Below are 71070 nucleotides of genomic sequence, written 5' to 3'. Positions count from 1 at the left end.
AGACACCCAGCTTCAATACCTGTATATATATATACATATATTGCACCTATTGTCTTGCAGAAGAAAAGCTTAGACAAACTTTGCCTTAAAACTTATCCCACAGTCCTCTGTGCTCCTTTCAAAAGCTTAACTTGGATGTTTTTTAGTAGGCAATCAGCTCTGCAAATTCTGGCCCTGAGCTACACATGTAGAACAAAAGATATCTCTTTCTTTCAGTGTGGCAGGTGGGAGGGATGGGAAGACCATCTGCTCTGCTTTTCCCTAGGGGCAGCGTGTGGCTGCAGTATTTGCAGCAGAAGATGAATGCTCAGAAGCCCACGGTCAGGCTCCTTCCCTGAACCATGGCTGTCAGCACTGTACCTCCAGGTCATCCTGGAGCCTGCCGAGATAAACATGAGAGCAGTTCCCAAAAACTGAGCAATGGCTTTGGCGCTGTGGCAGAACGCAGATAATTTTCTTCCCTCTCATATTGTATCAAGCACCTCTGTTGAAGTAGTCTTTTAACTCAATAGTGGCCCTATTGCAAAGAAATAATTTGGTTTTAAGAAAAATTAAAAAGGAAAGAAAAAAATAGAGATTTGTGAGAGTGTAGTCGCTTCAGAACACACATCATGCTCTGGGGTACTTAGCTGCCTCCATCCCTTCACTGCCCTGGCAGGCATGCTTTCTATTATAGGAGATAGAAAGGGCAGTCTCCCTGTTTTAGAGAGGGACAAAAAGTTTGGAGAAAAGAACTTAACTAGGCTCTTGGGTCGCAGGCACACCCCATCACTGCTCCCTCCACGCCTAGTTCCATCACCAGAAGCCATCTATGGAGTGTCTGAGATAGAGGAGGAGACTTTTCATCAAACCCATTGAGTGAGATTTTCTTCGAGACTGAGGTGCCAGGTAGAGGTTAAGTTAAGGATGCGATCCAGGTGACCAGCATCTAGGGGTAGGGTTCAGTCTCCTAAACACAGAAATAAACATGGACACTACAGTGAGAGCTTGTAGACACCTCCATTTATAAGCCTGAAGGCACGTCTTGGGTGGATCCTGCCCTTGGTCACACCACTGTGTTCAGTGGGGGCTGTTCACTCTTTGGGCTGCTTCAGGTCTACATCCCTCTTCTCATGTGCGTAAAAAGCTCAGTGTGTCCCCACTAATACCCTTTTTCAAACTGACCAGGGTTTTATCCAAGCCAAAGGCTATCCTTCATCCACCAACATTGAAGTGATCAATGATGGCGCAGAGTCAGCCATGTTTAAACAGCTCTTCCAGAGGTGGACAGAAAAGAATGAAACACAAGGACTGGGCAAAATCTACACTATCGGCAAAATTGGTAAGCGTGTTTGTCCTGGATTTGGCTTTCCTCTCTGTGCTAAGCAACAGCTGAGGGAACATCATTCACATTAACTGCTTCCTGCCTTCAGTATCTTGAAAATCCAGTGCACATTCTTCTCGTGCCTTCTATTTCCCACCTTCTTCAGTACACGCAAAGGATTCGGGAACTGAACAACATTCAGAACTGCTGAAGGTTCTTATACGAACCAAACTGCCATTTATTCCAAATGTAAATGTTGGCAGAAGATCACTGGCATCTGAAAAACTCTATGCAAAATTTCACACTTGCAGAACTTCCTAATTTTCTTTATAAAGAGCTAATACTGAACCTGATAAGGAAGTGTTGAAAAATATTCTGCCTTCATTTATACTGGCATCCATCCAAGATCCTCCTGACGTCAGTGGAATTATTCCGTATTTACACCAGGTGTCAATGGTGCCTCAATTTACCACACTGCTGAAGTGAATATTATAATGCATTAATCCCTAAAAGTAAATAATACCAAAGAGAGAGAACTTATTGGTGAATATGGGGTGGTGGCAGAGATGCTGAATGTCTCCATCCATAGTAGCTTGAAAGCTGCAAATCTCCTTCCCTTGCAAGTTGTCTCTGTTCTCTCCGCTTCTGTCTCTCTCCGTGCTGTCCATAAATGTCCTCTGTCTTTATCATAAGGTGGAGAAATGTAGACATTTTATTTCTGAAAGTGGCATTTCAAAAGGTGGGAAATACGTATAGATTTGGAAAACAATTATGAATTTTCAGTCAAGAGACAACCAATATTTTTACAAGCCAGTCATCACTGGAACGTGCTATATGGCCAGCTGCCAGCCTGTAACAGATCAGCACTGGAGTGTGTGAGCTCTTGCATATTCCAAAATCAATATTGGCTTACTGCTGGCAAGACTGGCTTCTTGCAACTGTGGACCAGGATTTTCTTGCATGTATAATGATTGCGTGTGTGCGTGAGGCTGATGCAGAGGGTTTGTACGTTATTATGCATTCACTGGGTTCTTGTTTATATTCTGCTGGTGCATGCAGCCAAGGTGGAGCAGGTGAAGTTTGACACCACTCAGCTCCACGCCAGACCGGAGCTAGCTGCTGAGCAGAGAATGGTTGATGATGCCTCCGGGGAGATAGAGGTGAGAGAGCTCCTTTTGCTGACAGAGGATGCAATAATCACTGTGTTTCCAAACATATCTGCCTTTTCACACACAGCAGCTGTGAAGGTGTGCCCACCTACGCTCCCCAAGGAAGCACGGCTGCAGCCAGAGCAGAGTGCTTGCAGACTAACTAATGCAGCAGTTACAGTAGCTATGGGGCATTTCTCCTCCAACCCGTGACCAGTGGAACAAAGCAGCCACCGAGACGACTTCTCTCCTGCCTTGTGTGCGGGTCATGAGGCTGATACAGTCAACCCCCCCTCTCACAGTGCCTCTCAGTTAGGCCCATCTTAACCAAACTTGTGCAGAGCAGAGGCACCTCTTCCATTCTTGTGTCCTCCCATGGAAGGTGGAGCTGGTTGAGAGAGGGGCTGTGGGGCTGAGAGGGTCCTGGAGGTTGCTCCTCCTTAGTCGGGCCACCGACTGCTGAAAGTGCATTAATGGCACGTGTATTGTGGCAGTCACTGAAGAGACCTGACTTTTCCAGCAAACACTTAATGAAGCTGGGGGAACATAGGCTGGCATCTCACAGGGAGAGGAAGGGTTATCTTTCCAACAGAAGACCTGAACATCAGGGGTCGGCTGGCAAAGCGGCTGCGCTTTGTTTTCACATTGACTCCACTGCTGCTCACCAAGACATTTCTTTGACTAGGTGTGGAGGATTGAAGACTTGCAAATGCAGCCAGTGAATCCCAAGACATATGGGCAGTTCTACGGGGGTGATTGCTACCTGGTCCTGTACACGTACCTGAGATCAGGCAGGCCTCACTACGTCCTCTACATGTGGCAGGTAGGTCAAACCAAAGCAGAAGAGACTGTGCTGTGGCTGCTGGAAGCCTGAAGCTGAAGGAAGCAATTACATGCAAAAATCCCAACCCAAACATCCAGAAGAACTCACATGTCCTCTGATCATCGGTTGTCCATTGCAAATATCCCGAGCTGTGTTTTGTAGGCAGCATGGACACCCTGAGCCCAAGCTGGCATCAGACATAGAGACAGCAATGTCAGACAGAAATAGTGAAGGATTGTGGGGCTTACAGTGCTGAGGTCAAACTTCATAGTCTTTCAGATTGTCCCTTAAAGCCTCAGCTCCTGGAGTCATGTGTGTACACGAGTATCTCTGCTTTCCTTTTTAAAATATATTTACCTTCCCTGGCATGCAGAGCAAAGCTTTAAAAATGGGATGCTGAAGTCTCCAAAACCAGAATGCAAGTGAAATTTAAACATCTGGTAGTTTTAACTCTGATCTCACAATATTATATGCAGGGCTTGAGATTAGCAAGAAATAACATTGTGCAGAGCTTTATACCCTTCATCTCATCACACTGCATGGGCCATCTCTTTCTTCCCCAGGGTCGCCATGCTTCTGTGGATGAAATCACTGCCTGTGCCCTCAATGCCATTGAGCTGGACAAAAAGCACGGGGACGAGGCCGTGCAGGTGCGCGTGACAATGGGGAAGGAGCCCACGCACTTCCTGGCCATCTTCAAGGGCAAGCTGGTCATTTACGAGGTAACGTGGCTTTGCACGCGTGGGCAATGGAAGGGGCAAGCACCAACGATGGCTTGGCAGTTGCAATGGAAATAGTCCAGGAAAATGGGCTGATATTCAAGAAAGGATCCTGCCAGGACTGCATGGGCTGGCAGGTGGAAGTGGTGGAACATTTCTGCTACTTCCCAAGTGGCCTGAACACCATATGTGTAAACACAGTCCTGGACTGAGCCAGACTCAGCTGTCCACCCTGAGCTCCAGCATTAGTGTGTGATGTTCTTTCCAACTCTACCCCAAAATATTTTGCAGAGTTACAATAAGACTACCATCCTGTAAATTACAGATACCACTATCCAGAGAGGGTCCTCCAAAATATCCTACAGACAGTTACTTGATTTGAATTGTCCCTATCCAAAATATATCATGTTAACTACTAACTGACTTCACATGCTGCTTTGGCTGCCAACATCTGTGGTGGAGACATTGCAAATGGATGGGGAAGAGGGAACAGCTCTCGGTATTGGTCCCACCATACAGCTTCTATGGCAGATGTTCAGCTAAGCTGAGTGCAGCCAGAAATCTGAGTCCAGCTGCCTTGCCCAGTTTACATGGCAAATGCTTTGCAGACACTAAGATCTGTTCACATTGAACTCGAACACCTTGATGGGCGTTGATCAAGACTTGGAGTAACCCGGGAGGAATGTGGAAGTTATGACATGTGGGTTTTATTCTGGCCTGGAACCAGAAGGTATCTGGATTTCCTCACCTGCTCTGTGCAGGATCATGGTCCATCATTGCAGCAGTGTGGAAGGTTGTGACCCCAAGAGCCTTGTTCCTCAAACCAGTTGCACCCTGGATTTGTGTGCCCTCCTCCCCTCCCAACGCCATCCTTCCCTCTGTTTCCTTGCAGGGAGGCACGAGCCGAGCTCAGAAAAGCACACCCGAGCCAGCGATCCGCCTCTTCCAGGTGAGGGGCACTGACGAGATGAACACAAAGGCCACAGAGGTGCCAGCCCGGGCCTCCTCGCTCAATTCCAACGATGTCTTCCTGCTGACAACCAGCCAAGTCTGCTACCTGTGGTGTGGGAAGGTGAGACTGCACTGAGTCCAAGGGCCGGCAGCTGAAGGGAGTCAAAATTGTTGGTGGGGGGCTTGAGTCTCCTACTGCCACTGAGCTGTGGAGGTGTATCCTTGGGCAGGTAGCCCATTAATTTCAATGGAGGAAGGTGCACCCAGGAGAAGGCTCTGTCTGTGGAGAATCAGCAGTAACACAGTCCTCTCTCTACAGAAGTAACCCATCTTGGGGCTCACTTCACCTCATTTTAGATGTTCATATAACTTTCAGCTGAATAAAGCACCCCAGGTTACCCAGCTGTAAGAAATTAGCCAGGATTAGGGCATATTCATTTATCCTGTTTTAGTCATGTGTTTCAGGGTGAGATGGTAGAGCAAACTGAAGCAGAAGTGTTGCCCAGAGAAGCTGCAGATGCCCCATCATTTCAAGTGTTCAAGGTCAGGTTGGATGGGGCTTTGAGCAATGTGATCTAGGGAAAGATGTCCCTGTCCATGGCAGGGAAGTTGGACTACAGGGTCTTTAAAGGTCCCTTCCAGCCCAAACCATTCTATGATTATGAGTTTTGCTCTAGATGCCATCGGCTGCTGAATGTACCTTCAAAGACTAGAAATGGATTCTGAGTGATCACCTCAGATGAGATCCTCAGAAGCATTCAAGCAGGTCTGAAACTCTCCAGAGGAGGGTAGGACCAAGCCAGCGTTTCCCCACAGATAAGTTTTGCCAGTCTGTTCCTACCTCCACCTCATTTTTATGTCCTGCACACAGGGATGCAGCGGAGATGAGAGGGAGATGGCAAAAATGGTAGCTGACATTGTTTCCAAAAGGGACAAGCACACCATTTTGGAAGGACAAGAGCCAGCAGAGTTTTGGGAAGCCTTAGGAGGCAAAGCACCTTACGCCAGTGAAAAGAGGTAATAGTGATCTGCTTGTTCCTCTGGGCTTGGCCAGGCAACATTAAGCAAAAGATCAAAACTTTGCAGGAAGGTGAGTGAGCACTTTGAAACTATGTCCTCACTAAAGGGAGCACAAGGTCAGAATATCACCAAAAACTTGGTCGGAAAACACACCAAGATGTCTCTTTCTTACTTTTTGGGTCAGGCAGCTCCTGTGAAGCAGATCCAAACCTTGCAGACAAGGGTATGTTACGTTCTCCTTTCCCCACAGTAAATCTGTCCCGTATCTTGTCATATGGGCTACATGAACTACATGCTCCATTTCCAGCCATTATTAGCTTTGTGAGCATCCCCAGAAGATTCATGAAACTAAATCTGCTTTTGAACAACCTTTCTCCAGCCCCTAGGACAGGTGGTGGGTTCCTTTGCAACCTTTGCAGTGATCTGATGTGGCTTTCACCTGACACCAGGCTCATCTGTGCAATGAGAGAAGGGTTCTGCTTTTGCCCTCTTTGGGTGGAGAAAAAGTTACCTTTAAAACTTGTTAAAATGGTCCAAGAATCCTGAAACCTGACATTGCTGACTTTCAGGCCCTCAGATGAGTGTTTCCATGTTCCCACCTCTTCCATCAAGGTCATGACAAGTAGCATCAGGGCCCTGAAGTAAAACCATGAGGGAAAGGTTTCTATCTCTCTTGTTTTTTCTTTCCCTGCCATGCATGAGGAAGGTTTCAAGAGCGGATCACACACTACCAGCCTCGCCTCTTCGAGTGCTCCAACCAGACGGGTCGATTCATCATGACAGAGGTGGTGGGCTTCTGCCAGGAAGACTTGGATGAAGATGATGTCATGCTGCTAGACACATGGGAAGAGGTCAGCACAGACTCTCACTCCTCTTCTTCCCAGACATATTTTCAAACAGGTTATGGCTTAATTGGTTTGAATCCATCGTTCAATGTGAAACCAAGGGCGCCGTGCCTTCTGTCCCATCTCCAAACCCTTCACGATGCTTGGTCAGACAACCAGGCGCGTGTCCAGGCCTTCTCACCCAGGTACAAAACACGTGAGTGAGGTAGTATTGCTAGCCCTGTTTCAGAAAGGAGGAAAATGAGACACCTGGTCCATGCCTTGCTCCAAGGTGAGAAGAGCTGGACCTGCTCCAGTCTTTGCCAGCTCATACAAGTTGGTGGCACCCAGAAACCCTCCCCCTCATTTCCCAGCACCAATGGTGACAAATTACTTTAGACTATCAGAAACTGCCACTGAGGGCTTTGCTTTCTGAGGCCACTGGAGTCTTGCCCCATGCAAGGACTGGGTTTAGCTCCCTTGAAATGTACAAGAGATGTTTCCTGAAATATTTCTGGTTTATGCCTGTCTCAAAAACAAAATCTTTCTTGCCTGGGAGTGAATCTGGGATGAAAATCCCAGAGGACTATTGGGAAACAACATTTCCAGTTTTATCTCTGTTCCAGTTGGCAGGGGAGAACAAACAGCTGTGTCTACACAGGTCCTAACTACTCACCGATCTTCAACACCTTCTCTCCTTGCAGATTTTCCTTTGGGTTGGCAAAGCCTCCAACACATACGAAAAGAATGAGGCAATTGCTTCAGCTAAGGAGTATCTCAAGACCCATCCAGCAGGGAGAGACTTGGCAACCCCAATAATACTGGTGAAGCAGGGCTATGAACCCCTCAACTTCACAGGATGGTTCAACGCTTGGGACCCTTACAAATGGAGTGTAAGTTGCTGGAAAAGCCCTGTGGTGTGTACACGTGATCAGCAGTGCTTAAAGGGTGTTATTGTCAGTGAACATATCCTCTATGGTGCATGGAGTGACACCTTGCAATGACATGTCCTGAGCTTCACAGCTTCCTGGTGGTACCTGAGCAGCTTCTACTCCTTCGCCAGCAAAAAGTGCCTGTTTGGTGAAACGGAGGTTTTTGCAAGTATATGGGCTTGAATTCACAATATTCACATTTTTATTTTAAAAAAGGTTAAGTTCCAAATCAGGTTTGTGATTTCAGTCAAAAATGGGTTGAGGCTGCTAGTAGTGAAATCAAGCTCAGAGTGAAAACAGAAGCACCCCACATCATAAAGGAAATTGGAAAAAAAAAAAAAAAAAGTTCATTTTTCAAAATACAGCCACAGAGAAAAATTCATGGCTCAGCTTTAAGGGCAAACACCGGTGAAATGAAAGATGCGAGCAGACAGGTCTCGTGTTCAGGTTTGCAGACTGCCCATCAGAGCCCAGCAGCTCCTGAGCAAGGTCACCCTTGGTCCCCACACACAAGCCTTCTTCTCAAAAGCTGATTTACAAATACCAGCTCTTTGCTATACAGAAACGGAAACCTGCCCCAGGAGATGCCTGGGAAAGAAAGAAGTCCTTTCTCTCCTCTTTCAAACACTTCAAATCATTTCAGGAGTATAATACGGAGAAGAGATTTGCTCGTGTTGCCCATGCACAAGGTCTCACCGTACTCTGCCAGGACCCAGTCTCCAGCCCTGCTTGTGCACAGTGTGGTTGGACCGAGGAAGGGGCCGTGCACTGAACTCCATGCAGACCGTGCACCAGCCAGCCTGGGGACTCTGTGCTGCAGCACAGAATAGATCGGGAATAAAGGACAAGCCTGGAAGGGCTTTGGTGGTTAATAGAGCCAGAGCATCCCTTCCGAGCAAACAGCCAGGTGGAAGCAACCCTGCCAGGCTGTGCGCCTGAATTCTTGCCACCCGATGGCACTGGTGTGCACGGCTTAAGGGGAAAAAAAAAAAAAGGCAGAACATGATGGGCAGTGAGGAAAAAGCTCGGTTCCCAAGTGCTGTATTCCCAGAGCCTTCCCCAGTGGGCTGTCTCTGATTGTCCCTTCTCTGGCCTGTTTTTTTTTCCTGTGAACATCGGGTTTCGGCCAGTTCACAAGCGATCCCTTCTTCTGGTTGCCCAAAGGGTTGTGAGTGAAGTCCCATGCCGGAGCCTGCAGGTGGGACAATGGCGTGCAGGTCCCCAGGGGACTTCACACTGCAGGAAAACTCGTACAGAGACATTTTATTTCCTGCGGCTGGGTTTGCTTTGTCTTTCCTTGGAACTGGTGTGACGGTAGAGACCCTGTCTTGACAGCTGGATTTGGACAGATAAGACAGCAGCTCCCACAGCGATGACCCTTAAAACAATGTCGATGCTTAGAACAAAGGTCAAAACTTGATGTTTTTCTGAGGCACAGCTGAAAAACAAGGATACAGCTCATAAAATATGGGCCTCTCAAAATAACCCCTGTAGGCAGCTTCGGCAATTACAGACAAGCAATCCAAACTGTTGACATCCCAGAAACATCTGGTGTGTGTGTTCATTGCTCAGTTTTGGGTCTAAATCTGTTTACTCTGCAGTCCATGTGTTTATGTTGTTTGCTCTTGATGGGGAAGTTTGTTGGATGATTCTGTGAAGAACTGACATCTCCTGGCTGCTCAGGAAAACACAGTCATGAGCTTTGCCAATATATCTAGTATATTCCTTTTTTAGGAAGTAAGAGGTAACTGGTAATACACGGTAGCACCAAATTACAAGAAGTCAGAGGCTTTGAAAAATCTGTTGCTTTAGCTGAATGAATCAGGGAAGGGGAAAAAAGGGAATTTTATTTTATCCCAAATTTTCATGCATGGCAGGATTCATGTAAAATTCAAACAATTTAAATCCAGTGGTAAATATGATTTCTCTTCATTTGCCTTTTGCTCTCTGAAGTCTTTAAATTTCCTGTTTTCACCTGTCATTGTACAGCTGTGAAGGCTAAAGCCCGTTTGTTTCTTTGTTTTCACGTGAAAGTTCAGATTCTGGCACAGTCTCCTGATTCCAGGAGCTGGGGTTTGCAGGAGGCCAACCCAATGGGCACCACTTGGTTTTAAAATTTGTATGATCTCCTGATCCCATTAGCAAACAGGAGCATGTGCCAATTAAAGGTGGCCCACACTTCTTACAACTCCCTTTACCTTTAGGATGGCAAGTCCTATGAGGAGATGAAGAACAGCTTAGGAGACGTGTCAGCTATATCCGAGATCAAAGTGGTGAGTTCCTTCTCAGCCCATGGGTGGGAAACACCTGGGTTTGAACACCACTGGATCCCCCAGCCTGTTCCCACGAAGGAGAGGACATAATGATCAGAGCCGGCATGGAGACCTCAGGCTGTCAGGATCAAAGCTGTGCTCCTCTGTGGGAAGCAGAGGGGGACGTGATTAATAACCCATAAATACACCCAGATCTCCTGGGCCATCTCCAGTCCTGTGCAGCAGCATCTGTGAGCAGGAGGTTGGCCAGCTGCTTTCTAAACTGCATGTGCAAGTAAAAGTGTGTGCAGCTATAAGAGTGTGCAGGTAAGCGTTGTCTGAGTAGGTTGCAGTGGTGGGGCTCCTGAAACCCTGGACAAGGGTCCCTCTGGTCAAGAAGGGCGCAGCCCAATGGGAGATCCTACAAGGCACAGAGGAAGCAAGGTCCCAACAGTCCCTGAACAGGGGCAGGAGGAAGGCTGGAGGGAAGTGGCAGAGGCTTTGAACAAGGAGAGGTGGCATATCAGGGAGGGGTATGCAGGTAATTTAGAAGTTTTAGACATGGTAGATATCTAATCTCACCTTCTGTCCTCCCACATGCACCTTCCCCTGATGTTACCTTGAGAAGAATGAGACGGTTGTAAGTATCTTCAGTTATTTCTAAGGGCTCTCATCAGTGCTGTGCTTTTAGCAGTCCTAACATTAAGATGTAACATTAATGGAGGTGCTGGACTAAGTTTTTAGTTTGGACTTTCTCCTTGCCGCTTTGGAGCAACAGACCAAGAGATAGTCTGTGCCAGAAACAGTGCCCCCAACCCCAACAGAAAGCTCCTGAGATAACCCCTAACTTGCTCTGCCAGAGCTTCTTGTCTTGACATGTTTTCCTCCATTTGGCAGGACCTTAACAACATCAGCCTGAACAAGAGAACCCTCAGCATGACCAACTTGGCTGGTTCAAGTATGGCAAGTGCTTCCCCAGAGTATAAATCACACTTCAACCACAGTGACAGCAATAGCTACAGCAATAGCAGCAACTATAACAGCAATAGCAGCCCTTCTCTGGTGCCCAATGGTGAAGAAATTTACTCCCGAGAGGTGCTGATGAACAAGACAGTGGATGAACTCCCAGAAGGCGTGGACCCCACTAAAAAAGAGGTGACAACATTGCTGGTTTGATGCCTTTGTAGCTTAGCCTGGAACTTAGTTACTGACTAAGTGCACGGGTGCTTTAGACTATGAAGTCCTGCTTCAGGCTCAAGGAGGTACTAGCTGGACACTTAGGTCTCATCAAAAAGCAAAAGTTTCATGTGAGAGGGAATTGTAGTAGTTTTACCCGAATTGAAGTAGTTCTATTTTTTTATGGCAGAAAAATAATTTTAAATAGTCATTTTAAAAATCATTTTCTTATGGTAGAGTTATTTCATTCTGCTACCCAACCTCTGTCCTTGGAGGGACAGAGAATCAAAGTACAGTTCGTGTGAGACAAGGGGACACAGCTGAGAATGAAGCCAGGATTTGCATTTTGCTTGGGCTCTTGGTGTTTGTTTTCATTTGAAACTCCTTCCAGAAGGGATCTTTTTTTTTTTTTTTTTTTTTTTGTCAGAAAGCTTACATTTCAGCAAATCCCGTCCAGGGACAGGGAGGAATGTCACATCTCAGATTTCTGATCAGCCCAAGGATTTTGGCAACTTCTGTAGCTGAGTCCAAGCAAGCCAGTTGGAGGGACACAGAGGGTTGATTCCCTCTACTCTCTACAACCCATGTTTGACCAATTTCTTGCCCCAGATCTCCTACCAAAGGCCATCACCCACAGCCAGAGAGCTGATCCACAGCTGGCCCAGTAGGTCTGCCCTGCGGTGATGCCCATGTGCTAAAGGTTGTATTTCAGCCAGGCCATACATGAGTGCTTTCTTCTACCCAAAATGCCAGGTAAAACTCAAGCTCTGTTTTCCCCAGAGTTTCTCGATATCACTGATGAGCCCATTATCTACAAAACTTTTTGTCTTTCCAGTCCAGGGAGGGAACTGAATGAAGAGGCGATGCTTTCACTGTGAATTGCTACCTAAGAAACCATCCAAAACTTTGGCCAGCAGGACGCACCATGATTTGTCCTGGCCTCAGTATGATTAGTGGGAGCCAATTTCCAACCACTGCATGCTAACCTCTCAAAACCAGAGCATCCCTTTGGGCTGCTGGTGCTTTATTCCCCTGGTGCTTTGGGAAGCAGGTTGAGGAACAGTTGCTGGGATGTTCCACCTCCCACCACAAGGACAGTCAGCAGGACCTGAGCTGTTGGCCTGGAGTCAGGGGTCAGCACTGGCACAGTGAGGAAGGGATGCAGCCGATGGAGGTGTCCTGGCCTCTGTGAAAGGCAAAGCTGACCTCTCCTTGCTCTCTCCTCCCACTGCAGTACTATCTCTCTGATGCCGATTTCCACGATATCTTTGGGAAGTCCAAGGACGAGTTCTACCAGATGCCCAAATGGAAGCAGCAGAACGAGAAGAAGCAACGTGGACTCTTCTGAGATCACAGGGGCCACCCGGCATCCAGTGACACCGGGACCAGAGCTCACTTTCTCAGGAGCTGCAGGGAAGAAGTACGGACGTTTGCTCAATGAACCCAACCCAACATCTCAATCAGGCCAGTCTCCAACGTGGTTGTTCCAGCAGCCACTGTTCAAAGGACGGCTTCTTTCTCCCTGCAAACCCTGAACCTAAGGAGGCAGGAACATTCCTTCTGTAGGAATGACTTTGCAGGATGTTTTTGCCTCTTTTTTGACACTTTATTGATGATAGCCATGAAGACAAGTGTGTGTCACACAACCATATTGTAGCCTCTTCTTTCCTCTCCCTTTTGCAAATTGACACATGCACGAGGTCATGGTCTTCCTTCATTTATTGTCTAGCTGCTGTGTAAATTCTGGGTGGGGAGAGGAGGGGGAAGCCCTGGGAGGACAGAGAGGGAGCCTTGAAGTCAGGAAAAAGGTAGTGGAATAGCCAGATGTGTGATGGGGTAGCCCATGGGGTGACATCAGCCAGTTCTGCCCTTTCTCACCTTGCAGAAAAACTACTCACCAAAGAACGGCAAGAATCAGTTGCAGATTCACATGCACAGCCCAGTGCAGGTAAAACAAATGAGAACCTGGCTTGAAAAAAACCCACTTATATTTATTACCTGGTCTATTTCAAGAGGATGATGAGATTTAGGTCTAAAAAGAGCTGTGGATTCTGGTTTTTTCTTGTTCCTACAGCATCTCCAATCTCACCCAGCCTCCCTGAGCACAACCAGCTGACCATAAGAGTCCACCTGCCCACACACAAGAGGCTTGAGGAAGCCAGGAGGGCTTGGGGTATGACCTGAGGCAGAACACGTCCCACTGAAGGTTTTATCAGGGCTCCATCCCTGTGATGTCCGTAGGGCTGAGAGCACTCATTCCACACTGCAAGCTCAGTCTGATTGGGGAGGGCAAGAGGAAATGTGAGCAACCAGTGATTAAGGGATACAACTGTAAACTAAAGAAGAAACACATGTGTTTGTTTAAAAATTCAGAGGATGCGGTTTTGCAGCTTTACTCCGTTTCCCACCTGATCAGTGACTCCAAACAAACAGCCAGCAGCAGCACTGTGTCATTGATCAGTATGTGGGGTAGGATGGCAATAGAGAAAAGCTCTGCAGGGCCACTGATCCTTCAAACACCTGGTCTTTAAGGGGATTTGGGATTTTTTTTGGAAAAGAAAAGAACGATCTGAGAAGGTGTTCTGTTCCCAAAGACCACACAGCAGGACCATTTGTCTCCTCATGCCCATGTACTCTGCTCCTGAAGCCCCCCCATTGCCCATGAACAGGGGTACTTGGCTGCTCAGCAGTTGGCCTGACTGCCCAACCCTGCTGCAAGGATGTGGGGATGGAGCTGGGGAGCTGCCTGTGGCTGTTGTTTGAGGAGCAAAAGGCTCTCCCTCCACAGCCGGGACCATGCAGTAGTGGTGAAGTGTCACCATCTGTCTGGGCTGAGGGCAAGGACCTGCAGGTGATGGGGTCTTCTGGACAGATCTTTGTGTTTAAGAATTGGTAGTTACTTCAACTAAGCCACAACCACATCATTACCTCCATGTTCCTGCCACAGCTTTGTCCCATTTCTGCTTGAGGATCCAGCCCCAAACCTGTTGAAACCCCCCCATGCAGAATAAAGTCAGAGTCAAACAGAGATACAAATCAGCCGAATTACCTGCGTGATTGCTCCTGTTGTGTTCACGCTGCATACAGTCAGTGCACATTATCCCCATTTCAGCCTCCGTTGCCACTGCTGGAAGCAACAGTATTTGCATCTCCCCGCTGCGGCTTGCTCCTCCCAGCTCCCAAATTAACGAATCGCACGTGCTCCTCCATAAAACACAGCCGTGCCACCTATCCTCTCTGACCGCGGGCCTAACGAGCATCGTGCAATCAAATGGAGGCCAGCGGAAATATAGTCAGATTAGGGAGATTAGGCTGGTTTGCTACAAATTACTTTAATTCCTGCTGCCACGATGCTCACCAACACACGAGTGGAGCTCTCCTGCCAGGACTCGGAAACCAGCATGGGATTTTACAGATCCTTCTGATATTTGGAAACTGTTGCTGCTCTTCTCTCGTGGGGAGAGTTGGTTTTACTCTCTGCCTCTGATTTCTAAAGGAAAGATTTCCCCCCCGCCTCCATCCTCCCTTTCACACCACTTGCCACTTTCGCTGTGGTGTCTGGTGGGCCATGTCCTGGTTTTGCTGCTCTTTTCACCAGAGCTCGTCCCTTTTCCACCTGGCTCCAGTAGTTTTCCCCCAGCTGTGCCTACCTGTTGAGGGATGTTCTCTCTCCCCATGGATCTTCCTTACCTTTATTTAAGTGCACAACAGGCAGAGGAAATTCTGGCCTCTCTGTGTAGTCCACTTAAGCCCACCCTGACCCTGGGTAGTGGGGTCCTGCTCCCACATCTCTCCCCACTCCCTGTCCCCCACTTCTCTAGTGCTGCCCACAGCCGGCAGGTGAGGGCTGGTTTAGCTCAGTAATCCAACTGAAATTGAATCCTGAAACACCAAAGACACAAATAATTTGTTCTCAGCCAACTCAGCAGGCTGAGCCGACTCGCCCCACAAGGGCTGGTGCTGACAGGAGCGAGGGGGCAGGAAGGCCTCTGGTCGTGCCTGCTCTCAGGTCACATGGTGCAGGCTCCCAGTGTGGTACAGGGCAGTCCTGGGTATCCTTCGTTCATGCTTTTTCTCCTATGGCTCCTTAAAACTAAATGGTCAGAGCATCCTGGGAGCAAGGACCAAACTCAGGCTGTCTCTGAGCTGGAGTCAAGAATCCTCCAGCCCTGGCCTTCCAATGCATCTCCTGATACAACGTGTGCCATCCCAGAGGTGAGCTGAGAGAGAGCCCGTGTCACCGCCAGACACCCTGTTCTGCCTCGGTGGCCTCTGCCACTCCTGAGCTCTTTCAACCACCGGCTGTTAATTCAATACAAGCCTTTGAGCTGTGGATATAATTCGCATTTCATCTGTCAATGGTTTACAACATCACAGCAAAGAGGAAAACTCAGTGTGCCCAGCAATGATTACTGCAGCGTAACAAACTCCAGGTAAGCCTAGATGAAACCCACTTTTGCAGATCACTAAATCCAGGCTATTTTGGACTCAAAATTAGATGGGAGAGTGAGTGGACTGGAATTTGTTTAAAAGGACATTAACCTCTTTGGTAGCAGCCTGCCCTCGCCACCACTAGGCATGAAAAGCCCCAGAAAGACTGACAGTTTTAAGAATTTAAGCAGGTCTATCTCCAACATCATGCGTGTTGCATTCAAGTAAGACAAAGAGGCAAACAGGGACAAGTAATTGGACTTTTCTAGATTTTTTTACTTTTAATAGTCTAACATATTGTCAGTAACATAATTGGCACTTGAAAATATATATTATTTTATTTCAACAATATTCCCTTAATTCTGTAGTTGTACTTGAAGAAAAATCACTTGTTGCTATAAATATTGTGTTGCTGTTCAAAACACTCTTGTCTGTTTGTGCTAGGCTACCTCTACAGTGCGACTGGGACTAGGCTAACATTTACAACAGTTTCTACTGCCACTTCCTCTGTGTTAAAAAATGACACTTTTCTATAAAAACACAAAGTTTTACTGCATTAAAAAAAAAAAAACCCTACTGTCATTTGAGCATATTTCCACTGCATCGGCAAAAGACGTTCTCTGAGGTCCCTTTGAGTGGGTTTCACTTTGGGTTAGAGGGAAATCTGCTGTTCAGCAGCTTCTTTTTCCTTCACAGGATGAGAGCCAGGCTTTGAATGCAAAGCGGCCTGGCTGAGAGCCAGGCACGCAGGCAGAGTAGTGTTCATGTATTTTTTATTATAATACAAAAGGAAAGCCGGGTTATATAACACGGGCCTCTGTAGCACAGCTTTCTTTTTGAATCTGTAACGGAAAAGAGGAGAATCGTGTCCCTGTTTAAGACTTCATATGGTGAAAGATGGCTGACAGCTGAAGTTGCAAGAAGTCACCTGGCGTCTGGCCACTGATTTCAGTGGTGGGGTGGATTTTTGCTTGCACAGACGTTGGGTGTTTTGTCCAGATGGCTGACCGAACCCAACCCAAGAACTGTACTTTGCTAAAAAGGAGTCCCTATCCTCCCACTAAAAGCAAAATTTAAAAAATCACACTAAATAAAGTGAACTAAAAACACAGCTGGATTGATCGAACAGGTACAAAAGGATTAATCTCAACAGCAGCGTTAGGACATTTCCAGCACGCAGAATGGAGAAGGTCGATGGCTGTTTCACATCGGGGTCCAAGTGCTGCACCAGAGAAGGCACTGGGGATTTGATGAGAACCTGACATTGGCAGACTGCAGACACTGAATTCCTTCTAGGTCTATAACGAGGTTCACTGTGCCCTGAAAGAGCTGAGCTGCTAATCACAGTCCTGGATATTGATGTACACAAAGAGGGTGGAGGAGGAGTACGGGTCTCCATTCTTGGTTAGAAGATGGATGTGGCGGTAACCTGGAAGCACAGACACAGATGGAAAGTGGCCTTTAGTCCGGTTGGACAAATATTTGCCAACATTTGCCAAGACCCTGCAAAAACATCTCCCTGTCTCCGAGCTCCCAGTACCCCTCAGAACAGGCAGGTCTGAGAGGCATGGCTTTGAGCACTGTAATGCATTGTGCCCAAGGCCACTGGTGACAAGGGGATCCCTTCCCCAGAGACAGTGTTAACAGCTGCCCAATAAACCATTTATCATCTTGCCCATACCCCAGAGAGAGAACCAGTTCTGACCCAAGATGTGATGGGTCTGGACCTCTCATGTAGGACACCGAGGCTCAGAGGGCTCAGCTGTTGTGAGGAACAGGGAGCAGGGCCTTACCTTGCTTCAGACTAGTGAAGGGAAGGGTGTACTGCCCGATGAAGTCGTTCTTGGTTGACATGTCAAAGTCTTCCACCACAAATCGGACCAGGGCAAGTGCAGGGATCTCTATGTCAAATGTAAACTCTTCGTCCCATTTTGGGTTAAAGCCTGGGTAACACAGACAAGGATGGAGATCAGAGCTGCTCACAAGCAACGAAGGAAGTGAGAGATGCTCCCAAGCAAGGATGGAGGTCAGAGATGTTGACAGACAAGGATGGAGGTCAGAGATGCTTGCAAACGGATGGAAGGAGTTTTTGCCTGACTGCCAACCTATCCTGACCCATGCCAAAGGTCTCAGGAGGTGCCGAAATCATTGTTCTCAGTTCTGACACTGATTTGCTGCCTGGTATTAATAAATCCTTCCGCTTAGACTGCTCGCTGCAGACCTCAGCACCACAGTCCCAGAAGACAGTGAGCAGCAGGAGAGAGGTGAATTCAGCTCTGCTCCACAGGAACTCGCTGGCTGATACATGGATGTCTTTGCTTGCCATTGGACTAGCTGCAAATTTACAGCCCTAAACCAGGGGGGAGGAGAAAGGAGAGCTGTGCCTTTGTGTCGTGACAGCCTGCTGGGGCCTTAAGGTTCACTGAGTGCTCAAGGTACACCTATCTGTCACCACTCTGTGCCTCAGTTTCCCTGTCTGCAAGAAAGGTTTATGAGGCGTGTCTGATTACAAAAAGCATCATGAAGTCTGTGGACAAAATGTTTTATGTCTCCTTGTACAAGGGCAGTGTCCAAGACAGCCAGACTAGCCCTACTTCTGTTATGGGTGCGGGTCTTGTGGTCCGGACTCACAACGCAAACAAAACCCAGACCGTCACATCAGACGAGAGATGAAGAGCGAGCTCAGTGCTCTCACTCAGGTCACAGCAGATGCCCTCTGCAGTTTCCATAAGCCACACCCCAGAAACAAACAGGAGGAGAGGACATCCTGTTCGAAACCCTGCTGCCATCGGCCCAGCCTGTGCAGAGCAGAAGCCCAAGGACAGCAAAACGTCAGCTCAAGCCGGCTGGTCATGGACGGTTCGGCAGGAGGTGAGAATCTTTCAGCAGGGCCTGAAGGTGCTGAGACAGGCCTGTGGACGGTGCCATATTCAAATACCTGTGCTGGGCCAGTGCACCTTATTTGGACTTTCATAGGATTGAATCGACTGGACTGTTCAGATAACACACATCTATCTGCTCTTGACCCCCTTCATCCTTGGGAGAAAAACCGGTTGCTGATCCCATGGGAGCAGGAATCAGGAAAGCTGAGGGAAAGTCATAGGCCCAAGGACAGCAGGTTTCACTGTGCTGACATCTAGAGGGGGTTTTCAACCCATCTCAGAGCCATAGTGAGGTGCTCAGAGCTGCTGAGCCAGCAGGTTCCCAAAGCCATTCAGGCTCCACAGCTGCACCGCTGTGACCTGATCCGTGCCCACCACCCCTGCTTCAGTCCCACCAACACAGAATGATAGAATCATTTAGGTTGGAAAACACCCTCATCTTTGAGTCCAACCCTAAAACATCAAACCAGGTGAGCTGCTGAAGCGTGGTCACATATCTGAAACTTCAGCCCATGGAATGCAACCCCTTCTCTGCAGCTGCCCCTTTCCGACATCGATGTTTTCATCATTTGATTCACTTTACATGGGGCAACACTTCCTCCAGCATCCCCCCAGCATGCCTCCAGCACTGCTCCAGTATCACTCCAGCCAGCCAAGGGCTGGCCGTGGGGCTGGGTGTGCTGAGCAGCCCTGAGGAACAGGCCTTGCAGGTGTGAAACATTCCCTACGCAGCTCTCACTCGAGACACCATGTGAATTATTGCAGGTGACGGAAATGGCCGTGAGCTTTAGGAGCCACACCAGATTTACTCAAACAGGAAAGAGGAAAAGGGAAACATTGCCAGCAGGGAGGAAACTACGTACTGGCTTTCGAGCGCTTGGCTCTTACTCCACACAGAAAAGCAGTGTGAGTGTGTGTGTGTGTGTGTGTACCCATGCGTTTGCCAGTGGGAGGGTGAGGACTGATTTCTCAGACCCCTACCGCCACGTTACTCTCACAGGACAGAAGAGGGCTGAACTTGCCCTCTGCAAACTCAGAAGGCCACAATAATGAGACCCTCACTGCACAGAGGGAAATCACAGCCATGTTTGACCCATGAGAAATGGTCCACAGGGAGGTGAAACGTCTGTGAGATCTCTGAGGTCAGTGCTGGGTAAGGCGTGAGGCCGGCTTTTTGGAGACGGGAGCTGATGGCTTTCACACCTCACCTGTAACATCACTGTGATGTGCATTAATTTAGCACCAGTGTCACTTTGGCCAAGAGGATGAGCAGATGCAGTGTCCCTGCCTCGTGAGGAGGCTCTGAGCTACAGGAAAAAGTTCTTCTTTTGCCCAGACTGTGTCGCATAAGAGAAGAGGCTGAGAGAGGTCATTATTCCACCTGGAGAAGGCTAAGGGGGTTATTATTGCAATCCTCCACTACCTCCTTATAGAGAAGATAGAGCCAGGCTTTTCTGACAGAAGCACAGCAAAAGCTTGATGCATAATGGGCACAAACAGCAACAGGGGAATTTCTGGTTAAGAATAGGGATATCTCATTTTACTATGAGGTCAGTCAAAGACCGGATCACTTGAAAGAGAACTCAGAGAGTCTGGGGAATCTCACTCTTTTGAGATATTCAAAATTCATCTGGGCAATACCCTGAGCAACTTGAGTTACCTTTGAGTATGGTCCTGCTTTGGGCAGTGACTGGAACAGGCACTTCTAAAGTCCCTTGCAACCTCAATCTTTTGTGAGTTTGTGACACTTTCAGGATAAAATCAACCTCACAAGAAGCCTTCTTTGGGAAGATTTTGGTGGGGACCCATGCATCCCATGTCTAGTCTGACTGCATGGAGGTAAAGAACACCTCCAAAGCTCTAGCTCTGCAAATTTGGCAGCGAGCCTTAAAACAACTCGTACGGCTGATGCTGATTTGCAGGGAATTTCTGTCTCCAAACAAAGAGAGAAGAGAGGAAAGAAGCCCTGAAAGTAATTCTCCATAGGGACAGCAGTCTGTGGGGTTAGTTCATGCCACCAGCAGCCTATAATGAGGATCCCTACACTGAAGCAGGCCAACAGCACCTCCTGTATCTGCTTAGCGTGGGCAGGCATGGGTGCACCTGGGAAGGTCTGGCCCCAGGGCAGCAGCCTTGGCAAGGAACACTGCTGCATGAAATGAAAGAGTTACTGCCCCATGGGAGACAGCATGGAAGAAAATGCCTTACCGTTGTTTTCGATGACCTTGGTCTGCTTCTTGTTGTTATCCTGTTGGACACCGTGGATCTCTACTGTTACCTTAGGATCGACGATGGAGTTTTTGCTTTTGTTCACCTTGGGCAGCTGCTGACCAGAGATGATCTGTGGAGGAAACAGAGGAAGAGGTCAGGACATCATTAGGAGAGGGGGCTCCCTGGCAAACTTCCCTCTCCTTTCCAGGAGTGCAGGACCTGCTATGACAAGCTGGTGCTGGTCTTTCAGAGCCAGCGTTGTAACATCCTTCAGAGGAAGTTGTTGTGAGCCAAAGCACCTAATGAACATTGCTCCAGCCCAGCCAGCTGGCTAGGGGGACAGCAACTTTTCTAACTGTCCCCAGAGTGATCAGATGATACTTGGAAACAACAGTGGTGACTGTTGACTGCACTTCTCCCTGTACGTTTCTGTAACGACAGTGAATATTGTCATTAACCTCTTCTATTGCTGAACATTAAACCTGTGAGTAAGTCCCTGGAGGATGAAAGCCCATGCAGGACTGAAGCAGAGACCCCAGTGGTGGGAAATGAGAAGGGCTGAGATAACATTGCCCGGGTGAGACCAGAAGGAGAAGGTACAACCTACACACACACACACCCCCGCCGAAGGTGGATGCTACTGAGACATTTTCCGACTTCTATTCTTACTTTAAGCAGAAGCTTCTTCTTTGTCCCCCATGTTCCTTCTGTGATGGATTTTGGATTGAATTTGGTTTGCTCATCCCGGAGGAATTCCGGCTTTAAGACGTACCCAGAAAACCCATTGTCCTGGAACCGACCCTGGTAGACATCCATTTCTGTGCCTGCTGTCTGGAAATTTAGGGCAACTGCAACATAAATAAATAAAACCAGTCACTTCCAGAGAAATCAATGGGAATATTTTTATACTAATTGTGTTCACATGAAATTGCACTTCATGGACATAAACATTGGCTTTTCCATGCTTCAAAGAGCAGTGATAAACTCTGACCCTCACAGCCCACTACCCCTGAGGATTTCTTGCATTCAGAGATTTTAGAGACAGGAGGAGCCGTTACAATAAAGACCGTCTCATTTGTCTTCCCACCTTCCACAGGACCAAAAAGTGTCCTGTGCTGAATTTATGTCACCTGGTGGAGCAACTGCATCTTTTAGATAAACCTACCCATTTCTATTCTCAAGGAGTTATATCTCCTGCAATGAAGCCAGTAAATCCTTCTCAGATTGTTTCTGCAGCTGCATAGCCTCATTACAAAACCTCCTTTCCTGCCCAGATATTCCTATTTTCACTTGCCATCCTGAGGGGCATTGATGCCTCTCTTGCTTATAGAGAGCTCCTCACTGTCTGAACTCCTCGTGTAGGAGTACAGAAGCTGTGATCAAGTCATCTCTCTATTGTCTCTTGCCCAAAATAGATGAAGCCTCACTGGTGTCCTACCACCGGGCAGATTTCTTGTATTTTTTCCGACATGCCACTATCTTTTTAAAAGCATTAATGTCAAATCTGGAAGCAGTCTCTGTGAACAGTCTCACTAATACCACACAGGGAGAGCACATGGACCCCAGCACCTCCTCAGTACTCCATTGATCTCTGAAGGGTGATGTGAACCCTCTTTAGCAACTTCTAAGACAGCTCTAGGACAGATGGCAGTTTGTGATGGTCCTATGTACCCTGTAATATCCAAAGGCCAAAAGTATTTTTAGGCCCTCCCCTGGTTTTCCATTTGCAAGCAAGGCTTTAATAGCTGCAGTCTACTGGTTTTACTGGGAGCTGCAAGTACTCAGGGCTTCTGAAAAATTCTTGGTTTGGGTGCCTGAATACTGAATTCAGGTTAGATAAGGCATGCAGGCCTGGCCTTAGTGTACCCTGAGGGACCTGATGTTGTCTCCCAGGGACTCTCCTGAGGCCAAACTCAATGCTGTGGAGATGGGACAACGGGTGCTGCTTGTTCCCCCACAGGGGCTGCAGGAGTTCATATGCTCCCAGGCACACACAGACCATGCAGGTCTACACAGTTGGGGGCCAGGGAGCCTTGCATCTGCAGATTCTCTTTTCTGGCTGGGCCACAGGCACAACTAGGACGTCTCCAACATCCACCATCACCAAGAGAACCAAGCATGTCATCTCCAGCATGCCCGCTTACCACTACTCTAGGTTTCTTGGATGAGAGCTACAACATAATTCACTTAAAGGGCTCTGGGACCCTGGTCTTCATCAAACCTCTGAGACGTCAATTTATCTAGGAGTAGGTATGATGTGCTGCTTGGACTACAGGGAACAGCTCAGGTCACAGCTTGGCCCTGATGGTTATGGCCTTGCTCTAGGGCACTAGAGAGCTGAGTGTGATTTACATCTCCGCCAGAGATTTCAGCACACTTTTCTGTAAGTGCCTGTAACTCCTGGCTCCCTTGTTCTTTGTTAAATGGCAATAACTCTGCTTCCAGTGAAATCACACAGATGTGCACATTGATATGCAGAAAAGGCTCCCCTAATGGTTTTAAGGTGGGCCAGAAAATGGTCTATGAAAAGCCACTGAGCATTGGCAGAAGAGCTGGTCTGTCCAGTGACCCCTTAGCCTCTCTGCCTGCAAATGGCTTGAGAACACACATCTACCTCAACTGAAGCCCCTCCATAGCCAGGTCGTGAGTGACCCAGCCAGGTTGACCCTCTCTGACCTCCCAGTTACACCCACCGATCTGGCAGCCGACATTCCACAAGTCGACGGGGTTGTAGTTTGAAGAATCTGTCCTCCAACCTGCAGGATAGATCCGGCTCAGGTGCCTGATGTTGTGGTGAATAAAACTGGTTCCTATAGAAAAAAAAAAAAAAAAAAGAAAATGTCCCCATCAGTGACGGGGGCTACTTTTATCTTTTCTTGATGCTGCTGTATATACTACTCCTGGCTGAATGTGAACTACTTCTATAAAATGCCCTTTTTGGTAACAGCCTCTATGATATTAAGTTATTCCCACTGTTTCTCGGTGACATGCATGACCAAAGAGATCATAACCCACGTCTTTCAGGATGCCTTTTCCTCATACTTAACCACCACCAGCTGTCCCTTTATGGGGGACTGGGACAGAGGATGGCCTTTTGCCAGGGCAAAACATACGTACCGGACTCCTGGGCTAGTTTCAGAGCTTTGCTCTCTGTGAATGATGACATCTCATAGAAAGCCCGAGGATGACTGGGGTCCTCAAAGCCGTTGAAATGGACACTCTTGCAGTAGATTACTGTGTCTGACAGCTCCTTGGCCAGCTTCAAGGTGTCACTCTAAAAGCAGGAGAGCAACAGGTTTGTGAGGAGTTTCTGCAGTCATACTCAAAAGTAATAATCATGTTTTGCCTAGGACCCCTGGAGCTTCTCTTCTCCACCGTCTTCACATGAAAAGGATGCACACTGTCAACACTCAGTGGCACCCCTATGCAGAAAGAGGGTGGAAAAGGGGCAGGCTGCCCTTGCCATGTCTCTTGCCCTGCATGGAGAGTGCTACTCCCTCCTCTCAGATCATCACTGCCCTCTCAGGCACGTCCTGGCTTGTCCAGTGATATCACTGACTTCCCAAGTGTTACTTCCAAGAATATTTCATTTCACCTGGGCCATACCTCTTTCTGCATTTATTTGCATGTTATTACGTGAACGAGTATTTCAGCTTGGCTATCACAACTCACAAGCAATTAGGGCTACAAACACAGTAGCAACCAGCCCAGTCAGCCTGTACTGGTTAGCTAAGAGAGGATTTCACACAGCAGATGCTTTGGTGTTCCAGCAGCCTTGTTGCATGGTGTTCTCCAGGTGGATTCTCTCTTTGTTGGTGGGAATATCCTTTCTGCTGCCCTCTGTACGATCATGTATTTCAGCATCAATGGCTGTCTCCAGTTGCTAAACTTTACAACAGAGCCTTAGCAATGAGTTTTCTATACTGTCCCGGTCCCAAGCATGCAAACCCAGAAATAAGGGGAAGGGAAGGATGTTGGTTTGGCCTCCACAGAGCTTGGGTTTTTTTTCCTTGAACTAAGAAGTCCTCACAATGCTTTGATGCCTCCTACACCACAGCCATTTTCATTGGTGCAAGGGTGAAGTGAGAGCCGCCAGCTCCCATCAGAGGAAAGAAAAGGAAATGACAGACTTCAAAATCATACACATTATTTACTACAGTTCAGAGAAAGAAAAAAGATTCTCAAAGAGTGAGTAAATCAACAAGGGGAAGCATAGATCAGACCAGATCCAGAGGCAATGTCAATCAATCAGCTTAGCCATCAGTGGGACTGACTGTATTTATATCACCTATGAACCTAGTCCATAGGGGATATGGCCTTCACAATGATCTGCAGTCTGGAAAAATGGATGTCCTCACACGAGGGAGCAAAATACTGGTATAAAGGCCAGACTTTTCCCTCCAGAAATAGTCATCCCAATTGCTTTGGTAACTGGCCACCCCTTCCCCGTAGATCTGTAGCTCTTCCCTCCCTCCTCCAGGTCAGAAAAACATGGACAGTGAGGGTGCAGGTACGTCCCAAAATATGACTAAAAAAGCACCAGTCTCTGGTAATAACCAAAGTTATGATGGTCCCATGGCAAATAGATTTCTGGAAAATAGAGACAGATTGAACATGTGTCCTTCCACTGCTCCCATAAATGCTACATGGTTTGTCCTAACTGCAGGGCTGTCCAGCCTCATTTTACGGAAAGAAGACAACCTTCATGCTTGGCTGGCTCTGCAAGATCTCTGTTTGTGCTTGGGCAGAGAACATTAAGCTGAGCAAGGACCAGGATCCTTAGCTCCAGTGATTTCAACAATTCTCCCTTAAATATCCCCAGCTGAGTAGCTGAAACCACACTGAAAACTATCTTAGCTGGGAACATATTAAAAGTACATTTCAATTGCTTTTCCTTTTTCTCTTTTTTAGGCATGGTACAAAACCCACCTAGATAGTGGTTTCCCAGCATGAGTCATGGGATAGGCTAACAAGACAGGATTTACTGATGCAGGACTTCAGAGCCTTCTGTAATAGGCAAAGAACTTGTTTACAGCTTTTCTGCCTCTCTATGTCTGCCTCTTTTCAGTTACTTCTTTTACTTACCTTCCCCTTCTGCTGTATCTCGGTCTTTACAGATTCATCTTCGATTTCAGCTGCTTCGTCTTCATCAGAGACATCCTCAGCCTCCAGGTTGTTGTTCCCATTTGCTTCAGCGGGGTCCTCCTGCCTGCTCAACTTCTTGCCTTTCACAAGGATCTTCCCTTTCAATTGCTGCAGAAGGAAATGTGGACAAAATAGCTGGTGATTAGAATAGGTTCTGGCCCACCCTGAAGGAGCAAGGATGTGACAGCTCCTCAGCTGCAACCAGGGCCAGGGACTTTTAGAGTTGCATCAGTCATTGGCTGTTATCCGTAGATACAGGTGAAAATAAGTCTGGTTTTCCACTGAGGCCTTGCCCTGACTCTGGCCAGCATCTGAGACCACAAGCCACAAGTGTAAAAAGCCCAGATAGCCCACTGATTCCCCTGTGATACACATCTGACCACCCCCTCAACTAGATAACTTAAACCGTTGTGCTGTTAGAGGTAATAAAAATACACTGTGTTTTCAAAACTGAATGTGGCTCAGCAAACAAGGCCAAGCCTGGAGGTCAGGGCTCACGGGAGGTATTCGCAGCTCTGTTTCTGCCCCTCTGTGTGGCCCTGTCATTTAATCTGCCCCAGTCTCTGCAATGTATGGCTGCAAACACATGCACGATTTGGGAAACGGTATGAGATCCATGCGGGGACTAAAGCAGTGAAGAAGCACTAGACATTTTAATAAGGAGAGGGGTCCATTAAATTCTGGACAGGTGCCTCATGTATGACAGACATGGGATTTTAATATGTAAGAATCTTGCAAGTGAAATCTTAGGGTGCTGACAGCTTAAGGAAGAGTTCTCAGACCTTTCCCAAAGACGTCTCCTCTTCTGAAAAGAGTTTCCCTTGCAACCGCTGCCATGGTACAACAGTAATCACAACCAGCAGCACGCCAACGTAATACAGCTGGCTGCTGAGCTGATCCAAGGAGCACATTTACTGTGCTGAATCAACTCTCTCCGGCCTCTTTCAAAGTCCCCATAAGAGCTTCAGGCGAAGGAAAACACCAACAGCGCATGGTTGCTCGCAATCCACCATACAACTGATGCATCTCTTGTGCAAGATCTGACTGTGGGAGGAAGGCTGAAGCCTGGAGAGGGCTGACTTTGAACCCAAACGGGGCAGCAGCGATGCTGGCAGCAGGGAGCAGTACTGAGAAGGGTGACTGCCTGGGATCTCTAAGTGAGAGGTTTATGCCTTCAAATCAGGAGCACCTCCAGACCCTGCAGCTTCCAATGAAGTCAGCGGGAGATTTGCTGCCACCTGGATGTGTTTGGTACTCCTGGCTTTGGAGGGTGTTAGTTATTCCAGTAAAATGCAATTTTGGAATCAGCCAATACAACCCCTCAGTCTGTGTAGCATCTTCCCCCTTTCTCAGCTGTATTTGCCCTTTCCACAACAGCAAAAAAAAAAAAAGTGACAAACCCCACTATCCTCAAATGACAGGACCGTGGAAAAAAAGGATTTTGTAAAGCAACACAGGCATTTCCAAAGAATACAATTCCTCCTTTGCAGGTGCAAGCAAATTGCATCATGTCTTTACAGTGATCAGCCCAACTCCTCATCACCCAGCTAAGCTGTGGATGAAGTTTAGTTTGAGCAAAAATTTGTCACTGACACCTGAGGCAGCAGCCAAGACATTTTTCTTCAGCTACCACAAATGATCTGTTTACTTTGGGGTACTTTCCTGTCACACAAAAGCTGCACAAAGGCAGCTGGAAGGGATGTACCAATTACTGGGAATAAAACACCCAAAGGATCACTCAGAGCATAGCAGTATCCTCCTGCCCATCCTCAGACTATTCTCCATCCTCCCAGCCCCTCAGCCCTCTTCCAGGCAGAGCTGTGACCGGCTTCTTCACATCCATGGCTAGGAGATGAGTTGGCTTATCTTCAGAGTCTCACTCCAGTCTGCTGCTGGCATGTCTCTTCCCACCCTCTTGCCTCAACATCCAGCTCGTCATTGTTCTTCCACAACACTCACTGGCAGCAGGTGACGTCCAGATCTGTGTGGGCTTTTAGGCTCCAGTCAACACTTGGAATGGACAAGTCTGGAGGGATTGCACTGGGGACAGTGAGGAGGGGCTCAGAGAAGCCCCTCTTGCCCTTTGCAGGCTGCAGATAGCATCCTGCTGTATAATGTAGTATCTGCCTCTGCTTTCTGAAGTCCCATGAGAAGCATTACCGCCTCATCTCACATCTCAACAGTAGAGAACTAGGGATAAAGTTTGGGGCAGTTTGTTTGATTCTTAATTATCAGTAGGGCTACTAGGCCCTTTTAAGCTTTCCCAGTTCAGGACAGGCTGTCCAGCAAGGGGGAGGTATAATTTCTGACACCGCCCCATCCTGCATGGCTGAATAACCTCAGCAGTGAAGGCACAGCAACACGGCCTCCACCTTGTCTCCTCACCACACCCCACACCAGGGTTGCCAGCAGCGGGTCCTCGGTGTTGCTGTTATCCTGTCTAGACTGCGGTTACCCCGGGAAACCTTGGATATGCTGTAGATGCCCGCCGTGGGCACAGGGACACTGGTCAGCCCGCACTGTGCTGTACAAGACTCTCCATAAGGCAATTATGGTGGTTCCCTTTGGCCTTGAAATCTGCAAGGTTGGCTCCCTTCTGGAGTCCTCTTGCATTACTGAGGTTTAATATCCTCCTATGCAGGTAACTTCCACTGTGCCCACAAGAGAGAGCAGTCCGTGTGCCATCTAACTCCAAAGAAGATGCATTAGCTTATTGATCCACAATGAGGAGTGAGATTCACCCCAAAACAGAGCATTTTCATCTCCATTTCTTGCAGAACATGCTATTCTAGAGTAGCATAGCACTGAATCCACCCTGTAGAAGCTGCCAGTCCCAAACATTGTCTTCCTTCATCTAACATCGGTGCTAGGAAGCAAAGTCCTACATTAGTAAAGTCCTACATATCTTCTTTAACAAGGTTTTAAATAAGCTGATACACACAGACACAAACACACACACACACTTGTTTCATCTCTCTTGATTCCCCTTCATGTGATATTAAGTATTTCTAGCTGGAGGCGAAAGACACTCAGCTCATCAGTTCAGCTCTGTTGAGCAGGTCCTGTGTCTTAGGAAGACGCATTAGCTGAAATACTCAATAAATATTCTCCAAGTAGACCATAAAGCTATTCCAACTGCCTGTGGTGAGCCCAAGGTTGAATACAACCTAATGAAAGGCTACAAGGACACTGGACTCTACTGAGAACATATAGTGGAGTGGCTGCTGGAATAGATGCAACTCTCTCCCTTCCTCACATGCCCTGTAAATCACATTGCCTTAGTTCTCTGCAAGTGGTGCTCCTCTGCTCTCTCACCTTTTCTACTGCATGCTGAAAGAGCTCAGCTCTGCAAGTAAAATGGTTCTGACATGTGGGTTTTCGTCCTTTGGGAGTTTGTGAATTGGGACACGGCAATCATCTTAAACGAAAGTGCTGTTGATTTTATCAGAAGGAGCAAAGCTGTAAAGAGCAAAGGATTTCAAAAGATCTGCGTATACATGTTTATCCTGCCTTAAAGTTTCCTGCTCCTATTAGCAGTCTGAAAGCCGTGGCAAGATCTGATTTCCAGTTTTCATGTCAGTGGAAGTGGAAGATTTGTAAAGCGATCTAGCTCATCAAACTTTCTGTGCCTTCAATACCTCCTTTAGAGTCAACAGAGAGAACTAAACACTCCCAGGGCATGATTCTTCTTGTCCATTTAGATAAACACTTATGAGGAGGTGGACCACACCTCCAGCTCCCCTGACTGTATTAACTATTTCCCAAAAGGAGCCCTAAGTGAAGTGCTCATGTACATGAATATACAGGGTCTGACCACTGCCACCTTACATCCCACTCTCAGGAAGAAGATACTGATCTCCCCACATTCCTGGGAAGATGTGAGGAGTAACATGTTCACGTTCATGAGGAGATGTGCAGACCAGATGCACTAATGGATATCACACCTCCAGTTGTGTATGTCTTTCAGTCTAGTTGTAAACTGAAGTGTTGCAGGGTTCAGCAATGAGTGGCACCAGAAGATGAAGAGAGTCTCCAGAAAAGGGGAAGAAACACGTTGCCAAAGGAGGTTTTGAAGGCTTTGAGGGAAACTCAGCTCAAGAACATCAGCCAAGAAGATGCACTGAAGACAAGCCTGACACAAGGTAGCCTAACATTGGAGAAAAACATAGGGGTGCAGTTAGGCAGAAGGCAGAAGGACTTGAAGCCACTTTCACACTAAGTGTATGCTGCAAAAATAATCCTCCTGGGTAGATGGTTCCTGGGGTCCGTTGCTGACTTAAGAGACCTGTGACTGAATGTGGTCTGGACTTAGCTGACCCAAATCTAGAGGTGTTTGCTGCCTTGCCGTGAGCACAGCGCAGAGCAGGTCAGCCACCCTGCTGTTCGGATCAGTTGTCCTGAGACCTCCGTTGCCACTGCTGTACTGGAAGAGGCTCTTGAGCTGCATGGCTCAAAGTGATGTTGAGTGGGGGGCACTGGGCACAGCAATGGGTGTGACTGACAGGACAGCTGGTGGGACAGTGGAGGTGGGGGATGGCAGAGGCCCCTGCCACTGCACTGGGCCTCCCAGCTAGCGGGGCTCGCGGTCCTAAGGGTCACCCACCAAGACAGGTCCATTAAGCCCAAAGCCATTGTTGTTGTAAACAAGAAAGTCCAGGAACAAAGAGCTGGAGGGTTTTCAGATATGCCTGATATGCTGAATAGGTGGATACGATGTTGGCAGCTGTTTTAGTCTCATTCCAGGGCTGGGTTTTACAGCATATCTAGCTGGGATGCAGGGACAGGGGGAAGGGGCCCTGGCAGGCCCCTGTGCAGATCAGGCGTGGGGCTGAAGGGCCTGCAACAAGCAATCAGCAGCAGAGACTGGATCAGCTCTTCCCTACAACTCTGACACTGCCTGGAGCTCTTATGTGGCTTTTGGCCTTTCATCCTACAGGCCTTTAATTTATTATTGGGACCTAAAGACAGCAGTTTGAGGGAGATATTCAGATGCTGTGTGTAGCCCAACACTGTTCCTGAATGGAGCTAATAAAGCAGATGCCTGCCGAGGGCTGCAGTATGAATCGTTAGCATGAATCCAAACTGTGTCGATCTTCCTTTAATTACTGACACTGCCCTGCAGTGCCCTGACAATCTGCAGCAACGCTTCGCCTGTTTTTGTTTACAGCCTTTCAGCCCTCTTCCCAGTGATAGATCCCACACTTTTTCTAACATAAAAAATACTGCGTTGTCCTGGGCTTCCCCATGTCAGCTTCATAAGGAAGTAGAAAATGCAAGAGGCTTCTGGTTTGTTTGGTTTTTTTCCTTCATGTTTCAGCTTCGGTGTATTTTCTACCAAAAAAATTCAGCAATCCAGCCCTTTGAACTCTCCCAGTTCACATAGCAGGAAGGAGGAGGAAAAAGCACTGGAGAGAAAAGGATAGGTTTTGCTACATTGGCAATTTTTGTCCCTTTAAACTAAATGGATCAGTCCCTCCAATGGAGCATACCAGCCCAAATACATTCACTCAGGTAGATCTGGACCATTTTGTTCCAGCTGGGGCCACGTGTCCATCTGGGCAATCAGAGCAGGAGGACAGATGAGCACAGCAATAGGAAAAACGTCTTTGGGTCGCTGGGGTCATTCCCTTACACACATTATACGTTTCTTTCCCTGGTGTTTCTCCTTTCTTTCTTCATATCATTCCCCTGGTCACAAGGCAGTGTTTTGAAAAGCCATCAGCGGCTTTCCTGATCCTGCACCAGGAATAAATAGTAAGCCAGGAGGTGACACTGAAGACTTTGATTTTTCCAATTCATAAACAGCCTGCAGAGACCTGTCTCCATGCTGGGTGTATCCTCACTCTGTGAGAGTCACTTCTGAAATGGAGGCGCCTTGTCTGTGCCAGTGCAAAGGTCCTGCTGAAGCAGCAGCATTAAAAATTATGATTCATCCTAATTTATTGCACTGGTGCCCAGGGTCTAACCCAGATCAGTTTCCCTCTGTGCTAGGCATTGTATCAAGCATGGCGTGACACTCCCAAACAAAAGGGGAAAGTTAGAAAGGGAAAAGAGAAAAAGGGAGAGGGAGAGCAAATACAGAAGATATTTTTGGTGGATCATTTTCCTCTCCTTTCTCCCCTGCTGACTGCCAGCTTTATCCCACCCACAAACTCCTTCCAGCTCTGGCTAGGCTTGTTCATCCAATTTTTGGCAAATGATTTCTTTAGCAAAGAAATGCAATTTAAAGGGAACTGCAGCTATCCACACAGACTTTGCTCTGTTTCTGCAAAGTGCTTAAGAGAGAAAGAAAGAAAACAGGAACTCAAAGGGTAGAAACAAATAAATGTTTCATTTTGTCTTCTGTTTTGGAAACTTTGGTTTCGTTCCTATCAAGATTCCATTTCTAATTTTTTTTGAATTGTCAGCTATTGATTTTGCAGTGGTGGTCCACTGTTGAGGGCCATATATCTCCTTTCCCCTGCAGGGTCCAAGCTTAGCTCCCAGCTTCAATGTTGCCCTGATTCACAGGAATCAAAGGGGCATCTCTATGCAGTCTCTTACTTCCCCTTGTCCTCCATGGACATCTCCATCCCCACTACCCCAGGCCATTCACAGTGGCCACCCCAGGCCATTCTCAGTGGGAGGACACACTTCGTGCTTGGTCCGGCTTTAGGCTACCTGTACTGGTTTACCCCTTGAGTTTTGAGGGGCAAGCGATCACACTGTCCTTCCAACCCTCATCGCTTCATAATCAGTAGTCTGGATCTCCACAGTAGAGCACCCAAGGCATTAAAGGAAGAGGGGAGCATATGCTACATCCCTCAACACAGAGCAAAACATCCCACCTACCATGAAATCAGGCAGTGTCCATTCGTTCAACTAAAAATACAGAGACACCTTGTAGCCACTCCCTGTGGTGCTAATCTTCCCTGTAGGTGCAGCAATCTAACAGTGCTTCAGAGGATTATCCTGAAGAAGGTCAAAGTCATCTTTGGGGTGTGGGGAGCAGATATAAGACAGACCCTCAGGATTCAACTTCCCTGGAACAAGCCAGAAAAGCGACCTCCTCATGGGATGAAGGACATTCTCCAGCCTTGGTAAACAGACTGGGAATGTCCTCAGTCCTGTGGGGCTCTCTCCTCTGAGACCTTAGACAACAAACAAGAAGCAACAGGGCATTTTGTGCTTGATGTGTACAGGCTACTTTTAGATACTCCCATTTCTTGTTCCACCACTGCCTACAGACAATCTCTGTTCCTTCATCAAACGCAGTTTGCACCAGTCCTCAGGCATATTGTTCACTACTTGGCACCTAGCAAGAAGAGAAACCTCCCTCTTGTCCCACCCTCAGAAGGCAAAAAGTGCTACAGTGGCCTTGCTTACCTCTGGGGACGGGAACTGGGATTTGTTTCCATCGACTGGAGCAACCAAGAGCATGTCCTGCAGGATTGTTGTCATGTGCTGAGCCATGACCTTCTGCTGGTCAACGCTGCAGTGGTTCTCCAGGGAGATGATGACAGGGTATGGTGAGGTCTAGAACAAGACAGCAACGTACACCATCAGTGAACTCTGCAATTTCACCAGTCTATAGCAACTGATAGAAAGCCCAGTTCTGTTTTCTTTGGAAATGAGTGTGTCAACAATAGGGTCTAGTATTCTGCTATAATGAGCATTTGTTAAAAATGGAGTAGCAGTAGCTACTCACATCTCTGCTGCTGCCTTCCAGAGAGGATGATCCAATGGACAGGGCACCAGGCTAGGTCAGGATGCCTCCCACAGACTTGCTGGGACACTATGATGAGGTTTCCTGTGTCTCCATTCTCCACTTACATTGTGGGTCAGAGCACCTTCCTACCTCAGAGGAAGGACCGGGAAGGGAGGCTTTGAAATCACTTGGTGTTCTCAAATCCTTAGGTGACACGAATCCTTCCTCCACTCATGCATAGGCCTGATCTGGTTCCCTGTGGCCCTTCCTAGTCATTTTGTGTGCTGAAGGCATTGTCACTGTCACTGTTTTATAGCTCCAAAGCAAACTTGATACTAGTTCTCAAGCGGACCAAAGGAAAATAGAAGAAAGCACAGTGAGTCTGGACAGACCCAAGGTTTTTTAAAGCCTGCTGGCCCAGCACTGCCATACAAGACTCCAGACCTGCTTATTCCTATTAAAGCAGAACAGCAGCAGCCCTTCACATCAGTGCCTCCAAAACACATGCATATGGGTTCCTCTAAACTAGGAACAGACCCCTAGACATCAAAGTCACAGAAATCATGGGCTTTGTATTTCCCACCAGGTACACTCAAGATATTGGGCAATGCAGTGGGGTCCAGGATGCAGCTCTGCTGGTATAGGTTCAAACTTAGATACTGCTCTCCTGTCCAGCAACTCCCAGGAATGGATCTTTGCAGAAAGCAGAACATGGATGCCCAGACAGGTCACATCCTGTACCCATGAGAAATGCTAAAGTGACGTCTTCGTTGTTTATGCTGTCTGCTGGGAGGGCAGAGACCTACTATCCATCTTGGGTTGTGCAACATGAGAAATCTTAGAGGGTCCCTTATCCTTACTTTGAAAGCATAGTTCTTGATGGCCTTAATGACATCGCTGAAGAGGATCTTGGAGGTGAGAGTGTAGCCATGATAAATGACGGGCTCTGAGTTAGGGCCATCCCAGCAATCCAGTTCCACACAGCGGCAGCCTTTGGTGAGGGCTCTAGAAATAAAGAAGGGACCTGGTTGGGTTCTAAACCTTCTGCTCCATCTTAAAATGAGGGTGCATCAGGCACAGGTATTGCCTGGGAAGGCTGACAGGAAGTTTAGGGAGCAAGGGACAAAAAAGGAGCTTGGAAGAAAAAGGAAAGCAGATGGAGAAAGGATGGGATGAGGAGAGCTCAGAGTCATCAGAGAGCTCAAGGCTGAGCAAGGAAAGCACAGTGGGATCTGAGAAAGGAGGTAATGAAAGTTCAAGGTACAAATTATCGAAAGAAGACATAGTGAGTGCCAAATGAGAAAGGACACTCATGACTGTGCCAAAAGTCTTTTCTAAGAGAAGAAGAGAAGAGAGAAGAGAGAAGAAGAGAGAAGAAGAGAGAAGAAGAGAAGAGAAGAAGAGAGAGAAGAAGAGAGAAGAAGAGAGAAGAAGAAGAGAGAAGAAGAGAGAAGAAGAAGAGAAGAAGAGAGAAGAGAGAGAAGAGAGAAGAAGAGAGAAGGAAGGAGAGAAGGAGAGAGAAGGAGAGAGAAGGAAGAGAGAGAAGGAGAGAGAAGGAGAGAGAAGGAGAGAGAAGGAGAGAGAAGGAGAGAGAAGGAGAGAGAAGTGAGAGAGAAAGGAGAGAGAAGGAGAGAGAAGGAGAGAGAAGGATGAGAGAAGGAGAGAGAAGGAGAGAGAAGGAGAGAGAAGGAGAGAGAAGGAGAGAGAAGGAGAGAGAAGGAGAGAGAAGGAGAGAAGAGAGAAGAGAGAGAGAGAGAGAAGAGAGAAGAGAGAAGAGAGAAGAGAGAAGAGAGAAGAGAAGAAGAGAGAGAGAGAGAGAAGAGAGAAGAGAGAAGAGAGAAGAGAGAAGAGAGAAGAAGAGAAGAAAGAGAAGAGAGAAGAGAGAAGAGAGAAGAGAGAAGAGAGAAGAGAGAAGAGAGGAGAAGAGAGAAGAGAGAAGAGAGAAGAGAGAAGAGAGAGAGAAAGAGAAGAGAGAAGAGAGAAGAGAGAAGAGAGAAGAGAAGAGAAGAGAAAGAGAAGAGAAGAGAAGAGAAGAGAAAGAGAAGAGAAGAGAAGAGAAAGAGAAGAAGAGAAGAGAAGAGAAGAGAAGAGAAGAGAAGAGAAGAGAAGAGAAGAGAAGAGAAGAGAAGAGAAGAGAAGAGAAGAGAAGAGAAGAGAAAATCAAGAGGGGCTGCATTGGAAGAAAGACAGTAAGGCAGCCTTAGAAGCCAGGTCATGAAGTCTGGATGATGTGACTTCTTCATCGAGATCTGATAAGATATGACAGATGAATCCTCAGAGCTGTCAGAGAGGGAGCTGTGGGAACTCCATCATAGCTGCGGAGACTGCTGAGGGCCAGTTTCCCAAACTGAGTCTACAGGCTGAATTTCCACTTGAAAACTTCCCGCCTCTACATGTCCATAACCTTAATTTTAATTTATTTTCAAATGGAGGTTCCCCCTGTTACAGACCTCTCTGTCCTACAAAGTGATCTTGTCTCTTTTTGCAGTAACTCCCTGTACATTTCAGATAACACAATCTCCTTTAACTCATTGCAATAAATATCATAGAATCACAGAATGGTTTGGGTTGGAAGAGACCTTAAAGATCATCTAGTTCCAACCCCCCCTGCCATGGGCAGGGACACCTCCCACTACACTCCAAGCCCCATCCCAGCCTGGCCTTGAACAATTCCAGGGAGGGGGCGTCAGCTTCTCTGGGCAACCTGTTCCAGAATCATGGATTTTTAATTTTTTTTTTTCCCAATGAAAACATAATTCTGTAATTTTAAGATACTGTAAGAGGAATTCAGCTACTGAAAAGTAGCTTATGCCAGATCTCACTCTTTACTCTTCTGAGCTTGTGACTCTAGACAGCCATTGTTCCTTGAGAATCAGACAAGTAATAAACACAGAATTGCAGTCATTGGCTTGCTTCTAAGGAAACGCTGTCTCACTCGGTAAAAGTTTAGGTCAGAGTAGAAGAAATGTAGGGTGTGGAAGTTAGTGAAGGCTACTGCAAATATCTGGCCATGAGACATCAGACAGCAGTTGTTAAAAGGCAGAAGCAGGCAACATCTAATGTTCTGTCCAGGGACACTGTGGGAGTATCTGAGTTGCTAAAGAGGGACCAGGCGTAATTTTCCTGATTACCCATGGTGTTTCGTTAGCTCACATCTCACCTCTTTTTTTTTTGGACTACTCCAACCAGATCTCTCCAAAATAAACACCAGCATGATTCTAGGAATAATTCATGCCAGGGGCTACTCCCAAAAGGCAGTACAGATTGTAGACATCATGACAGTATGCATATCATTTTGGCCTCTTCCTGTCTCTACACAGGTCTATCCCAGAAATCTTTGCGCCTTGTAGGCTCCTTGAACTCTCTTACGTCATATCCTGGGGAATGCAACTTATGCCCTCAGGATCATGCTTTGAAAACACCATGATAGAGGGCTGGCATCCAGCCTCCACATAATTGCAGATATTTTTAAAATACTCCCAAATATCATAATTATACATCTTACAGTCAGGTGGACACCACATGGGGCTCAGCAGAGGTCCCAGGTCCAAGTGTTATAAAAAGCAGGGCATGGTGCGTGCCCAAACTGGTTTAGAAACAGCTCACCCTGATGTGAACATGGGCCAGTCCACATTACCGATCTTGGGGTGGGGGATTTCTTCTTGGTCCTCTTGCATCTAGCAGTATAGATGCACCCTATGCCTTCTATAAGAGAGGCCAACCTCTCACACACACATAAATGCACGCACATACATTACCTGATATAGGCTTCCGTGCTGCTTGGACCTGTGAGCTGGTCTTCCATAAGATAGGTATTGTGTGAGGATGACACCAAGTAGTGACTGAGAGGTTGAGTCATGTCCTGGTAAACTTTACGGTGGGAGGAGTTGAATATATTCCCATCATCAGACAGAAGGTACATCAGGAAACCATCTTTGGTCATGGCGTTACCCCTCTTGGCTGCCAGATAAATAGACAGAAACCCCATACTGAAAATCTGGGACCAGCAGGTTGTGCCATCGTCTTCACTATGATGCCTGCTGCCCTCCAGAGAATCTCAAAGGCAAATCATGCTCCCTAGGCAGTCAGCTAATAATAAAGAAATTGATCCTGTTCAGACGATGATGACAGCTTCATCTGCCTGAAAATGCTTTTAAAATCCCTTCACAAGCATGGATTTTTACGACAATTACTGTCCTTGATAAAGCTTTTAAAGTGTCAAAGGCAGCACTTACGTCAGCTGTCTCTAGAGAGCTACAGTATAAAAATCTCCATTTGAGCACTTCAAGCTTCCTTCATACCAACACAGAGAAATTGTCAAAGTCTAAAGATAGCCAGATAAATCCTGTCTAGATTATCCAATGAATACATGATTTGCAAAGAGTACCTGCAAAATAATGCAACTTCGGGGAGAAATCGGGGTCTCCCCATCTTGAGGGAATGAGCTAGATCTCAGTCTAATCCCCAAGTCTGACATCTGCAAAGCATTGTCCCTCTCCTGAAGGTATACCAGGATAGTGCAAAAACAGCCTATGATCCTGTGTTTATATCTTGAATGTGTCCTTCAAGGTGTTCCAGACTGGTATTTCACTGAATTTCTAGCAGAAAGACAGTTCTGTTACTGCTCTTCTAAATTGTTCTCATTTTCTTGGTCCTCTACTCAGAGATCTCATCACCTCATGGCTTTTCAGGTGCCCACATTCAAAAGCTTTTGCCTCCATTCCTGCTTCTGGAAGACAGAAATGTTGCTACATTCTTAACCTTGCAAAGGCATGTGAGCTCTTGATACTTGAATAAGCCATCAGAGCCTTTCCCTCAGGAATTTCATCGCTCTCTAGCCAACTCTGTATCAACCACTCTGCAGCTGCTTGGTGTACCCAAGCCAAAATTGAAAATAAGTATTTCCCAGGCTCTCCTATGCCCTCCTCTCCTAGAGGTGCTAACTTTCCCCTAGAAGACTGGTGTTTTAGAAGCAGCTGTGAGGAGAAAATGACACACGTGGCTGCAGAAGAAAGCACCAGCAAAGCAACTCGTACTTCATCAAGAAAGCAAAATTTTGACCCAAACCAGTATGGGTTTCCAACCTACCTCTTTCATTGGGCTCGTATCTCTGAATTAAGGCAGGGGCAGCAACAACAGCATCTTCTTCTTGCTGCGTCTCATAGAGGAACCTCACCAAGTTCTGGCAGGACATGAATCCTTCTGCATCTGAGTACTTTTGGAAGATCTTGTCTATTTCCTTCCTTTCTGTCAGTATCTTGTAAAATTCCTCTATCTCATCATCCTCCAGAGCCTCTGTTTTGGACTTGTCACAGTGCTGTAAACGTAGAGGGGAGAAGGAGTGAAAACCTTCTTTCCTTCTGGCATACGCCAGCCGTAATCTGCACCAGGGCTACACAACGCAGAACACAAAATAATTGGAAACAGTTACTGGCCAGTGAATGAGAAGCACTTGGTCAATGACAATGGTTCTCATTGACAAGGCCAACAGTCATATAACAGTCAAAATTATTATTGTTTACTCATATTCTCAGTGTGCTGAAAAACACCAGGCATGGCACTGAGCTCCACTGCACTTTGTACAGTGCAAACCATAAGTTAAAAGGACCGTTCCTGACAATCTAAGTCCAAATCAAGGCTCAAGAGAAATGTGCCTCTTGATCTCAAGAGGTGGAAGAATATAGTGGAACAATTAACTCAATGCATCTTAAACTATTGATAGAAACCACAATCTAAAGTCCAGTAAATAAAGTGAAAAGGGCCTTCCCCTTGATCTTAGTGGGTTTGAGCTCAGGTCTCGAGAGACTGTCAAGGCTAGTAGTGGGGCTGGTTGCTAAGATGGCATCAAAACCGACTTTAAAAAAAATCCTGCTAAACATGTGTATGTTTATGTATGAAAAAATCCCTCTTTCCATGGAACTTTCCCATTCTCATTGAAAAACCACCAATTAACAAAATCTCCACAAAATCTCAAATCAGGTATCTTCTTCTCAAGGAGCTGTAATTCAAATTCTTCATGCCCCCATGTTCCTCTGTGGTTTACACTTCTCTACTAGGTAACAGCTCTGACAGAGCACCACAGTCAGGGACTTGACTGACCATGAAAGATCAGGAATTTAAAGATATGCGGGTTGTTGTCTCCCTGGACAGCAGCTTTTCCAGCAACAAATATTTCCAGTTTATTTAAAATATTCTCAGGTTCAATATTTTCATTAGAAAAAATGGAGAGGTGAACAACTATTTTTCAGTCATCTCTGAGATGCCAACCTCTGCGTCAAATACAGGCTGAGCAAACAATCTGCAATGGAAAGCAAGAGCCTGTCTCAGAGGAATCACTTATGGCAGGGAGCATTATACCACTTCCAAATATTTTTCCTTGCAAATTTCAGCAATTAATCCACTTCTAGTTAATGCCTTGTTGTCAATATCTAAAGCAAGCAAACAGACCCTCAAAAGTAGTGTCCTAATCTCATACAGCCCATTCACATTTTACACTTCAGGTAAGTCTGAAAAATCCCATTTTTGGCATGGACACCAAAACCCCTGCAGGACATTACTTGCCTTACTTAGTCTTTGGCCTAAAAGCTTCTCTTCTTCAGGCCTGAACCTGGAATGGAAAGTGTACTCCAAACCACTCGGAGGAGGTTGTGGTGCATTTCATTTCACCCTCACGATGGACAAGTTGCTGTCAGTTACTCTGACTTAGCTGACAGAGGGTAACTTGTCAAACCAGAGGAACTGGTTTTGGTCTTTGATCTCTTATAACAGATAAAGTTATTGTCATGAGTTTTATGACCAAAATGTCTCAGCTTAACCAGTCATCATACTAATCTCAGTCTAACTCTGCTAGTGATCTCAGTGGTGGCCATGGTGGCTTTGGCAGTGCCCCGAACAAGATGATAACAAGGGACTTTCTTCTCCTACAGATACTGCACTGGAGTCCTCCCCTAGCAGTTCAACAGTGCACATATAAAGCCAAACAGAATTATCACGATACACAGCATTTCACAAACAGAACTGATAGCAAAAAGTTCAACTTGTCCAGAATCTGCTGGGTAAAATCTATGGGCTCATCTCAGGGGATGGGACACCCTGTGAGATGCTCACTACTACAGACACCTTCAAATTAGGTTTGAGCAGTCCAGGAACCGTCTTTTCCTTTCTGCCTTCCATGTCTGTATGATCCTGTGCTGTGGCTTTGGCAGATCTCACAAGCTAAGCTGAGCATGATGCTTAGCAACTGAAAAAGGAATATAAAGAGGGAAACCAGCTGGTGGAGACTGCAAGGATGCTGTGAATGACAGACGTTCTTTTCTCTAAGACACAACAGGGAAAATGACATATTACTTCTAGAAAACTGGCGTTATGACTGATGTGCCTTGGGAATTTTGTTCATTAGTGGCTATCAAATGTTGTGATGGAAATAGGACAATAGCATTGGCATCATTGTCATATTCCAGGACAGATTATACGCACGGTATAAAAATGAGCTCCTTCTGCTTGGGCTATAAGAGCTCCAAATTAGAAAAAGAATCTCAACACAAAATACTGTGGTTTACCTCACTTGTATGGATCATGAACCATGAGGTCTGGATGAACTTCGGCCTGCCAGAAAGAGTCAGAACTTTCTGATGCACCAGAATGAATATTCAGGTTGAAATGAAGTGAGGAATTAGGGGAGCTTTGCACCATTTCTGGTTGCATTGCATATGTCTTACTCAGGTCTGTCTAAAACCTAGATGTGGACACAGAGTTATGTGACAACAAGTAAGAATAATGCGAGAACATGCCATGTAGCGCTCTCTTGAACCCTTGATCACCCTTCCTTCCTGTGAGTACATGAAGAAAAACGCACTAGGAGAGAAAAGATCACCTGTTTAATATGCTGGAATGTCTCGGTCCCTCTAAGTTTACTCAGTATGTAAACTGACAATGTCATTGCTTTAGGAACAAGACAGACTCTTCCTGGAGGCAATTCAGCCTACAAGAGATCTGAATTAACCTCAGAAGAGCCTCTCTTTTCAGCGGCTATACAGGAAACTTACAACAATTACATGCTTAATAAGGGTACTTCAACTAGCTGCCTGCATTAAGATGGGTTGAACCAAGGTTTAGTAATTACTTGGAGTCCTTAAGCAAAAAGCAAATCGAGCTTCAAGTTTCCACTCCTAGAGCTCCCTTGTAACTTTTGCAATAGGAAAAGAGGTTCATTGAACGCAGTGGAGACTGTACCTCTTAAAAAAAAGTGTGTCTTTCCAGATTTTTGATGTTTGAAGATTTAGGGAGTGATTCAGCTGACATATGTGAGATGTGTGCTTTAGGATTAAGTGAATTGCACCCTGGTGTCAGTTATTGGTTTGACGTACACAGACTGCAGAGGAAGCGTAAGTGTTGGTGACTACTTCCAATGTAGATGTCTGCACTGGAGACATCTAACTCCGTCAGAGGAATCCTAGCCTTATCGCTATTTTTCCAGGGTCTTCCTGAGCAGGGAATAAAGCATGGGGTATGCCAGCCAGAGCGGGCAGTACAGCTGGAAGAATTTGCAAGCTGAAATTCTTTAAGATATGCTGATGATCTTCCCCCAATTCTTGCAGGGTTACCAGAGAGTTACCTCCAAAAAGCAAGGAATAGGAAACTTGTACCTCCTTTGGGGAAAGGTCCTAGTGAGATCTTGCGAACATACCCTGCTATCTGCTTACAGGAAGGAGCAGAAAAAACAGCCCAGTGCCCAAAACCATCCACATGTTTACTGCTGATCAGAAAAAGCATTTCTGAAACTGCCCACTCGTGAATTCAAATTCTCCTTCTAGACAGGGTGGAAGTTTGGAAGTTATCCAGATGTTTTATCTCACCTCAGCAGGAAGGTTTCTTTAGAGAGAAACCAAAAGCTTAACGACTGAGAAATTTTCAACCCTTTCTTATCTTCTGACAGGGTCAGTCTGCAAGCCAGTCTTGAGAATTTAGAAGTGTGTGTCCCTGCCAAGATTAAATATTCCTTGGGCTATTAAATCAACCAGACTGATCCAGGTTTGGGAGCAATGTTAGATGTCTATTATGAATCTGTGTGGGTTTTTTCCTAATTTGCACTTTCTCTTTGTTTACACCTGTCACTTGGTACTCTCCTCCTCTGAGAAAGTGAAGATCTGGGTCCATAATTGTATCCAAATCAATTTCAGCCAGATTTAGGCATTGACATGTGGTTGTGGCATGCAGAACACCTGAAACACCTGGCACTAAAGTACACTTGAACTTTGCTTTTCAAAAGCATTGTACTGGCCTAACTTAGTTGTTAGTGTGAATCTGCTGAGCATGAAAAACCAAGAGTCTTTCCTTGATATGGGAAAAGAGGCTAGGAGTTCACTTTAGCTTAGGTCTCCAACCAAAGCTGAAAGCTGTGGGAGACCTTGACCTCAGCCAACAGCAAATACTTTATCCACTTGCTCTCATTACCTGGAAAATCTTCTTGGCATGATAGTCATCGACTTCAATGTTCACTTCTTTCAGGAAGTCCTTAAGCTCTTTCAAGCTCATCTTGTTGTCTTTGTTTTTATCAGCTTTCCTCAGGCAGGTATGAATCCAGCTGCAAGATGATGTAAGGAAATCTTTCCAGGTCAGTGCCTAGACTAAATACCACCCTTCTGCTGCCTAGGGGGGGAGGTGAGGGGGGGTGGGGGGTAACTCTTTTAAAGACTGAACCACCTCTGCAGCTGCTGTAAATCAACACGCTACCACTGAACAGCTTACATCATCTCACCTTATGCTCTGAAAAACAGTGCTTTGGCAGAAGCAAAATGCACTGTGATACAAGTGATCATGACCCAGGAGAAACTTTTCACCGTCTGGCCTAGGCTTGATCAGCTCTCTTTACCCTGTAGGATTTTTTGGCCACAGCCAGGAACAGTCTGATTTCTCTTAGTGCATTCTGCTCCACGCTGTCAAAAGGGGATAGAGGAAGGATGAAAAGAGCTCCCAAGTGGAGCTTGGTAAAGTCATTGTTACGGATTTGATCAATATTGAGTACATCGAGGTGAACACTGAACAGAGGTTCTCCAAAAAGAAGCATTACTATTAATCTTTGGACTCACCTTCAGCTTCTGTATTTTTTTAGGGACTTCTACCTATATGTCTTAAGAACTTCGTTGTGAGCAGAATCAAACCAAACTGTGTGGGTCTTGTCTTCCTCTCATGAAATGCACAGGGAGTATTACTGTATCATACTGTAATAATAGTTCATAAGAGCTGGGTTTACAATAACTTTAGTATATCTATGGACATCACCATCCACCCCAGGGTGGAGAACACGCCCTCCACCAGCTGTGCTCCAAAGAGCATGTGCTCAGCATGTCAACATGGTGCCAACAGCGGTGCCACCCATTCATAGCCGACCCCTGCACCTCAGGTCCCCTTCACAGCCTTCCCTAAAAATAATGCAGGAGTAACGTGCAACTCCAGCGAGCCAAGAGGAAATCTAGTCTGATCTAGTCTGTCATGGCCAGAGGTGAGCAGCAGGGTTGGATAACACTAACTGTGTGTAGGAACTACTCTTTTTGCTCTAACCACTGGAAAAAGCCCACCTTTTTTTAAAAGTCTGCAGTCATTTCCACTGATCATGAGCACCCTGACGTCACGCACATATCCAGAGTTGACTCTGGAAGGCAATATCTGGGCAGTAAATGCATCTGCAAAAGAGTATGCCTCGGTCCTGCCTGCAAACACAGGATGCTTTCCTGTTATATCCCTTCCAGAGAGGCTGAGGATGTAGGAAGGAAATCTGATAGCCCACGAAGAGCATAGGCACACAGTGGGCCCTCTCGCTGCAAGGGCAAGCAGCAAAGAGAGAAAAAAGGAGACTACAGACAACTGGGGCCTCAAGCTGTTGTTTCAGCAAATAGCAGTGTTCAGTCCCCAAGACACCCAAACTCCTCATGCATCTGGAACCTCTCAGGTCTGAGAGAGCTTTTTGAAGCTGGGTGAACTAAGGACTGAAATTCTTCTCATCTGATACGAGCAGGATTTTGCAGCCCTGGTTGTGGGTCTTCCTTTCACCTTACATGCTTATTTGGGCCTGGATGGATTAGGTAAAAAGCTGGTCCCATTCGTGTATATACCTGGAGAAAGCCTGCTCCCTGCATCATGTTTTTAAAGGATCTGCCGGCTCCAGGGCTACCAGGTTTCTATTAGAAACCAAAGAGGGATGACTGAAACTATCTGGCAGATATCCCATGAATGTGCTCGGAAGAGAAATGCTGCAAAACTTCTGGTAAGTGCTTTCCAACCAGAAGAAGAGCTCATACATCAATCCCACAATTGAAGCAGATAGTGCCATACTACTCAAAAGAGAAGCCTCCTGTATTTGCTGGTCTAACGTCTTCCCTGCACACATACCTGCAATATTTACTAAATAACCTATGCCAGCTTGTTGCAGAGTTGAATCTGAGGATTAATAAAAAAGTACTGTATGTATAAGAACATCAGCAGCACTCACTAAGTGTGTGGGAGTTTTATCTTTGTAGTAACACAAGACTGGAAAGGACACAGACTCTACATCGGGTCCCTTTACCACAGGCAACTCCATCATCTTACAAACTGAATAAACCCCTTCTGAAACTAGCCAGGTTTTGCATTCAATACCTGTTTTCAAAATCTTTCTCATTCCTTACTTGCTTTGCAAGGTTTTGGATGGCTGGATGGGGGACAGGCAGGGGACCCAAAACTTCTCCTCATCTACTGACTCTTCCCCTTCTGTGCTCACAGATGCAGAGAACGCTTCTGAGGTTTAAGGAAGATCTGAGTAAGCCCACGCTGCCAAGCAAACCCAGGGAAGACAGACTAAATTTAAAATCCCAGGCTTTAATTAAATATCATCAAATTTCAAATGAGAAATCATGCTGTTCTGTAATTCCAGGTTACGTTAAACGTCCTGAGACAATCCCAGATTGGAAGCCAGCACTGCACAGTAATTACTCTTCCAGAAATACAGCTTGCCTACCCACCCTGTTTAGCTTCGATTCTGCTTTCCAAAGACAGAAAGGCACTTTTCCGTGCTGGAAATTTACAGCCTTCTTCCCTTCCAAATGTCATTGTTATTTTCCCCCCCTTAGTAATCTCATCTCTTCTAATGGGGAAGTTTTTCAGCAATATATTCAATTTGACATGCTCTAGGGACAACTTCTTAGCCCAGATTTTCCCCACACACTGTGGAGTGGGGACAGCTTTCGCATTGAAAAGGAAAACTGCCAGGGTGCAACATTTCCAACCGCAAAACTGTCTCAAGATATCAACTTGTCTGGGGACTACTCCCTACCACCGCAGACACACAACTGATAACACTGCTGAGGAATGCAGCCTAAAGCTTGACAAACCTTCTGAAAAGATGCTCATAGTGCAGGAGATAATCACAGCATCCCATGCACATCAGAACTAATGGAGTCTGATTGCTTCAAATGAACAGCACTATAGTCGTACAAGTGCTTATTAGACTTCAAAGAATCCACAGAAGAGTAAAGCCTGGTGAAAGCTCAGTATTTATGTGCCATCTCCTTCACCATCAGTACATTATTACCCCCATGGAGGGAAGCCTTGACTGAGGGCAAGACATCCTGATACCTGCTCAGCCTCAGCCTCGGCTTTGTGACGTTCCCCAGCTGAGGATTTTGCATGTCCCCTCCTCTCCACAGATGCTTTGATGTTGAACAAGGCATGAAGCTCACGCAGCCTGCTCTCACCAGCAGCGCTATCTGGTTTCCTCTCTGACAGCTGGATCCCTACCTTTGTGAAGCTTAAAGGAACTTATGGCTGCTGTGGCCATGTCAAATCGGAGCAAAATCGGCCAACAGGTTCATATGTCATGGTCAGGGCCTCAGACACACAGGGACTGCAGAAAATCCATCAAAATCTCCACCCACAGATATTCTCTCTTTTTATATGGATGTGGGACCTGTGATCGCAAAGCAACTTATGGAGTGAAATGCAGCCCTGGGGAAAATTTCCTGTGAATTCACCAGAGCCACGATTTCACCCAATAACTAACTCACTCTCCATTTCACAACTAATTCACCCTCCTTTCCTGCTCTGCTGCTTTACCTTTCTGTTGTCACTAGAGCAATTCCAACTTTTTTCGGGGCAAAACTTCCTCCCATGCTGAGGCAAAGAAGGAGTAATTTCACTAAAGTCAGTGGAGCTACCCCAGAGTAATTTGGCAGTCAGAACAGGAGAATCAGTTCCCTTGCCTTGTATTACTAAGAAACATGATAAACAGTACGGGCTTTTCATGCCTTGCCAAGAAGCGTCTGTCCTGGAGTTTACTGCAATGCAAGTGAAACAGATCCCTGAAGAACACAAAAAATAATGATTGTTTTATCTGGAGCTCCCTGAAAGAGGCAATTCTTTGCTTTAGGAGCTATGTGAAGCCTGAATCCACTCTTGCTTGTATCACTGCAAAACAGGGAAGAAAAGCATTGGAAACCAGGGAGTTTGCCTGGGTGCAAAATCAGTGCAAGAGAAAACTCAGTGCCATGGGCCAATAGGAAAAAAGGGGGTTAGTCTACTATCTCCACCCACAGGGAAAGACAAGTGCATCTTTGTCTGTGATTAATCACTTTAAAAGGCAAAGGATACTGTTGGAGTTTCTGTTTCTGGTTCATGGAGTTGCTGTGGGCTATGATTTTCGCAAGGCCAGAGATCCAGTGGTTGGCATCGTCCTCTGAACTCGCAATGAGGTCCAGGTTTTTCCGCTGATCTTTGAAAATGATGGAAAAGCAGCGATACTCTGGGATATCCTTGGCGTATTTTTCCATACCTTCTGTTTTATGGCCTGACCTCACATCCCGAATATCTTCAATGGAGACTGTGGAAAGAAAGCAGAGCCTGCTGTCAGCAGGGGTTCAGTCAACATTATCTCTACTTAGTGAGGGATATTAAGAAATTACTCTTTCTCCTTTTACTGCAGCCTCTGGAAGATTCCCCTCCCTTTCCCCTCTTCCCCAAACTCTGCTACTAAAGAAAGCTCAAATCAAAAGGAGCAGAAAAAGTAAAAAATTTTAAAAGGAAAAACTCTCTCCCCATGTTCCTGATTTAACAAAGAAGCAGAATATGCTCTAGATGCCATACTGTGATATCATGTTTATGAGACACAAATCTGCCAAGAGTTTGGTTCCAGTCCTTGGAGAATCCCTGACTTGATCTCTGCCTCCATCTGAGAGTGGGGAGGGGGGAGCTGTGCCTCCCTGTGAACATCACCTCCCAGGAAAATGAGAGCTGACTTCAGCAAGAGGAGTGCAGGGACCAAAATAGTCATGCTTTAGTTTGCAAAAAAAGTGAGAAGGTAAAATTTTAAATCCCCATATGTTCTTCTCAGTCACTCTAGTGCAAATTAGGGATGCAAAGACCAAAGCTTCAGAGCAGTTTGGTGTCGCCCATACTCCATCCTCACCCCTGTCAAGGGTAGACTTGATCCTCTTTGCTGTAAGAAAGCAAAACACTGCTTTAAAGACCGTCCTTCCCCATTTCCATCTCTGTCCCTCAGCTAGTGGAAACGAGCCCTGAAGCCACACAAAGTTTGCAAAATGCACACACAAGGCAATCCAGCAAGAGCGGCGCATTCTACGTTATTAAATAAAAGTAACAGAAACACTGCTGTTGTCCCTGACAGCACACGGGTGCCCTTAAACTGTGCTGAAATCAGGCCAGCTCCCAGCATCACGCACAGCCTCTTTTTGTCTTTGCTGGGCCACTTACTACACCTCCAAATGATTGAGTGGAAAGGGCAAAAACTGCTTAATCACATTTGAGTACTGAGAAACTTAACACCGAAGTAGAGATGGCAGCTACACACAATGAATGGCAAAAATGTTTGCAAACAGTGTTGGAGTCCATAACCGAGAAAGTCTTGTTGCATTTTCTTAGGCGGGAGACAGGTCAGTTAATGTTTTGCAAACACCTACCAATACCATCTCAGGGCACACACAGAAAAGGCAACACACATGAGAGATGTTCAGCCATCTTCTATAACAAGCACGCCAATGCCAAAAAATAGATATAATCACAGGAATTTGGAGGAGAAAAAAAAAAAGCTTAACTTTTCCTCTACCTCAAACCACACATTACAGGTAAAAATTGTTTCCTATTTCCTGTGTCACAAGTGTGTGAGATCGATTTTATTATTTTATTTGTGCTTATCTTGAAGGAGCTTCATTGAAAAGCAGTACATAAGCATAAAATATCCCCACTGTTTAGCTAAGAGGAGAAACTTGCCTTTAAAAATGCATTTTATCTGCTCCTTCATTTAAATTGGTTCAATTTCACCATTAAAGCACCCAGTACATTCAAAGTCAACACTTGCAGAAAAACACAACTCAGTATCTACTCTGCATGTTTTCAGCATGGCTGCTCTGGGATCATCTAAAATTCATCAGATGCTCCCTAGAGTTTGAAAACTTCCAGGGCAGTCATGATAATGCTCAGCTGCTGGGGTGGAGGGAATCAACGCCCAAAACCCAGAAAAATTCAGTCTTCAAAAATCAGTGACTTTCCAAAACCAACATTTGACATTTGCTTTAAATTCTCACCACATGTTGGGGTGATCAAACATCTTCCACAGCACTTTTCTGGTTTGGTTCCTATACAAGAACATACCATAATGACCTTCCTGAAGCTAGCAAAGCTCCTCCCTGACAATTACGAGCAATTATCTTTGTGTGGTCTTTTATTATCACTTTGTAAAGGCCAACAGTTGATCAGTCAGAGGGGAGGGGAGGAAAAGGTTGGCTTGGGATGGGCTACTGTGGAATTGCATTATCAGGCCAATTTAGAGTGAGTTTATGGTTTTGAGGACTAAAACCTGTCCTTGGAAGAAAAGGGCTGCAATTCCCTTGCAGCTGGGGCTGCTAATGAAGAGCCTTGCTGGTGATTTTGCCCATTAACTGGGACAAATGATAGTGATTGTGCCTTAGGTAGAACTATGCCCTTAATGTAAGTGATGCTATCACGTTTGGACAGATTCAGTTCAGTCAAAAAGTCTAAAGTTTAGTTAGACTTGTTTTATAGACAACGGGAAAAAAAAAGAAACTTTTGGAATACAAAGGTTCTGTCTTATTTAGACAAAAACTTTAGGGCAAGATAATAATCCATGACTACAGTGGACCCGTGACCAGAAAGAAAGTCCAGGCTGAGCATCTCTGATGCAGACCTGTGCCAGGTAGATGGTCCATAAGAGGGTGATTCTCTTACACTCCCAGTCTCTTCTGGTTATAGCAGTGCAAGTGGAAGGATCATCCTGCTGTTCCTCATCACCCGCCAACTGCTCACCACTGCTTGGCTCGTAAGAGTTATTGTCCCTTCAGAATGGCTAGCTAGTCTGCTTGTGCAATCAATCCCTAAACTTTGGGTTGGCAACAACCTAGTGTTTCCAAGACTAGAAAATCTGATGTTAAATATTGGAAATTTAGAATGGATTCTTTGGAAACCATTACCTGGCAAAGTGAATCCACTGGAAAAGAGAGCTGTGTGGGAGGAAAAAAAGATTGAAAACCTGTGTGTGGAACGGCTGCCTTGATCTCTTTGCTGAGAAGTGGATGATAGAGGACACAGAGCTCCTTGATGCAGAAAAGGTACAAGGAAGGCTGAAGAACAGGATTGATGTCTACTGTAGTCACGCAAGAGACAAGGAAAGAAACTATCAATGCAGGAACTGTTAAAAAAGCAGGGTAAGGGAGGACACTTTTTAAAGCTTTCCATAGCTTGGTCATCTATCAATAAAAAAGCTGAAGCCAAAGGAGTCGGCCCAAGCCATCTGCAAATGTTATCTCTTTTCTGGAAAATCTTAACCCAGCATGAGTACATTATCAGCTGCTCCCAAACGGTGAGTGTACTTTATTAGCAGTTCCAAGCTAATTGTGTGCTCAGCTGAGCTATCTGCAGAGGGAAATCAGAAATATCTGGGGGACAGAGATGTTTCACAGCAGAGGAACACTTACAGTAAATACCCATCAATCACATATCCTGCAACCTCCCTGTTCCTTCCCCATCACGCCACAGCGGGGAGGTAACCACAAGCAGAAGAGAGTCTGGAAAGTTTGCATCTACTTCTCCTAAGTGGTTACGTCTGCTGAAGAGGTGGTTTGTGTAAAGCCCAAAACATGAAGCACAACACAAGGAGGCTTGTGTCCTTCCTGGCCTGCAGACATCGAGTCAAACAGGTTACGTCCTGGTCAGCCTTCCTGGCTGCTGCGGATGCTGCTCAGCCAGTGCCACAGCTGTAGACTCCCCACTGACATGGACATACAGCAGCGTTCCATGGAGCCAGAGAAATTACTCCTGTCTGAACTAGTTTCAGGGAGATGTTGAGAACTTTCTTTTTAATCGTCCTTTCAATTTTCATCACTGGATACTGCCCTTGTGTTCCTCCCTTGCTAATTCTTGGACCAATGCCCTTCCCCTGTTTCACCCAGGGAATTAGCAGGCAGATGGGAGTCAGGCCCGCAGGATGCAGGAGGCCACTTTTGACAGCCAGGATGTTTTCAGGCAGCCAACATGTATCTTTTGGGTGTGTCTTTTGAGTTGGATTTGCCTCTTCATGGCTTTCAAGGAGCTTGCTGTTACACTTGCAAGCCTGTCCCCTCATGCAGAAGGAAGAGGAACACCTCTCAAAGGAAAACAAAAGCTGTTATTCACACTGATGTGCCTGCAACCAGACTTTAGAGTGTCTGCAAGTACCTAAGTCCAAAACAGTGACCCATAAAACCTTTGTGAGTCGGTGCAGAACCTCACCTGTGCCTCTGCCTGACCCAAAAGCTCCCCCATGCCCCAGAAGTTAGTTTCTTCCTTCAAGTGACCCCTGCACAAAAGGCTCCCCACCTCCTTCCAGCAGGACCTGGCCACCCTCCCCACAAGACACACCCCAGTGCAAGGATTTCAGCCCTACGTGCACGTGGAGAGGGGGTGGCCGTTTGTGTGAGACCGGTTCCTGCAGGAAGCAGTAGGGAGAAGGATACAAATTCGATCTCCCCATCACCCTAAAAGCTGTAACCCCAGAGATTTCAGACTTCAGGAGTCCATCCGAGTCACATGTATGCCCTATGAGCCATTGGGTAGCCAAAAATACAAGTGTTGAGGAGCCAGAAGGACAAGCCTGACAAGGTGCCTAATGATTAGAGCATTTGTCTGAGAGACGAGCCTTGGTCACTGGCCTCTCCATCTCTTCTCCGGTCACTGCTCCTCAGGTGAAATGTCCAGCCTGTGCCTGGAGCATGGATAGCAAAACACTTTGGCAATCCTAAAGAATACAGGGAAAGGAGGAACAGAGGCAGACAGCAATCAGCCTTTGTCTTCCTCCTGTTTGACAGGCAGCCCTTTGACAAGACAGATTCTTTCAAGAGTCTTACAGAAAAGAGAGAGAACAAGGATCTGAATCCACATCTTCTGCAAACCACTGGGCATGTGAAGGACAAGGACCAAAAGGTGCTTCTCATTCCTTGTGCCTTTGCTGATAAAAAGGGAGAGGAGGGTCAATGTATAGAGACTTGGAGGCACTGCCAAAACAGCTGGCCTTGAGTTACTCATGAAGGAAAGAGGGCAGTTTTTTTCACTCTGGGGGAAATACTCCTTGGATCCTTCCTGTTCCTTACCCTACCTCCCTGTCATTAGGAAGTGATCTCTGCAATGTGGCATTCAGTCACACTGAATTACTCCATCCCACTCTAATTGTCTTAATAAGTCACTTCTGTTTACTGTCAGGAAATGCGGATGAGAAATGTACTCAGCTGTTAATATTGCACACGATAATATTGCACCATATTTGCACACAATACTGCATGTCTGCAGAGACATCAGACCTTCACTAGCTGCAGCTCAGGCTGAGCATCTCGTCAAGAACAGATGAAAGCTGCTACCTGCCTGCCCTTCCAGCCAGGATGGCCGCAGCAGGACTACATGGATTTCACAACACACGGAGCACATGGGGCAAACTGGCATTGTGTGCTGCTTCTCTCTTTGGTTTCACCCCAGAAAAAGCAGTTTAGTGGATTTCGGTTTCACCATCGGTGGCTGATGCTAATGGCCAAATGCAGTTGGAATCAGGACTTTTGTAATCAGCAGGACCTGGAGCACCGTCGGCTCTCTGCACTGGGAACACGAAAAGCTATCCGTCACCCTCATCGCTAAGGGATGCTTTAACATAATGATTCAAGTGTGGGTTTAGCATGAGCCCCACAGGGCTGTGCCTTCTTAGCCCTGACCGTGTTGCTCACTCATCTCCCTGTGTGTGAACTACCGCAGGTCCCAGCTGCCAATTCCTCATCCATTCTCTTCTCCTGTCCCCCTCCACTGACTTGCTCAGTACGTTGTTTTAACTTGAAATCTGCTGCACAGCAGTCTGCCCTCGTTGCTGGTGTGTGTCACCAGCTGACAACCAGTGATGCAATGCACACATAATTTTACAGATTGTTTGGAAATGCTTTTTATTACAAGGTTTTTACCTAATCTTTCTGTCTACCCATCACAGCTTGGGGTGTTGACGTAAATAGAGTGCTCTCTATTTACATTCCTTCCAAACATCTCAACCAGGGCCCTGCAAACTATTTCTGCAACCAGTTCCTACTTCTCCTGCCATTACAGTGCTGCTAAATTTGGATCTAAGGCTCTCAACACTTCTTTCTTTGCGTTTAACATATGCTATGGAGAATAAGGCCAATATTTGTCAGCACACTGCCTGTGGTGAAAACTGTCCCAGCAACGCATGCGGTGGCCTGATTCAAAATTAAATCAAAAAAAAAAAAAAAGACAGCTCTGCATTTGAAATGACTTGTTTTATGGGTTGAGTGATTTTGATAAAAACTAATGAGATCCACAGCCAGACGGTTTTGTTTTCACAGCTGACGGCCACCTTGCGTAACACATTAACATCAGCAGATATTTTTCCAGGGACAAATACATGTCTGACCGTGAAGCAATGATTCCTGAAGAAACTGCCTACCCAGCTCCAGAAGGAAGCTGTCGGTGCAGTCAGCTGCCTGCTGTGTCTATACAGGTTGCTGAGAGTTTCTGTTGACTTTAGGCATTTAATAGGAACAACTTAAAGTTTTCACTTCTTGACTTGAGCAAGTCCAGAGCAATATCACATCCTTTCTGTTCTTCTGCAAGCAAGTTCAGGACATTAATTCAATGGAGATATTCGTTCATTCTTCCACAAAAATGGTATGGTATGTTCATTGCATGGCATTTTAAGGGCATTCCTAAATTTCACAAGAACTCAAAAATGAAGGAAAATGTTTCCTGCTGAACACTAGTGGTAGGCTATTAACATAAAGCTTTTGTACTATGTAAACCATGCAAAAATATCCTATAATTGAGTCAGAAGTCAGAGGAACTGGAACAAATTCTGTGCATTTTTAATAGTGAGGATAATTAATTGTTAGATCAAAATATCAATTTCATTGCTTCAAATAATATTACAATCATCACTTACCACATGCAGTTGTGCAACTGAATTTAGCTCACCTCTGTAAACTGCTCCCAAAACTGATTATTTCAACCAAAATACAGAAAAAAAAAAAAAAAAAAAAAAAAAAGAAAAAAAAGCCCAACAATAGTAGTTTTTAAGTAAAGCTTTTGGCCAGAAATGGAAATTCTTCAGCCAAAACTCCTGAACTTCTTTCTTGACTACACTGCTTGTGACTCAATGACACACCCCCAGTGAGTCATCCTTGGTGCAATGTGTGAAGCTCACTCATGGCTGTTATGGGAAACGTCATCTCCCTGAGCCTCCAGCAGAGAAAGAGTGCAGGAGGTAGCAAAGCACCAGCTTCTCCAGGCTCCACTGTAGCACCTCTAAACCTAAACAACACATTCAGCCTTCTGGTTTTGAATATTCTGTTTCTCCACTAAATGATCAAAAGGATGTTTCACTGGAAAGTTTTCAACCGTCCCTACAAATGCCTGAGTTCAGAGAGTTTTTAAAGGGATTGAGTCTGGCTTAAGTGAGCTCCAGCTAGAGATTTCAGCTGGTTTAAGACTTTCAAAAATCGATTCCACTGAAAGCAGCAGGTGCCTGTTTGCTCCTTTTTTCATGTAGATGAGACCTGGTGTTTGACCACAGATGGTGTTACTGACAGGCTGCTGCTCTTTCAACACAAGTCTCCCTGCCCCCTTCGCCTCTCCTCCCTCCCACCATAGTGATGCTCAGGAGGGAACTGGCTCTGATTGAACTGTTTACCAGCTCCCTTGCACAAACCTTTTCTTTGCCCCCAAACTCTTAACCCTGCCACCTGAACCCTGTTTTCTCAGCCCAGAGAGAAAGCTGCTCGATGTGTAAAAGCCTCATGGGACAAAGAAGTATCTACCCTGACCGTGGCTGTACACAACATTTAAGATAACAGACAGCAGCAGTGCGTTTATGGGCCTGGTATGCAGCTCAGACCCAGGATGCATCAGGCTATGGTGAAAAATGGATTTTTAAAGGTGCTTTTGTGCAGCCTTTCATGCCCAGCACTCCAATGTTTCTGCTGGAGCCAATGAGAGAGTACACACAGGGCATAACGTGTCTGTTGGAAAACTGACCACTTAAGATGCTTCAAGGGGTTTTGGAAAAAAGCTCTTCCCTTGGGCCTAAACGGAACATACTGAAAAATAATGGATTATGGGTAATGAAAAAAATGGATTATGTTCTACCCATGTAGGAATGGCAGCCTAGCCCCCAGAAAGCCCTGTGTGTACTACAGCACCCAATCTAAATTTCCAGTTGTTTAAAATAAAGACTACGGAGGAAGGTACTGGTTGTACCCTGTGTATCTGGTCCAGGCAACATCTGTGCCTGTGACAACCCTGATATGTTGGGGCTTTTTAACTTCAAGCATCTGAGATTCTTCTGTCTAAACCTTGGCAGTCCCCAGATTTATCTACTGGACACCACCACACAATGGTTTACAAACAGCTTTTCCGTATGATTATAAGAACAGTAATGGGAATAACAGGAAACTGTCCAAACAAAACCAGAACACTTACCCTACCAGACTTTGCTCCTCTGAGGTGCCTCCATCTGCTTGCTATCCACAACACTGCAGAAAAGATTAGACCTGCTGCTAAAACCTTCCAGTTTCCATTCTGCTCATTCTTTTTCCTTCCTAAAACACGCAGCTTATCTCAGTTTTATCAAGGCTTTTTACTGGAGGGCAAGGTTAGTGTCTGTTAGCAAGGAAAGGTGACCCTTTGGAGACACTCGCCTTGAAGTCCCTGATTTTGAGTATCAAATCATGACCCTGCACTCTTCCTCTGGTTTGACTGCCCTCACACACCCGGCCAAATGAGAAGGCAGCCATAGTGATAGAGCCCGCCAGAGGACACAACAGTAACCAGGGGTAAACCTCCTTATACCTAAACCCAAAGCAGCCTGGTGAAGCTAAAAGTACAAAAAAGAAACTCAAACCCAGCAATCACTCTGAAAACTTGGGAATGGAAGGTCTCAGAGGACCAACAGAGGAGAAAGGCACGGGAAAATGGATGTCCTTGAGGTTATGGCTTGGGACTGGGTAGGCGTCACTTCGGTCAGTACTCATCTCTCTTGTTGACTTCCAGGTCCAGAGCACCTGTGGAAGCAGCTCCGAGGTGGCCCTCCAACCCTCCCAAAAGCTTGCACCACAACTGCAGGCACAGTTTCACATCCTCCCAGGAGCATGTGGGACGCGGCCTGCTCAGCACACTTGGTAGGTCAATGCGGCATCAGGGGTGCTCCTGCAGCCGGCTGGGTGTGCGGGCGCAAAGGCAGCCTGGCTGGAGCCCTGCCAGAACTTGCTTTTTCAGAGCAGCAGGGATAAGCTCTGCCTCGACTGCCTTTTCTCCCTTCCTGCTATCTTAATAACAAGAAAAAAGACTCTTTCACTGGGGGAAGGTGTGTGTGCATGGAGGTGTTATGGAGCATACATGTGGGTGCGTCAGCAGGCAATATTATTCCGTCTTCACTGTGCACTGAGGACACTCCCAGGGCACAGCAAGTTCTCCATCCTGCAGTGGCACCACCTCTGTCTCCAGCAGTGTGGCAACCTTGGTTATGACCAGTTAGCAGAGTGTATCTCGAGCGCTGTAAATCCACACCTACACAGCCACACTCCTAGCCTGTGCCCAACACCCAGCTCAAAGGATCTGATCTCGCTGCAGGGCTCTTATTGCAGCTCACTTTATAAAAAAGGTACACTTGTGCCAGTTCTCCGTGCCACCGCCCCAGCGATGGAGGCAATGAGTTCAACCAGTGTTTCTCCAAGCAGACATCAATGACCCTGGAGCCACAGCACAAGGATCCCTCCCATTTGCTTTAGAGGACCAGGTGGGGTCAGGACCGTTGCTGGAGGTGCTCTCACCCCCATAATTTGGAAACTGCTGGCTTAGAGCACAGGAAAGAAAGCTCTGAAAGTCATTCTTCTCAACTCACACTCTTATTTGTTTTATAGCAAGACACTACCTGGGAAAGGACTTTGCTTTCTTGTGGGGCAGGGCCCAATAGAGCAGACATTCCTAGGGAGCCAACATTCATTAAGGCTTCTGCATTTGTTGTTATCACAGATTATTGCATTGCTACCTAAGCAGCCCAGCTGAGCTCAGGACCCTGCCATGCTGGGCATGCAAACACACAGTAAGGGACAGCCTCCAGTTCATCACTAGATAGAGAAAGAGAAAGGAAGTGTGTGGGGAAGGATGCACAAAGAGATTAAATGAGGCGCCCAAGGTCATCTGAGAAGAGTGTGGCCATCAGGGCTATAAACCAAACATAATTTTCCCTGCTACTTTACTCCTCCTACTGTAAATCTTATCACTGGTTGTGGGAGGGGGGTAATTTGGAAGACCCACCCTTCATTTAGTTAATTGTGTTTGTTACCAAAAACATTGTGTAAATAACACGGGCAGTGTGTTCTACGTTTCAACATGCCATAAAATATATTCCACATTATGAATTTACCTGCTGGCTTTACAAGACTGTGATGATTAGTGACAGAGAAATATGCTAGAAAAACACCAAATGAGAAGAAAAAACAAATACAGACACATACCCTGCCCAGTCCCATTTTGACTGCACAATTGGGCTCCTGGTCCCAATTATGGCCCCAAGCTGGGTGATACTGGCACAGAATGGTTTTCCCTGTGTCCATATAATGGTGACTGTCATATCTGGACTTTTTACAATGGGGCAGATTCTGAGTTTCCAAGACAAGGATAAGAACAGGCTTTCCTTCCCAGAGATATCTCCTGCAGCCCTTGGATCTCCACAACTCTGTGGTTCCCTTGTGAGGCTTAAATGCCAGCTTTCCCAGGGGCTGCAGGCAGGAAAGGAGTGTCCTGGCAGAGCCCAGACCAACAGCCCAAGCGCACCATACCGCACCGCAGATGTTCAAGCCATGTCTCACACTGAGCATCAGGGCTCAGGCACCTGAGTAACCTGAACTCTTGCTTTGGGGAGGAAACAAGCCAGGCAGGGCTCCTGAGACCAGCACAACCCACCCCACAACGATTTTAAGCAGCAGCTCTTGAGCTTGGGAAATGTGGCCATTCCTGACATGGCAGATTCCTCCCAGGCATCTCCTGAGCTGACGGCATCACTCAGTTTGTGTGTTACAGGAGGTATGAAGGATCCAGTCTCATTGCTCTGAGTCCTACCTCCACACCGCACGCACAATGGCCCTGGTTCACCCCCCTCTGTCCCACAGTGCCTCACACCTATGACGAAGTAAAACTCTACTTACAGATCTGTGACTCCGGAGATCTTAGTATCTTCTTCGATTCCTGCCATATGGTTTTGCAGTCTTCCTGGAGCTTATAAAACCGCTCCTTTCTCCAAGAGCTTGACTTCACTTTTAGCAGCTGGCTGCCTTTCAGGAGGAACTTCAGATCCTTGTCATCTTTCAGGCCTGAAGAGAAATAGTAGTGGTAATGCTGTAAGAGTCAGCTCAAGAAATGATGCTCATAGAGTCTTCCTTTCCACTGGACACTAATCACAGACATAGACAGCCCACTGCAGTGCAGCCAGGTCTGGGGAGGACGGCAGGACAGAGAGACCCAGAAACCTGCCATGCCACACGTTATGCTCACAGAGGCCAGAGCCTTGTAGATTTCTTAGATTGATTCCAAAGACTTTTGTACTGTAATTCTCAGGTGGTTTACAAACATAAAACACCTTCTTCCCAACAAAGACAGTATAATGTTAGGATGCGAAAACTACAACAAAACCAACAAGGTAACAGTAAAAGCAGAGGAAAGAAAGTCGTGTAACTTGTAATTGGAGTACTGTCAGGAACTTTCAAGTGATTTCAAATCTATTCTGTGACAAATTTCCTTTATGGAAACAGGAATACACAAAGATACCTCTCTCCCTTCTCTGGCAAGCAGTCCCCTCCTATCCACATGGGAATTTTGAAGACCAGTGTTATGAAGCTTAGGACATACACAGATAAGTTTTGTGGCAGGCAGCATCACATCAATAAGGTAGCAACAAGGCAGCCGCCATGTCCTTCTCATTGCTCAGCTGGTATTCGAGAGGACCTTTATTTTTCTTACCCTACCAGGCCACCACAATGCCAAGTAATAATAAACAGACTTTCTGGTTGCAGGAACTTCAGGTTTCACATCATAGCCTAGATTCAGGAAGGCATTTAGACATCTAGAGAGGCAACAGGTATCTACTGAGACTTTGAAAACATAGATTGGGCGTTCTACACGGTTTTGAATATCTCAGCAGTGTATGACTTCCACATACCTAAATACCTTGGAATCTGTCCCTCAAACCAACCATTAATTACAGATCTGGAGCGTGTGGGCTGGGGAGGGTGAGAGCCTGAAACATGAGAAACACATCCCGGGCTTTCCGTAATAGGCACCTTGCAGCTCTCTGACATTGCATGAAAGGCTGGTTCAAAGCTGGTGCAACAGCATTTAACTCTCTAGCACTGACCGAGCACAGCCCAACTCAATGGGATTTTTGCTAACCTTATCTCAACAATGCAGGTAACCACTCGGCTTCTTGCAGCCGCCTGACACTCACACCATGGGAAATTTCCCAATGCTACGTAAATATAACGCAGGGTCTTGCAAAGCAGAAATCCAAGTTAACTGATTTATGCAATAACATTTATATTGCAGTGCGACCCTCCGCTGTGACATTGGGTTTGTCCTTCCCTGGAAGACACACCTGCCTTGAATTGTGTTTTTAAACAGGGCTACCAAGCATCGCTTCAGGCCTGCTTGAAAAATAAAACCCAGCATGAAATCCCAGTGGCCAAATCCCCAGAATCCTGACAATTCACACAGGAAACCAAAGTGCCGGGTGCTGCAGAGAACCAAGGTACGGCATGGTGGCAGCAGCGGAGAGCAGCACCATGGTTTGCAACAGGGATACATTAGTCCAAAGAGAGTATTCTAGGTTGCCAAAGAAAGCCTGAGATCTCCATCAGAGATAAATGTTAGGGGTGTCCAGTGCCCGCTCAGTGAGCCGCTCACATCGTTTTACTGGTTTTGCAGAGGCCAAGGAGCATGCCCAGAGCTGAGCCTGGCTGAGGCATCCAGACTTGAAAACACCACAGTGGGAGCTGAAGATCCTGAAAAGGTTGCTGTGGTCTCTCTCCTTTCTCCACATTCAATTAGCTATTTCATTAATTAAGTGTCTTCCCATGCTACAGCATCCCCTGGGCCTCTCAGCTCATGTCTGGTCTGGGGGTTCCCAAGAGAAGAATTCGAATGCTTCCTCCTCTGGAAGCCTCAGGAAAAAACTCATGTAGAGAAGAAAAGAAAAGCCAATGGCTGCAAAACACAGAAGGGTCAAAGATTGATCCCAGCTATGGGATCTGGGTCACCCTCCTGGGTTTGCTGAGGTTCAAGCATACCCAGGTGTTGACAATAGGCCAGACCATCCCATTCTTCCTTCTCTCTATTCACCCACAACATTTCTGTTCTGGCTCCCAGCCTCATTCTTTCTCTTTCTTTAGATTCCAAAATGTGAGGCCTTGTTATGGCACTAGGAGGAGGACATGCCATCCTAGGTTGACATGAGGAGGAAAGCAGGAAAGCCATCTTTGGGTGCCCATGCGTATCAGTGCGTAATGAGAAATCCCTGTTAACTGGGGCATGTTTCATGACACAGACACCGCCTGCAGCACGTGTACCACGTCATGATGCTACCTGGGCATCCCAAAGAGCTTCACCAATGTGATACGGGCAAATCCGAATGGGCACAGGCAGAGGCCAAGGGCAGATTCCACTTCACCAGGCTTGATCCACACAGGCCAGACACAAACTGGAGCTCAGAGCCCTTCATCCTGCTCACTGGCACAGCCCAGTCAGTGCATTAGCATGGATCAAAACTCCCCTTCCTCTTCAGAGGATCTAACTATGGGTTGGGAGTAGCCCTTCCACTCATCTGTGCTGGAGGACCAGGCCAGGTTAAACGACTCAGCAAAGGAGGCCACTGCACTTTGCAAGAGCAGGAGGGAAAGATGAAGAGGGTCAGTGCACAGTGAAAGCACATCAAAGATCAAAGATGGCAGGAAGCATGAGTCAAAGGGCAGTGAGAAAAGCCAGGGAGGGGACAGAGACAAGCTTGCCTCTAGGAGATGGCGAGTTTGGCCAGGAAAGGGCGAGAGGGCTAATCATGGGTGTCTAACAGCTTGGTCATTCCTTTGATGTGAGGGGTCTTTCAGATAGAGAGAGCAGTCAGCCAGAGTTGACCTCTGCCAGTGGTGACCTCAAGTAGTGACTGAACCACCCAACGGTGGGCCCAGAGGAAGGACGGGCATCCCTTAACTGAGTGGGCACAGGCTGTTTCAGGACTGATCTGCATCTGTCTAGCAGTAGTTCAAGTTCAGACAGCTCAGCTGGCCAGGAAAGAGAGCCAGTGTTTCAGGCCCTGCCTCCTCTGCCCAGTCCAAGCACTGCCACTCACTCTTTAAATGACCTTGGGTGAGCCGCTTAGCTTCTCTATGCCTATCTACAAAGCACCAGCATTTTGTTAGGCCAGAGATGGAGCAGAAGACGTTCTGATCTGCTGATACAGGAACACAAACGCACCCCTGATGTGCCAGTGGGACATTACTCTCAGCTGGTAATGAGAACTGCTTTCCAGAAAATACAAACAAACAAACAAACAAAACCCCATGCTTTTTCCAGCAGAAACCTCATTTCAAGTTTTATGCCTGAACCAGCTCCTGAGAATTTCTGCCTACCAACCCCATGGAGCTGAGGAGGTTTGCAGTCCTGGGCTCCATCTCACAGCAATGGAAACTTGTATGAAAGAAACCAGAGTCATCCTACACATATATAATCTAAAAATTAAAAAACACTGTGCAGCGGGACAAGGACATTGTTTTCCAACTATTTAACAACACTAGGCATGAGAAGCACAATCACCACACTGAAATAGATGTCCCAAGTCCTGCCTGAAACATGTGGCAGGACTGTGCCTTCCGTAGCATCCTCTGTGAAATAGCAAATACATGCTTGGTGTGCCAAATTGCAGACTGCGTTTCAAGGGTCAGGCCCCCCTCCTTGCAAGATATCAATCACGCACTTTCTAAACAGAATGTATTTAGTGCACAGTAACGTTCAGTGTGAAAATCATGTTTGGCGAAGGTGGGAGTGCCTCAAGCACACACAGCACTGCAATAACCATAAAGTTAATGTACTGCACAATGAAGCTTTAGACACTAAGGCATTAAAAATGTTAACCTTTGCATTATCTCAGGTTTACAGCAAGCAGGAAACACAATAAAACAATAGTTGTCATGGTAGAAGCCAGGTTTTGAGTTCACTAAGGAGGCAGTTAGAACAATGTCTTTAGAAGACAGTGATAATCCGTATTTCTGCATTACTCACCTGCAAATCTACTGATCTGATATAAACACGTTAATTACAACTGCTATAAAACAAGCCTCCTCCTGCCTCCTTTCCCTCTCCCACCTGGTTTAAGACCGGACATAACTCAGGTTTGTTGGTTTAAAGGGGCAGGAAGCCCTTCTCATAAAATCCAAAGAACTCAGGCGGGTAAATGGTGATTTTCCATTTCCACCTGCCCTCTGTAGCCATGGAAATCAGGGGACTCGCATCCACTTGGGCTGCCTCTCCAGAGAGCAGGAACCAGCAGTGAGTTCATAGCCAGACACAGAAGTTACAAAACTCCCTGGGTTTCCTGTTTCTTTTCATCTGGTGAATGCAGACCTCTGGGTGGTTCCTCAGGCTCTTATAGCAACTGGCAATAGACCACTGAGAAGTCCTAAAATTAGGCAGCAAAAGGGCACTGCCTTCCCCAAACACTCTCAACCAGCGACAGTTCAGAAAGCCCAGCAAGAGATTTGCAAACCGACCCTTTGTCAAAGAGGTCCCACTTTCTTTGATGCCTCAAACGAAGCACTTAACACATCTGACGGGCTGCTACAGGCAAAGGAAAGGGAAAGAAACCTCAGGAGTTTAAAAATAACCTTGGAGTTGCTTTTAGGGTGGAGCACTGCCTCTGCGCGGGGAAAAGAGGCAGAAACGAAGCGACTGCCAGCGTGTGGAAGTCCTGAGGGTCTGGCCAACTTGTCCCTTACCCAGCCTGATGCCGTTCAACGCGGCCACTCTACGGCTCTGCTCCTGTAGGATGTTTTCCTGGGACACGCTGCGCTTGGGCTGCCTTCGGAAGCACTGCATGATCCAGCGTGGGGCTCAGGGAGAGGCGTCAGGCGTCGAGAAGGGTGGGGGGCCACGCCACCCCTGCGAGGTTCCCTGCTCATCCAGGAGCCTCCGGCATGTGCGGTGTCACACGGGGCTCCAAGGAGGGAGTGAGGCGGTGGGAGAGCGAAGGCAGAGGAAGGCAGGGGAGGGCAGAGTCCAGCTGGGGGTGGGACCGTGGGGCGTCTCTCCTCCTGCGTTGCTCACCAGCACGCACTGGATGGAGAATTACACCAAGGCGCCTGCCGGCAGCTGCCCAGGTAGAAGGAACGAGTTTTCCTACAGTCATATGCCAGTGGGTTTTTATGCATCATTTCCAGGGACTGGAGGAGTCCCAGATGCTGTTTGCGGCTCCTAATCAGTGCTATGGGCTTGTCAGCTTAGCCTGCCCACAAACGCCTGGATCAGAGAGAGCTTGGCTCCACCCTTTCTCTTCTGTGCAGAGCTGCTCCGTGCTATTCCCACTCACTTGCAGTGAAGAGGAAGCTGAAAACACCTTTTAGCCAGAGCAGATGTAGCCCAAAAGCCGCTCGGAAACTGTTTCAATGCTCTTCTTTTTCCATCTAGAGAAGAGCATTTTCCTAAGACTCTGGAGAGTGTCTTCTCTGCCACCAGTTTCCTGTATGACTTGGGTGAGGCACTGACCAGGGTAAGTTTCTGCATAGCTCTGGGTTTATTCTTGTAATTCAAATTTATCCTGCAGCCTGGCACAGGGATAAGCCCCCATCAGTGGTTTAACAAGTCACTGATTACACAGAATCAGAGAATAATTCAGGTTGGAATGGACCTCCAGAGCTCTCTAGTGAGTGGTTACCCACACAAAGTGGGGTCACCTTCAAAGGCAGATCGGGTTGCTCACAGCCTCCCAGGTGAGTTTTAGATATCACTGTAAGGGCAGAGACTCCACAGCCAATCTAGATCCCTGTTCAGGAGCTTAGGTCCTCTTAGTGAAGAATTTGTTATGACCAGTATAAATTTCCTTTGCTGAAACTCGTGACTATTGCCCATTGTCCTGGCAATGGCTGGGACTAAAATAACATCTCTTCCCTAACCATGATCCTTTCTGCGGTGAAAAAACAGCTGCTATACTTATTGAGCTGCTCCATCCTAGGCTAGTTTACAGACCTTGTTACAGACTAGGGGGTTTTTGTTATTGCTTTTGCTAGCTGCTGCCTTGTAAGCGAAGGGTGAAGATACTGCAGGGAGATGGAGTCAAGCTGGAGTGAATGTCCCTGACTGCAGAACCAGCATATGCCTGAGAAACTTGACAGCGAACCACATGTCACCATTTCTGCTGGAGACCTAACTGAAGGCTCTCCATCACCAGCCCCATAATATATTCAACACAGGTGTTAGAAACACATTCTCTATTTCCCATGTCTGGCAATCCAGCCATCTTCCCCTTCTTTCTCTGCATTTTGAAGGAAACCCTACCAACACTCACAGGTACGCACAGAAGACTGGGTTATTTGACCAGCACTAGGGGACAGGATCAGAGTCATTAATTGCTGCTACATGTCACATGTAAGAAACTCTCTGGGGACAAGGCAGAGCCATTGCATGACCTTGAACAGCAGTACAACTAACATCTTACTTACACATAGCAAATCACAGACAGCAAAGGAGAATAAAGGCATGTTCTGGATGGGACATTGCTGAACATGTTAGCCAGGCAGTCGGTAGGTGTTTGAGGAAACGCCTCCAGCCTTTTCTGAGCCCCCTGTGCATACAGGGGCCGAATGCCGGAGCCATAATCTCTGTAGCACTCCCCTGGGAGCTGGGAGCTTTGCTTTTGCTCTGGCTAGGAGGTGGGCACCATGACGTAATGGCTAGATGATATTTATTAGCTAGCAGTCTCGGAGCACTTCCCGTATTTCACATTGTACTGGAGATGATTGATCTAATTAGAGGAGTGGGGAAGGCAGTGGTCTCTCGTACTTGCCTTAGCAAAACAATTTGCTTCTGAGCACCAGCTTTTCTGTCCAGCAGCAGCCAGAGCCCCACAGGGATTGATTTGGGAGCACACAGAACCCCTCTGCTTCATTTTCTCGTTAATTCATACTGAGCTGTGCCAGCAACAGCACTGCTTGGAGCTTTCCAGGCCCTCCGAGAACATTTTACTGTACTTATCCCTGAAGTTTGCACACACACAAAGCACAGGATCTGCATTCGCTGGGTTTGGATACTTCTCCAGAACAGCAACGTTTGAGTTTTGCTGTTGTGAGCGTTTCAGAGATGTAAGGCAGTCTAAATCAGTTTGGTTTTAAAATGAAGATGAGATTATTGGGCCAGAAATGCCCTGTTTTGGGACACAACAGATCTGGATGTATTGTGGCTTTGAGGTCATTTAAAGACAAAGTCACATCTCACCATTGAAGCCTGACGGATAAGTGTGACCCTGTGGGTTACACGGCATTGCTTATTGATGTTACACGATGCTGCGTCACACTCCGACACTGGAGGAAGGGATTCCTGAAAATGGCTTAAGGAGAAATTCTCCAACCCTTATTCACTGCAGGTAACACCTGACTGGATCCGAAGCCTGCAAACACTCAAACATGCTTTTTTACCCTTATGGCCAATCCCACTGCAATCAAATTCTCTAGTCACATGAGTGAAGTTATTAATGCCCCCGTGCCCAGGATCAGGGCTGTGCTAATCATCCCATCGATTCCAGCTGGATTACTCATGGAGCAAATGGAAATCAGTGTGAACAAGGATGTCAGAATGTGGTCCCAAAGCTAGCAAAATGCTTGGATATCCAGGAAACAGGCCCTTGAGATAGAAAGGCTGTAGAGTCTGCTAGGAAATGGGCTATATGAGAAAACCGTTAATGCACAGGCTGCTCTTCAGACAGTTTTCCAAAAGTAATTAATCTCCATCACATCCTTATAGAAAGGAGCTAAAGAAGCACTATTACCACTTCACAGAGCAAGAAGTAGGTTGGTTTTGAGATCTTTGGGGCTGGACCTGTTCTCCCATCACTGCCACATTTAGGCAACACCACAAGTCGTGCAACCCTAACACTGATCATAGTCTCTTTGTGCCACACTGACACAAAAGACCTGACAGAAGCCAGCTGCTGATTTGCCCAGACTTGTGATAATTTAGGACTGGAATGAAAATACCTGTGCTGGTGATGACCTCACCACTTCCCCATTGCATCATGCACATGATGTAAATGACTCTATTAAGACTAGTAATGCCTATGGCAGCTACATAACAAATAAAGAATGTCATGTTAAGGGGAGATTTTCCCACTAAAGAGGCCAAAGGTTGTGCCTTGCTCTGTGTTTGTTACCAAGAAATAAAAATTAGGTCTATTTGACATGACACCATTCTTTGAAGAAACACTGTAATTTCATCTTCCCTCCCAGGCTCCCTCGGTAAAATTCAATGGAATAATTTTAATAAGAGTAATAGCACAATCAGGGTATCGCTGCTCATCAATGAACTGCAATGTCTGCCCCTACGTATTCCTAGTCCTCAGCAAGTGCAATGCCATTCAACCCAGGTGAACCCAGAATCAATGAGAGTTTGGAAAAGCTGTAGTTCAGCTGGTCTGTAGTAATGCAACAACCTTCTATCACTTGTTAGGGTGATGGAGCACTCAGAGACTGAAGTTCCTGATGGTAAATAAAGATTGACGACTACTTTTGCATACCTAGTACGAGAAGTACTGTCAGTGCAGTGGCTGCTTGGAACCGAGCACAACCAGCTGCAGCACTGGGCATGGCTGTAGTTCAGAAAAGCAGAAAACCTGTCAAGTGACGAGGATTTAGTTGGTTTCTCCAGTGCTTTTGCAAATCACTGTATGTTACCTGTGAAGTGCCTCAGCAGAGCTCCTTTTGTCATCTCCCATCACCCCACAGTTATATCCAACCTGGCTTTTTTATCAGCTCTTGAGCAGCCCTTTGCCTGGGATCAGCATGGTCCCAGCAACAAGTCATCTTCCAGCTGAGACCCTGCTGGGAGGAGACGACAGCAAGGCTCCTTCCATGTCTGCAGGGTCCCACCTGCCCTGCCTTTCCCTCTGGAGTCCGTTCTTCACTCATGTCCTCTCACATACCTCCCGTAGAAACCTCACTCCTTCCTCCTTCCTTGCTACCTCCAGGACACCACTTGCAGCTCTCAGCTTTATTCTCTCCAGTCACACCTCACATCCCCCAAGGGCCAGGCCTTGCTGTTGGCACAGCAGAGCTTGAGAACAGCCAGTTGCTCACCACCAACAAAAAATGCCAATGGCTCCTCTACACCAGCATTCCCCTTCTTGCTCCCTCTGGGGGAGTGGGGACCAGGGAGTGGGTGCTGAGACCATAAGCATTGGCGCATCTCTGGCCAAAGATGCTGCTGCTTGCTGACAGTGGGTGCACCTTTCGGTTTATGTGGTATGTACCAAGTTCCACCTTGTGGCGACACTGAGAATGGGCTTCTCCACAAAGCCCGTGGCAGCATCAGCAAACCTTCTCTTCCTTACATTAGCTCTTCTTGCCCACTCTACTTTCCTTCCAGGGTGCTTGAGAGGTCTTGCTGAGCCAGAGCAGGGTGACTTTAAAGGTTCATATAGGAGGACTTCTGCCCAAGCATCCTGTTGCAGCTGTTCTTCAAATCACTGCCTAAAACCTTCGTCCTCTGGCATGCTGGCAAGAAACTATGGGCAGGTTTCTGGTGCACTGAGATCAGCACTGTCACCCTGCCCAATATTTCTCAGCCCCATTTTCTCTCTGTACCCTTTGACTGTTTCACCTTATCTGCAAGGTCTCTGAAAGGAGAATTGTCCCTTCTCCAGCTCTGCTCCAATCAGTCCACGCAGCCCAGCCATCTTTCCCCGAAACAGCCTGGCTATGTCCAGACTGCCTACTGGGAGGGATCGCAGGCCCATGCCATCACCCAGGTCATGCTGTGTGCTATGGATCAAAACCATGCTGGGGAATGTGCTGGCAGCTAAACAATGCAGAGCCCTGGCCCTGGTTTATATCGACGGAGCCAGGCTGCCTGCTCAGACATTTCACAGACAGTTCAAATTGTGACATTTATTTGTGAAAATCTTCATAAATTTTTCTGCCAGTCTGGGTCACTTGAAAGGAGCTTGGATCCATGCATGGCACTGGCTGTGACCCATCAAAAGCTATTGCCCTGCTATTGATGAAATCCTGGTAAAATACCTAACTAAAATTCATTGCATAACTCAAAACCAGACTTAAGGTTTGGTTCAGTCCTTCCACAGGTCCCTCCATCATGGTGCACACAGAGATTTGGCTGCAGAGTGAGAGACACTAAACCAAACACTGGCTTGCAGTAAATTACAGCTTTTCCAGTAGTTGGTGTGAAAAGAGTGAGAAGAAAGTAATTGAAAAGAAGGATATCAACTTGATGGATAGGACCAGCATCAACAGCCAGGAGCGCTCATGCAGCTTAGCTGCCTAAGTCACGTTTCTGGGCACGTGCTGATGAAGATGCTCTCTTCCTAAACCAAAGTCAATTGTAGGTGGGTCCCAGCTTCATTATTTTAAGGCCATTTATCAGCTTTTCTCAACATTTTCTTCAGGAGCTGATATTTCTTCCACAGGTGAAATGCAGGTCACTCACCATTCTGTAGCAGGGCAACATTTGCGCAATAATTAAATTGCACAATTGAATTATGCAAAACTAGGGGGAAAATCCTTTTTTTTTCCCCCCTAAGTGATTCCCCTGGAATTTCAGAACTCTAGCCAAATACAGCCAATGAGACTTATTGTGTAGTACCTCAATACAAGGCTTTAAAAGGTACCCATGTGGGGGGCAGCCTGAGGTGTGAGAATTCCCACACACACGTTGCCTAAACCGGCTTATTTAAGGTGTGGAAGTATCTCACTTTAGAAGAAACTGTGGCAAAATGTCCTCTACCTGCATAAAGAAAAAGAGAAACCTCTGTGTTTGACCGAGGTCTGCAGCCTTCCCTTCTGGTGGGCTTGACTAAGCAAGGACTGAGGCTCTCCACCCACAGTAGGGGCCTAGGAGACACATGGGCTGCGGGTCAGTCTGGCAGTGTGTAGATATCCACAGTGCAGTGAACAAGGGGCCAGGAGAAGACAGGGTACAATTCACCTGTCTAGGTCTCTACAAACCTAAAATTTCTTGCAGAAACTTACATTTAGCCAGCTGAATCCCACCCTGGATGATCAAATCACCAAGTATTTGTTTGCAGCTTTCCTTCATAAATACCTGTTTATATATTTTGATCTTCCTGTAAAAACCTTGCCACGCAAACCCATTACAGGAAACTACACTTTACTCCCAAATCATCGATACCTTTGGCTCCCAGAGCTGCCTATCCAGTCAGCTGAGTTTCTGGATCTTGCACAAACCATCTCTTCCCCACACACCTCTCCCTCTTACTTTTCCATGTAGTTGGCTGTATCCTTTCATCTCTGCTGCACGCAGCAGTTTTCCAAGCGACTGCATTTCCTTCTTCCTCCTCTTTCATTTCCTCATTAAAACCTATTTTTCCCCAAGCATCTTCTTGCCCTGACTCATCTGCTTTTGGACCCAATGCCAGGGCTTTGCAGACCAGCAACAAGCTCAAAGCCAATTGCGGGCTTCAGTTTTACTAAGGACATTGCTCAGATTAGAAATTCAGCAGGTTTTGTGTCAAAACAAAAAAGACTCAAAATGAATTTAACTTGTCCTGCCTGAAAAAGGGACAAGTTGCATGTTTAATGTGCTGAGAAGTGTCAGTACGGCAGATTCTCCCGCACTACTGGAAGCACTATGGCTCAAAAGACTCCCATCTAACACGTCAGGCACAACCTACATCAAATGGGGTGTGCTAGGAGCATTTTGTTTGTAGGAAAGGAGTTCAAAGCCAGCAGCTGCTTCAGAGCAGATCCCAAGCTGATCCCAAGTTGCATTAGCTCAACCCACAGAGGCTGAAGCCCAGTGCTCCCAGCCCTCCCCAGTGCTCCCAGCTAAGAAGGGCAGGTGGAGATGATTCATTTGGAAATTAAATCTAGATGTTAATCCTCAGGACTAGCTGACAGAAGAAACAAGGAAATGGCCTGTTTTGTAGGACTTGACTAACCCTTCCCTGCTGATTCTCACCCTGAGCTGAGGCAGAGGGCATCCTCATAACAGCACTGGGGCATTCCCTGCACAATGTACACAGTGTCTTGGATGAAAAAGTCAGTGTATAAGAATACGGCATAGTACAGATTCGCTGTTCTATAATCTGTGCAATCACAAGGGCTCCCAGTTCAGAAAAAAAAAAACAACTTCATGAGGCAAGAGAATGGTTATTAATAGCCCACAGAGTCTAGCAGATTCGTTGCGTACTAAATGTCGATGACCCTTTATAAAACAAGTAACAAGAAGCCCACTCAGCTGAATTAAATGCCTTCAAAATAAAAGGCACACACCATTAAATCACAGCAGCTACTCTGGCTCTGTGGAAAAGGGAGCACACGCTCAGTTTTCTTCCCAGCCCTCAGATCTCCATCCAAATGCACAGTGAACAAAACTATACAAACTTTTCAGACACTCTATCTACAGTCACACCCACTTCTGCTACCAGAAGATATCTCAGGTGTCTCTTACTGACTGTCAGATATTTTACTAAGACTGAGCCATGTGCCTGTGGTTAATTCTGACACGGTAAATACAGATGTTGTTGTATCTATGTTGGGGGGAGAAAAAAAAAAAAGAGAGAAACTGAAAGAAAGAAACTAAGTTTCAACACACAGCCATAAACAAAACATATCTATAAACCATAGTATGTGAGAAATTTCTAACAAACTACATAGCACAAGTCTGATCCTGCTAACAAACCAACATGTGAGCAACTTTTCTTGTCTAAGTCGTCTGGCATTCAGAGTGACTTTGGCACTTGTGTGTGTTATGTGTCAAGGAATTTCA

General features: G+C 46.5%; 2 protein-coding genes across 3 annotated transcripts in view; one reads left to right on the top strand and one right to left on the bottom strand.

The window, feature by feature from the left end:
* VILL (villin like) overlaps positions 1-12496 on the top strand; it is a 23364-nt gene extending 10868 nt beyond the window's left edge. The window contains exons 9-19 of the mRNA XM_009960490.2: positions 1168-1321; positions 2363-2463; positions 3137-3274; positions 3838-3996; positions 4886-5065; positions 5816-5961; positions 6671-6815; positions 7493-7681; positions 9925-9993; positions 10870-11127; positions 12383-12496. Of these exons, the coding sequence (XP_009958792.2) occupies positions 1168-1321; positions 2363-2463; positions 3137-3274; positions 3838-3996; positions 4886-5065; positions 5816-5961; positions 6671-6815; positions 7493-7681; positions 9925-9993; positions 10870-11127; positions 12383-12496 (1653 nt within the window). The remainder of the gene's footprint in view (positions 1-1167; positions 1322-2362; positions 2464-3136; positions 3275-3837; positions 3997-4885; positions 5066-5815; positions 5962-6670; positions 6816-7492; positions 7682-9924; positions 9994-10869; positions 11128-12382) is intronic.
* Positions 12497-16916: 4420 nt separating this feature from the next.
* PLCD1 (phospholipase C delta 1) lies at positions 16917-63159 on the bottom strand. Of its 2 annotated transcripts, none has more exons than XM_086466436.1 (15): positions 63060-63159; positions 58230-58394; positions 47125-47353; positions 42958-43087; positions 38593-38896; positions 37263-37464; positions 34365-34509; positions 33183-33332; positions 25758-25925; positions 23790-23946; positions 23366-23482; positions 21342-21520; positions 20670-20802; positions 17373-17522; positions 16917-17008 (listed from the first exon to the last, which is right to left on the bottom strand). In XM_086466436.1, the coding sequence occupies exons 1-15, from the start codon at positions 63157-63159 to the stop codon at positions 16917-16919; spliced, it is 2421 nt and encodes an 806-aa protein (XP_086322562.1). The 2 variants fall into 2 exon arrangements, with proteins under 2 accessions (XP_086322562.1, XP_086322563.1); XM_086466437.1 differs by having other exon boundaries at positions 38593-38821.
* Between the last annotated feature and the right edge of the window lie 7911 nt (positions 63160-71070).

This window comes from Leptosomus discolor, chromosome 6 (assembly GCF_034619465.1).
Source record: "Leptosomus discolor isolate bLepDis1 chromosome 6, bLepDis1.hap2, whole genome shotgun sequence".
Classification (NCBI taxonomy): domain Eukaryota; kingdom Metazoa; phylum Chordata; class Aves; order Leptosomiformes; family Leptosomidae; genus Leptosomus; species Leptosomus discolor.
Note: the sequence above shows the minus strand (reverse complement) of the source record. Positions and strands in the feature narration are given on the sequence as shown.

Excerpts from the sequence above, each read along its gene's own strand:
- PLCD1 (XM_086466436.1), bottom strand. The coding sequence starts at position 63,159 with ATGCAGTGCTTCCGAAGGCAGCCCAAGCGCAGCGTGTCCCAGGAAAAC. Across the intron at positions 43,088-47,124 it reads CAGAAACAGAAACTCCAACA|CTGGATTCATACCTGCCTGA; the intron begins GTATCCTTTGCC and ends ATCATCTTGCAG. Across the intron at positions 17,523-20,669 it reads CAAGGTCATCGAAAACAACG|GCTTTAACCCAAAATGGGAC; the intron begins GTAAGGCATTTT and ends TGTGTTACCCAG.